Source organism: Drosophila pseudoobscura, chromosome X (assembly GCF_009870125.1).
Source record: "Drosophila pseudoobscura strain MV-25-SWS-2005 chromosome X, UCI_Dpse_MV25, whole genome shotgun sequence".
In the NCBI taxonomy this organism is placed as follows: Eukaryota; Metazoa; Arthropoda; class Insecta; order Diptera; family Drosophilidae; genus Drosophila; species Drosophila pseudoobscura.
In genome coordinates this window covers 64665417-64732361 of record NC_046683.1, presented here as the reverse complement: position 1 = coordinate 64732361, position 66945 = coordinate 64665417, and the positions used below count along the sequence as shown (strand labels likewise).

Sequence of the window (66945 nt, the reverse complement as noted above, 5' to 3'; positions counted from 1 at the left end):
TGAACGGAGCGAAACGGAACGGTATGGCAACACTCGAAGCGCGACTAAATGCGCAAAAATGTTGCAAAGACGGTAATTTACAATTGCATCCAGTTGCATGCCACCACAATCAACGCTGACGCGCCACTGCCCGGACTCTGGCTCTGTGGATACCCTACCCGGAGGGCAGAACACAGCACCTGATACTTTGTATATCACAACGGCGGGGAGATGGAGAAATGGGGAGTCTCAGAATGAAGAACCAGGCTCAGTCCATAGAATGGTTGGGAATATCTTAATGGTCCATCAGAACTGAAATTTCAGAGCTATTAGGCGATTTTGGATGCCAATCCCAAACCATATTTCAATGATAAGAGGGAGTTTTTAGAGAACTATAAGAACAAAAAGCCTTGTTTAAAAGAAACAAGACCAGAATCAGAATCCAGAACATAGGAGTTGTTATATGTTTGTACCTCTAGCGATACCCCTGGCTTGCGGGACCACTTCAGATAGACAGATACTTTAAAGACTTTGTAGTCATTGTAGGAGTATCTCCTGATTCCATGTAGGTCATCTGCTATTCGTTGAAGCCCAGCCCTGACTGACTCTCATCCCTTTCTTCTTGGCCCAAAACAAACTGCCAAAAGCTACTGTGATTCCGAGTCTGGATGTGTGCCTCTGGTTCTGAGTCAGAGAGCTGTAGCTGGAGTTGGAGGCTTCGCTCCTGTGCATTGGCGAAATGGAAAAAGTGTTCTGGGACAGGAAATGTGCCCCTCCGCCAAGGAGAAGGCAGCAACACCAACAAGAAAGAGGCGCGACAGAAGCCCAAGAAGAATGCAAACATGAAACACGATAATTGAGCGGCGTGGAAAAATTGCCAAAGACGCGAAATGGACAAATACGAATTACAGTATCCAAATCAGTGTCTTCCTGCCCAGCGGCATCAGTCTTGGGCACCAGCTTCCAGCAGCACCCATCTTCACCTCCAGAGAGCTCCATCTTCCCTCTTCCTTCTGCCCTCTGCCTTCTGCCGTCTCCTGCTTCAGCTCCTGTTCTTTCTGGGGGCTGCCTCTTGCCTCTTGCTGCAATTTTATTTTGCGGCAGCTGCAAAATTCATTTGACAAAAGCGCCAAGTGAAACCAAAACAAAAGGGCAGCCACAACGAAGATTGTGGCAAGAGCAAAACCAAAGCAATCTCCGCCTGGCTCCTTCCCTCGAAGGGGGAGAATTCAAATAACTTGGCGTTTAATTTATGGGAATGCGCGGTAGCCCCAACAGCAGCAGCACCACCACCACCACCAGTCCCAGTCCCCAAAAAGACGCTCGAAGGAGGATGGCTGCTGCGCATGCGCATCCGAGCGGCGATAAAAATATTTTGGCCCAAATTGAACTTTCCGATTGGCAGCGGCGGCTCTCTGGCTGCATTTTATTAATCATGTGCGTAATTTATTTGGTCAGACATTGGCAATTTCACCCAAAAATTAAAATGGAAACTTCCTTTCGGTCCATTCTGCCCCTGGGGGCATCATCAGGCTGCGCATAATTTACATATTTTTACCACTCTCTGGGCGCGCTAAATTGTCACAGGTGAAACGCATGCCCCAGGAAGAGGCTCCTCCTGGGCACGCCCCAACATCTTTCTCCTCAGTGTCTGCGTCTGGGTCCCCTTCGAAATTGTTTCGGAGACTGCAGACTGGAGACCGAAGACCGGAGACTGTTAACTGCACTGTCACTCGACGACGGTACGTGTAATTTGTCTGGACGCGTTTATCAAACCCCGGCTCCAAGAGCCCAGACCCCAGAGCCGACTCTGTCCAAAAGATAACTCCACAGCGCTATCAAATGCCGGACAAACAAACATTTGTCTCTGCCTGGACTGGACAGACAGCCGTCGAATGGGAATGGTATTGGGAATGGGAACGGTAGTTGGTGCCAGGAGAAGGTACTAGGACCACCGCCACAGGTCGGTGTCTTATCTTATCAGGTGCATTCCCGAATCCCATTCCCAGGTCCATTCCCCGTGATGATGACGGACCATTCCTCATGGGCCACTTGTTCCCAGGGTTTCTGCAAATAGCCAAGCAAAGTCGGAGGTAGACAGAGATGACTGTTAGCTAATTGTCTAGTTATCTAAACGAGGGATGATCGGAGAGTTTTACAGGACTTTCGAGCCTGAAACGGTGCCTAGAAAATGGTCCTTAATATTCAATTGATTCCAGATAATACTTAGGTGCGTTATGTCTATACAAGTGTTAAATTATATGCTAAAAACAGACTTATGTTTTGAATAAGGGGCTTGTTAAGGGGCTGTTAATGTCCTCTTTAAAGAGCTATTATCACAGACTGGAAGATTCAACAATATAAAACTCTTTAAATTCTGAAACTATAGTTCTTTCTTTCTTTCTTGCAGACTTTCTTTAAAGATTCACTGATCGATTCAGCATTTCACATGAATATTTCTTTAAAATCTAAAACATTTTTCATGAAATTTGTAATAAATATAAAGAATGGTTCCTCAACTTCACCGAAACTCTTCAATCAGACCCCGTGCGGCACTTGTCCTCTGTGCTCCTTGCACTCCCTGGACGTGTGTATCTTTGCGTGCGGCGTTGCGTTGTCCTGTTTGCTGTTGGTGTGAAACGCTATCGCAGGTACCGCCATGCCAGTCCCCAGAGGGACTATCTATCTATAGCCCATGTGGTGGTGCCTCCACTTGAGGGCCGGGCCGGGCCGGCCCGAATGCGTTTGCACGTGTGCATCATCGTGTGGAAGGAAATCTCTGTTGACATTCCAGGAACCCTCTGACCTTTTTGATATTTCGCCGACACAAGACACATCTTCTCGGGCCTGGCTTTGGTTTCGCATTACCCATGTCCGTGTCCAGGTCCAAGATCACGTTCGTCTCTTTCTCTTTCTCTTTGGGTTCCCTGGTTCCTTGAGTAAGTATTTTTGTTTGGCTTTAATAAGCGTTAAGTTGTCGGGATCAGAGAGAGAGACTGATTAGGGACAAATTGTATGCAGAAGGCGACTCAATTTTCCATCATGCCCCAAACGACAGGATGAGTTCTGCTCCTGTTGTGCTCTGGGCTGGCTGTGCAACAAGTGTTCAAATTAATGAGCCAAAGATTTGTTAATTTTCGTGGCTCATTTCATAAGGCGAAGGAAGGGAGAGAGGAAAGAGAGGTAGAGAGAAGGGCGTGGCATGAACGCATCACATTAATCGCCGGGTAGGGCAAACAAACCGCATAATGCCATCGCATCGCATCGCATCGGATGGGATCGGATAGAATAGGATCGCATCCCAAACTCCATTCCTCATCCTCATTCACATTCGTGCCCCGCGGGGGCAAGCGTAAGCCTTTGCCTGCGAGCATATTAATGAGTTTTGAGTTTAGATTGAGGAATTCCATGGAGACGATCCCTGTGGCAGGGGGGGAAGGGCGGACACACAGAGGTCGTGAACAAGTGCAGACATTTGTGATATGGAACTGAAGAACCCTGCCCCAGCCACTGCATGTGGTATGTGGTATGTCTTCTGTCTCCTGTCGGATCGCTGGGGTCGTTGCCTGACTGCCTGCCTGCCTGCCTGCATCTCTGACTCGACTCGAATCGAATGGATGGAGTCGGAGGGTTACGTTACGTTACGTTTCAGGTTTATCGCTGGAGCTCCGAAGGGGGGCCCGATTATCTCTCTCTCTCGCCACCGATGAGGCATTTAATTATTCCAATTTCGGTGGCGTGGTGGCATGGCAGGCACTTGTCGATTGTTTGGTATGCGCCTCCTCGATTCGATTCAGTCGCCTTGGATTCCAAGGAATTCCATTTACATATAGCCCTTCCATATCGGTGGGTTTTACGTAGCCCATCGATTCGAGCAGTCGTCGCGCTTCAAGGAAATCGCTTTTCACATTAAGTTCTATCAGTTTTCGAGTTCAAAGCAGTTCACTTTTTGATGCAATCGCTTCACTTATCACACACGTCTGGTCTGGTCTGGGGCTCTGTTCATAAATTCAGGACAAATATTTAGCTTCACATTAGGTCATCATCGTCTTATCACTACTAGGCCCTAGCCCCCTTCTTCGACGCGACTTCTGCCTCAAGTGCAACGCGTGAGTTCAGCAAACATGCACCCAAACCGAACCCGCAACCAAGCCCGAACGACATACAAGATGTTTGCTACAGGAAATGCTTTCCATGGAACGTCATACATATATTCAGTGCAGCGAAAGTCGTTGATAAGAAATGTAATTCATGGCAATACGAATGACGACTGCAGTGTCCAAGGAGCACTGCGCACTGTGGAAGTGATAGGGGAACAACATGGAGTACGACTTCGCTTCCTTCTGCCCAAGATATACCCACCTCTATCTGATTATTGGTACACATATTTGCCTGCCTTGGCCCACTGTGTGCACTCGAAATCGATTCAACAACAACCTCAACAAGTGGAATCATAAAAACACCACACACGCACCAGAGACTTAAGACTCGGTCTTGGTCTGGGTCTCTGGGGCTCGCTGGGCCTCTCTGGGGCTTGGGTATCTGGGGTCTGAGGTCTGTGTGTTTGCTTTTCGGTCGGTCGGGCGAATTATGAAGTGTCATGTTTGTCATGACCAAATCCATGTCCATGGCAATATGAGGTATCGTGTTACAAGACTCTGGCACTGTCTGTCCACATTCGACTTGTCTCTTTCGCTCTCTCTCTCTCTGTCTGTTTCTGTTTGTTTCTTTTTCCCAGACAGAACTTTCGAGTGAAAGAACGCAACAACGAAACGATCGAAATGAGCCACCGCTGAGAAGTCACGTCGCTGTTAAAATGGTGACCCCGACGTCTCATTTTCTCTCTCTCTCTTTGGGGCCATGTACTGTGTCCATTATGTTTTATGTCTTGGCCTCTCGACGGTCTTTCTTTGCGACAGTTTTATGGTGCTGTTGCATTGATTTGGGTTCCATTTTAACACTTTACGAAACTTAATACAAACCGCATTCATATGCATAATGTAATTCGAGATTTACTGTATTGGTATTGAGCCGAAGACCCAAACCGAATTTGAATGCTGCTGAGCCCACATAAAATACCAAGCGGTTTGCTTCGGCGTGTCCAATTTTCAGTGCGATTAACGCTCAAAATGAGGGATATATACATGTATACCCCTCCCCTCCCCGCCCCTTCGAAGCTTAATTGGATCGACAGAGCAGCGCAAGAGAGAGTGCGGATAATAGACTGGAAATTATATTTTTATTGAAATAAATTAAGTGCACGTGCGTCCATGTGGGTTGTCCGTCGGTCTGTCGGTCTGCCTGTCTGCCTGTCTGCTGGTCAATCAATTGGCCATAGAGTCTCGTCCGTGAGGATGATAAGACGACAATTGGTCCAAGTAGAGCCACAGTGGAGTCGGAGGCTGCTGGGAACGGAAATCTATGGCGGCCCCTATGGCAGAGCAAATGTTAATCTAATCAAAAAAATGCTACCCGCCTTCCCCGGTGTGGCAGAAAGTGGAAAATTCACTTTTCAATGTGAACAAATACAATAATAATCGAATCTAAATGATTTGTTGTATGTACTTTAGTAAGGCGCTAAAATCAACGTTTTCAAGCACTAAAAGATGATAAAATAAAGCCACAATAAATCATAATGGAGCTCAATTTCCATTTTCACATAATATATACCTCAAGTATCGCATTTTGCACTCTCAAAACATTATTACCGACCCACACAGATCACTCTCCGCGACACAGAGCGCACACACACCTTCCCCTTGGGGCAACGACAGAAATATACGACTGACATGAAATTTATTTAATAATATAAACAAAATGTGCACCAAATTGCGTATCAGAGCAGCCAGGGCACCCGAGAGCCGAACGAATGGGTCCCGTCAGCGGTCTGCAGTCTCCCATGTTCCATGTTCCATGGAGCCACATGCATTTTGCCTAGTTGGACATTAACAGGTCGTAAACCTTTTGGCGCGACCAACACAAAAGACAGGCGCTGAAACCACTTCACACTCACCCCAGACCCCAGAGCACAGTCCCCAGTACCCAGTCCCCAGATCATAGACTCCAAATCCCTGGAAGCTGTGGAAACTGTGGGAGCTGCTGTACTGCTCCTTTGGTCCGTCCGAAATCTGAGCCTGGCTCACACAATGGCCATAACAATAACAAAACGTTGGCTCTGTCAAATAAGTCCCAAAATAGCAACGCAAATTTGACCAGAGACATAAATAAGTTTTATTGTTGGCTGGCCGCCGCCGCCGTAGCCGCCGTGTGCAGTTTGATACCCTAGAACAGAGGGTATGATGGCACTTGGAGAGACATTTTGAATGCAGAGATGGGCATGGAGGGGACTTCTTCCATTGAGTATCCAAGCAGAGATCATCCTTCTGTCTATTTCATTGCTAAACATTCGAACAATCCACCTTCTTCTGCTGCCACTGCTCCCCAGAGAAAAACCTCCCAGAAGCAGCCCTGGAAAGCCAAATGGATCCCAATAGGCATCGATCCCCATCTCCGAGGGTATTCCAAGCTTCGAGCCGAATGACCAGGGCTTTCTTTCTTGTTTCAGCCTTTTTTCTGTAGGTTTTTTTGTTGCTTTTATGTGACTGGGTGCGGGTGGTGGCTGCAGCAGCTCCACATCGAACACATGGCCAAGGGGGCGCCACCAAAAACAGCAACAGCAGCACATCGGCGCGGTGCAGCAGCCAGGCAAGCGCTCGTTTCGAGTGGCTTTTGCTTGTGGCTTGCTTTATTATTATTAAATATTACGTACGTTTGTTGTCCGTACATTTGTTTATTGGCTCGCAGCGGCGATCGCGCCTATAAGCAATCGTCATAATTGAATTCCAGCAGCGGGCGTTACCACGTTCGGTTACCGCTAGACGGTATCGCTGGGTCTTGAGTCCCAGCCCCAGCCCCAGCCCCAACCCAACCCAAAGCCGCCCCCCTATCCACCGCCTTAAGCCTCTTCCTCTGCGGTTGCGTGTTGTGGCTGCGGCGGCGCTGAGAATTTGATCGATTCGTTCGATTAGTTGGCGGAACATGCAATCGACACGCAGCATTCTCTTTCAATTGCCAGGCCCCAATAGATCGATCGTAGCGCTCTGGGTGCTGCTGATTCAATTTACTCCAGCCCCAGCCCCAGCCCCCAGCCCCCTGTTCGTTGGCCCGACACTCCAGCTCCAGCTCCAGCTGCTGCAATTGGGAAATTGTCTTATTCCAATAGGAGACAGCTCGCTTTGGGTCAAATGACAACTCGTAATGTTGGACAATTAATATCGATACATGGATCGCAAGGTGTGACCAGGTAAGGTCACATTTTGTGGCGTGGATTACATGGAAAGATGCAATGGAATGGGGGAAAGTCTCGCAATGTATCCGTGTTTAACACTACTTTCGAAATGATCGAAATAGGAATCGATAGGCATTTGTGGGTGTGTGTGGAGGGGGAGCACGAGCAAGGGGGGCACACATTCCAATTCCCATACAATGGAGGATCTTAAATTACAGTCCCCCCATGGCAGCCCACACACACGGACTCTCGACCTTTCCAAAAGTAGCAACTGGAGCAACTGCAACCCATCATGCCGAATGACATGGATGTGCACCATGCACCATGCTGCATCCACCGCATTCGCATTGGGGGTCAGTGCCTCGTTTTACAAGACATTCAAAAGAAGATTTGAATATTTTAGGAGCCGCACGGCGACATTTCAATGGACAACACGAGGCAAGTGCTACGCAGCGAAGACGCAAGACCCAAGACCCCAAGACGACGACGACAAATGGTAAGCCTCTAAGCCCGATCCTGGTCTTTTGGCCCGTGTGGGGGGCTCTGGGGGTCTGTTGTGGAGCGACCTGGTCTGCAGGTGGTCGTCGTACAACTCTATTTTTTATTTTGTCGCGTTCGCTGAAGTCTTTGCAGCGGTGGTCGCTCGTTTATTAGCCTGGTCTCCTGGTCGCCGTCTCCGTCTCCGACCAGTGGCCAGTGGCCACTGACATTCCCCCTCCCCTGCCCCCTCCCACTTTTGGCTTTTGTCGGCAGCGAGCGGCTTTCTATGGCATCGGAGAGCCGTGTGTGCATAGAATGCATCGCATACTCCCAGATACAGATAGCAAATGGCATTGTATCTGTATCGCGATCGTCTGCCTTGGCCGCTCGCTGGAAGCTGGAAGCTGGGGCAACAAGGAGGCAGCCAGGAGGCAGTCTGTGCATTTTATGCACCTTTTGGTATGTTCATTGTGAATTTATTGAAGTCGATTTTATCGCTCAAACAAATGTTGCATTTTACAAGTAGTTCAAGTGCTTGCCAACGTCCCGTCCCGACTAAAGACGGCGCTTATTAATGAGCTGAGCCCCGAGTTGCAGTTGCAGTTGGAGTTGCAGTTGCTGCAGTCGAATGCTGATGTTGGGAGCGTGCCTCAGATCTGGAACTGGCGCTTACTGCCAGCGGGGAGGCTTGCAACTTGGGGTGTGTGCCGCCGACGTCTCACAGTCGCGACTCTGGCCCAGACTGTGTGTGTGTCAGCCTGTGGCACAAACATTCATTTTGTTTAACTAGTTTCTGTTTTTAATATAATCATCAGACAGGCAAAATATTTACAAAATTTTGAGAATTTGATGCGATTTCTACAGCTGCTAAAGATTCCATCGATAGGGTATTACTGGGAATACCAATCCCCAAGTTGAGAGCTTCCTTCCTCTCCCACTAGGAACAATCGGACACCACAAATATGATGGAAATCCAGGAAATTCATAAACAGGAAATCAAACTACATCCAAAACCACCGAAAACAAGCCAACCATAGGAAGTAGTTTACAAATTAAAGCCACAACTGGTATTTATGTTTGGATCGTGATAAGGTCTGGGCCTGGGTCTAGAGACACCCCCGACTTGGAAGCGACTCCCGAGTCAAAGTCGGTTAATTCAGCTCGTTAGACTCCTCGTTAGACCTTTGCTTCCGCTCTCCAATTATGGCAATCAATCAATTTGTGAACATGGCTATTCGAATCGAAGGAAAATCAATAGCAATTCCCATTTCTGTACAAGAATCACGCAATGAGAATGCGGAGCACCTGCGCTTCCATTAAGGGCAATCAAAGTGTTTTAACACGAGACCAGACCAGGGCTAAGAATCGCCACAGAATCGACACATCAATCACACGATATCGATTGCTGGTCAATAGGTCACTGGTCAGCGCATTTGATACGCGTCACTCATGAGTGCTTCAAATGTCAGCCGTGCGGCAGGGGGGATGGGGGCAGGGGGGCGTGGGGCGTGGGGAGTGAAAAGCCACCGTTGGAGGCAGGCAAATTGCTGTCACAAGCGCCAAATTATGCACTCGCCCAGTGGCTTGGACTTAATCGAAGACAAACATCTAATTGACATAAAGCCGACATGGCAAACGACATCGACAGCGACTCTCGGCCTCCGTTTTGGAGCTTAGCTAATGATGACTCTGTTGCTGTTGCTGTTGCAGTTGCAGTTGCCTCGGAGGAGGCCTCGTTGTTGCCGCAACGACGACGACGACGACGACGACATCCCATATCTCACATCTTTTGCCGATATTTATGGCCTGGGTTCAAAAGTTCAAACGTTGCCAGTGTTTGGTAGCCGCCAAGAAAACACACACACCATCCCAACCCATGGAAAGACTGAGTGTTGGCTTTGGCTTTGGCGATGTCTATTAATTAGAGAATTACGAGGTTGGGGGCATCCGAAACTAATAAGCTTCACGTACACAAGTGCGAACCTGTTGCCCAAGACGTGGACTCCCCGAATGGAGTGCGGAGTGTGGAGTGCGGAGTGTGGAGCGCAGAGTCGAGTGAAAGGTGCCTAGAAGGTGCTTCGGGCCCTAGGGCATGTCAAAATGGACAGACAGACATCAAGGCAGAAGACAAACACCTGACAGACAGGCAACAGGCAACAGACAACCATCTGAAAGAGGTCATAAAGCAAACAATTTAAGGTGAAAGGTGCCTCGAATGGTGGAAGAGTCTGCAGCAGACGTGCAACATGGTGGCTCATGGTCGTGGGTCGAAGCTTTGGATACCCTCCCAGACCGAATGCCATGCTGATCAAGAATATTATACAGCTTCCGTGGTCGCAAGTACCTTCTCCGAGAGTATTCTGAAAGGAAGAAGAAATATGCCTGAAAATCCCATGGCTATAATTAATTTGCGGTCGTTGTTGCTTGCCACGCCGTCTGTTGCAGTCAAAATCAAAGAAAAAAGTCACTTATGACTGACACTTTGCATATGAGGCGGCAACATGCTGACCGGAGCCAGCATTCCCCATGCCCCATGCTCCATGCCCCATGCCACGGCACAGATGAAGACCACTACCTAGACATGCGGTGACTTATGATTTCCCAGACGAATCTACGTTTTTGCCAGCCTCTCCAATGATTTACAGAAAAAGTTATGAGCATTTGATTTACGATCGAAGAGGCTACAGAGTTGGCCGGCCGTATGCCACAGGTTTGCTGCCTGCCCCATTGGGCGTGTGTTGCCGCTGATGGATTTGTCAAGTTTGTGGGTCAGGCGGAGAGTCTATGTTCGTAGACTTTTCCGCCAACCGATGATTACTCAAAATCACAGCTCTGTGGCCTCCATGACAAAACCATGTCCGCATCGGAGTCTCCATCTCCATCTCCGTCTCCATCTGCGTCTGCGTCTGCGCAGTTTCGTGTGAACACAGGCGGTGGCAACTAATTGCGGCAGCCACAACGCTGACAAAAAGATATGCAATTTTTGTAAGAAAATTCTCCCGCAGAAAACCAGTTGGTCGATGATGGCGCTGCTGATTGACTGCCAGATGACCCCTTGGAATGGCGTGGCGTGGCGTGGCGTCGTGTGGGCGATGGAGGCAGCTGGAAAGAGAAGCCATCCGTCCATCCGGAGATGACATGGAGGAATCACTCAGACGCGGAGGTCAACTAATCTTCAAATGTCATTATTGTGGGGAGCTCTATGATTGGGAATACTTCTGGTAAAAGCAATCGTTCGGGTTTCAGGTTACTTCTGGCAAAAGGTTACCCGAAGAGGAAGTGATTCAAATGAGTTAGGATGTACGTTTTTTCTTGTGAATAGGTTTTTTGGGTTCCCAAACATTTCGCTCATGCCTCACATATTATTCGACTTGTGCGATTGTTTTCCAATGATTTGCTTGGGCTGTCCTATGGCCAAAGAATTTGTGGCCTGCCTCCCAGGCAACACTCCACCTGACATGTAATAGAGTTTCTTGTGTATCTAGTTTTTGGCATGCGACCTGATGCTGTACGCTGACCGGGGGCCTCTCTCGAGAGTGGTAGTAAATCATTCGACAACGACAACAACTTGTCAACGAGCGGGGCAACGGCAACGGCATCGGCAACGGCAACGAGCCATTGACTCTTGGCCAGATTGAGAGGTGGAGTGGATCGAGAGGCGGCTGCTGCATTTTGCATTTGGACCAGTCATGGCTCATGTTGCATATAAATGGAGCTTAATGAGCTCGTGCCAAATAGAATTGTCAATTGCCGTGGCCATTGGGGCACACTGCCAGCCCTCTCTCTCTCTCTGTCTGTCTTGTGTTCGTGTTGCGTTCAAATTGCTGTTAGAATTCCACAATTCAACGGTTTTATGGCTGCGCTTTGATTCGATCACGAAACCCCATGCGAAAAAAATATCTCAAATAAATACCAAATATGGGAGAAACGCAACGCAACGCAACGTTTTCCTTGCAACGGGCGCGGCAGGTGCAAGATTTTTGTAGCTTATTTTTTTGGCTTTCCCACGCGCCTAGAGGAGCGTAGAAGGAGTAGAAGGAGCAGAAGGAGGAGCAGCAGGAGCAGCGGTATCCCAGGGTCGCTCTATTGTTTCGGATGCAATCTGCCATCTTGGCAGTTGGTCCACACACTGCCAGCCTGCCACTAACAAGCTGTACGTACTCGTACGAGTGGAAGCTGTGTGTTGTGGAACGTTCCGCATAGTAGTTCCACCTTTATTATTTTTAATTGGACTGATTTCCCGCTACAGATACATTTGTATCTGCGCGTGCGCGCCGCACCGTAGCTCTCCTCGTTGACATACTCGCAGCCGACTGTCCAGCTCATCCAATCATCCTAGGCCATCACCATCCATCGACATCCATTCCATTCGGATGTATGCCACTGCCACGACAACTGCCAGATCTTGACCAGGCGGCCGGCACAGCTGTGATTCGCTGTGCCTCGCTCGAAGGGTTGTCGTGGTTTTGGTAGGGTTGCTCGACTCGACTCGGGACTTTTTCCCACGATTGCGTCACCATCAGCTGCACTTTTGCGCGCAGTTTTTGCTTCTCTGGATTGTTTTTTTTTCTTTTTCTTTTTTTGCGCCGCCTGGTGAGGCTCAAACGGCTGTGCGTCCTTGGGGTGGGCAGACACCAAGAGGCAGACAACCTCAATTAGGGGTTGTCATCGAAAATCTCGATTAGAAGTCGCTGACATACGGCGACATTGTGACGTCACATCAGCATTCCCTCAGCATTCGGCCCAGCATTCACATTCAGATTCAGATTCAAGTTCAGATGCCCTGCCGGGTGTTGTGTGAACGCCTTCCCAGTCAGCGATCCTTTGTCCACCGCTTGACTTGCCCTTGCCACAAAGAGTGTCCCCTTTTATAGCCTGGGCAACGCCTCACGCTGTATGTTTTGCCCTGTGGGCTAAAAGTTGGATTATATGGGCATATTATTATTACATTGATTGTCTGCATCGACGACCAGAACCGTGCGAGTACCGTACCAGAGAGGAGTTTTTGTGTTGCCGCTTGGATAGGAAATGCTATGCAATGGATGCTTGGGAATCATCATTCAACATTCGTTTAACATTGTTCATTTGAGGGTGCTTAGAAATGGGATTATTACTAATAATCCATCCTATGTACATGCTATGATATGTATGAAAAATCATGGATTGTATCAGCTACAGAAAGTCATGTGGGAACCTTTCTTTGTCACTAATTCTTCAACTCTAAAAAGATTTCAAATTCTTTTTAAATTAAAATTGTAAACAGATTATTCATCGCCTGATAAAAATCGATTAATTCAGAGCTTTTTCGATTAACAGAAACGTCAGCCATCTGTCATTTTGAAGATCAGCCAAAACTGTCAACGCATCGCATCGATCTTTCTCTCTCTTTCTCTGCCTCTGCCTCTGTCTCTCTGTCTGTTTTTCTTTGGCAAACTGTCAAACGGCAGCTTCTCGTCTCGTCTCGTCGAGCTGCTAATCAGCTGCTGCATCGAAAAGTGTGCCAGCCATTTAGACATTGTAGTCAGCTCAAGGATTTTGACAGCTAAGCTGACATGCAGAAAAATATGAAAAAATGCTGGATATTGTGGATTGTGAATTGTGGATTTCTTTCTATCCACAAGCGATGGAGGGCAGGGAGAACACATGTCGTGTGTCTGTCTCTGAGTTTTATGACTGTCGAGTCGAACAAGGTGAATATGCCAGAGTCGGAGCTAAAGCTAAAGCTCAAACTCAAACTCAAACTCAATCACAAAATGCAATGAAACAATCAATCAAAGCGCTGAAAAGAGGCTTGTCGGGGCAGAGCAGAGCAGGGCAGGGCAGGGACTTTACCGAAAGGCACAAAATCAAATTACCGGCAATGATTAATCAATCAACACTGTACCATAGAAAGAGGCAGAGAGACAAACAGAGAGAGAGAGAGAGAGGAGAGAATATCCAGACCATACGAGTATATCCAATTCCAATGAGCAGCCGATAGCCATAAAGCAACCGCATGGGCACGATCTTGCCAGTGGCCTCGTCCGACCTGCTCCACAATGATTGTGGGTGTGTGCCTGCATCCATGCATCCATCGCACATGTGTGTGTGTGTGTGTTGGCCAAGTGGGTGCGTTCTCACAGCTGGATACCCGGCGTCCGAGTCGCTGTTGAACTGGCAGCAATCACGATCCAGGCACACACCTGCAAGTCTTTGGTCTCTGGTCTCTGGTCTCGGGGCTCTGCTGTGCCACTCCTCATGCGGCATATCCACATCCACATCCACGTGTGCGTTCTGCCTGCAGATGCAGACCAATGCGGCAATTGGCAATACAAAATCAATGCCTAGCCTCCAAATCTTTGCCCCGCGCACACTCCGCTGCGTTCTCGTTGGCAGCAGCGGCTTCTTCCCTAAATGGCCTGCACTATGATCGTGCCAAAAATGGGTTTGCAACTGGAATTCGCTTTTAGCCAGCAACAGACGTACGACTGGAGGAGACCAGATACAGCTTTACCCCCAGCTCCAGCTTCAGCTCCAGCTCCAGCTCTAGCACCATTTGCAGCCTCCCTCCGGCTCAGCGCGGCTCGGCTCGGCTCGGCCTGGCTCGGCTCTCTACTCCCAGGTGCAGGTGGCGAGTGGCGATTGCACCAGGCCAGGCCGGGCCAAGACCTGGTCTAAGACGACGACCAGCTGGTGTGAACAGCTAGAAAGTTTTTCAGCCATCGCGCGATCGATCGCCTCGTCCTCCGATCGTGAGAATCAGTGCGGCGGCAGCGGCAGTGGCAGTGGCAGCGGCAGCGTGAAATTTATTTGTATGCTGGCCAAAACAAATGCCGCGTGATTTCAATTTATGGCCATCTAATGAAAATTTGACAAATAGCAAATGGGTAAGTAAGCTTTTCGTTTGGCCAATAGAACCGCATCCAATACATCATGATCGTTTGGCCAAAGGTGGAAAGGCACTTCCGTCAATTGATTGAAAAGGGGATTGAATGCATCCAGAGTAGATGTCTGAGCCAGTCTGATCTCGAACAGTCACTCAAAGTCCACATCAAACGGCTGCCTGCTCTGCTCCGATTTATGGTAGTAGTTGGACTCGGAGTCAAAGTCGTGACCCGCGAGCATTGAACCCCCGGTGAACCGATCCTGTCTACTGTGGGCCACAAATGATTGGGTTTCGGCAAGACTTTGAAGCGGATCATGATCCATGATAGAATAACTTACTGCCTCCACTTACGGCTCCACTCCGCTGTAGCGATGCAGCGATGGCCCAAAGGCAGCGCCACACATTTGAACGAAATGAATTGGAAGTCTGCCAGCACGAAGTGCAATTTCCAAACATGCAGCCAAAGTGTTATTACTGTGGGAGCTGTTCGGTCGTAATGAAGCCATTGCCATGGGCAGACCAGGCCGAAACACAGACCAGCAGGCCGGCAGGCCAGCAACATAACAGCAGTCGAATAGTCCAACAGTTGCCCATTGTCAATCATATTCGGAGTTGATTTTCCCACATTTTATGGCTGGCTGATCGCGTTTCTGGTCTGGCTCCGACCGACTCCTCATGGGAAAATCGCTGAAACGACGAGGGCTGCTCTGCTTCGCCTTGTTGCGCAACAATTATTCGGCTTTGGTTTTGACCCGACTCGACCAGCAAACATCAACGCATCAGCAAACCCCAGGGGGAATGGTAGGAGGGCCCGACAGCCCCCCGACTCCCACGCACACAACACCTTGATCTCAAGGCTGCGCTTCGTTGCACCGAAACGTCGCAACTTGTTAACGGGGTTGCAGTTGCAGCTACCCTTTTTCGTTTTCTTTTTTGTCACGGTCGTTATCTAGGCCAGAACGGAAGTGCGCTTCTTGAGATCGTCCCTTTTCGGCCTCACCAACATTTTCACACATTCTCGTCGCAGGTGTGTGCAGAACGCGTAAGAGTCAAACATTTAGTGCAATACGCTTAATAATATTTAAATTTTATGTCGTTGCTATATTGGAGCGGAAATTAAAGTCTGTGGTGGGGTGGAAAGCGGTTTGTTGCGCTTGATTTGTTTTCGATGAGGAAAATGGGTCTCACATACTATTTAACGATGTGTTTTGTTCCCGGCTTTGGGCTTAAATAAATAGAAGTCAACAATAATTAAACAAATTTTTCTTCAATTTAAATTTTTTGTTTTACTCCGCTAGATGATATCTACAGTCTAGCTACATGCCTCAGTGGCGACACCTGACGAACTTTACATGAACAACTGCTGCCGCTTGCCGCAAGATGCCGCCACTGCCATAACTGCCATGATAGCCCGCCCAACAGGAACTCCCATTTAAAATAGCTGAATTATGTTACTCAATTACTCAACCACGCGGGAGAAAAAGCAGATCTATGTCCATGAGCTCAAACACATGGATAAACTGCAAGATGTCGGCCACATTTGAGGAAAGGATCACTCCACGAAACTCAAAATTCGAGCTATTCACTTTGTCCAAGCTGAGTGGTGTTGAAGATTGGGCGAAATTTAACGCCAATAGCTTTCTCAGATTAAGGACTTCGTCGTTATAGAACTCCCCCAGTTCTTTGGAAGTAGTGCGCGTCGTTTTCTGCATTATCCATGTGTCGTTGTCAAAGTGGTGTACGAGATTTTGGCCAATCTGTCCGTCGAATCCCTGTAAATGGTGACCATTTTGTTCCGCATGTGGGCTACGTCCCACAAGACTGGGAAGTAGTTGGCCTCATACTGCAGGGCCTGCCAATTGGCACTGCACCTGTCGTAACCTGCACACGTTCCGGGCTAAGCCGAAGTTGAGAATTGAAAGAACACGAAGGAGAATCATTAATTTTAAATATTTGAGCTTTATATTTTCCATATTCTTCTTCAATTCATTTCATTTGTTCAGTCAGCCACTGCTTCCATTCGTCCAGCATCTACTTCCTCAGTAGAACAGGAGCTGCGCTGTAGGCCGCTGTATAGGGAGATGCCACATACGGAGATGCCACATAGGGAGAAGCGACGTACGGAGATGCCACGTAGGGTGAAGCGACGTAAGGAGATGCCACGTATGGGGATGCCACATAGGGAGATGCTGCTGCCACGTAGGGGGCCGCAAAGTTGCCGTGATATTCCCGGCTGTAAACAGCAGCCGCTGGGGCAGCAGCCACCAGAGGAGCAGAGTAGGCCAAAGGAGCCACAATTCCGGGCTTGGCCGAGGCGCAGGCAATCAAAGCGACGAAGGCGAGGGCGAAGAACTTGAACATCTTGAATGGATTGTTGTACGGTCGAGTGTTTCAAACTGAACTGATGACAATAGCGGAATGAACGACGTGTTTTATAGCCACAAATCCCGCAGCAGGTCTGCCTGCAGGGCAACCTTCGACAGTTAGAAAAACCAAAGGCTGGTAGCTGGTATTAATTTTTGGCCTGCTTAATTAAAAGAGACGTCCCCACAGTACACGACGCTGGTGTCGCTTGGGCCGAACCACTACGGGACTACGTGACTGGCGTGGCCAAAGAGGGGCCTCAGAATTCGGCTGTTGGGCTGGCGCGAGACCTTGCAAGGCCGTTTGGCAGGCACTCAACCTCCACTGTGTGTGGGGCTATAGCTATATAAGCTACGGCCCACCGCCTGTTTGGGCATCAGTTGCATTTGTTCCATTCAACAAGTAAAACAATCTAAAATCCCAATCCTCCCAAGATGTTCAAGTTCGTCGCCGCCGTTGTCCTCGCTCTGATTGCCTGCGTTGCCGCCAAGCCCGGAATCGTGGCTCCCCTGGCCTACTCCGCCCCCTACGTGGCTGCCTCTCCCTACGTGGCGGCGTCTCCATATGTGGCATCTCCCTATGTGGCATCTCCCTACGTCGCCTCCCCGTACACTGCCGCCTACGCTTCTCCGTACACCGCTGCCTACACCGCTGCTGCCTACGCCTCCCCCTACGCTGCCGCCTACACAGCCCCCTATGCCGCTGCTGCCGCATACACCGCCCCCCTGCTGCTGAAGAAGTAGAGAGCACACCGGAAGTGCCACCTGCCCACCTGTAACCTGAACGGAAGTCGAAGGACTCCCATCCTGCAATGAATCACTGAAATAAACTCGAATCAAACGAACAGTCAATATCTTTCTTGGGGAAATACTGATGTAAATACTTGCAAAGAACAATTATTTCAAAGGATTATCACATATCCTGTGCAGTCTCAAAGCAGTAGTTCTCTGAAAGATCCTGTAGATCCCAAAAAACAATTAGCTTGTGGAAGCCATCCATTGCGCTTCATTCAATATCGAAAGTGGAAATTTTGTTGTTTGTTTTAGTGGGTATGCGAATAAGTTATTACTTATTTTTCACCACCCACCATTTTTTAGTCGGTATCATAGTATTTTGGTATGAACAATATCCTAATATACAATTTAAACATAATCAATTTGTTTGTCTTGCGCTCAAATAAAAAATCAGTCAGATGGTAATTGTTGCGAATCAGAATGGTGCAACTACTTGAAATTGAGAAACCACCAAAACCATTGAACGGCGTGCTCATTGGCACGGATCTAGGTTCAAAGTCGAATTCGTAATTAGATGTCACTACACGTGGTAGTACACTACATATTTGCATATTGTAGATATAAGTATTTTTATGATCTTTTTGGACGTTCCTTAGTTTAATGTTTCCTATGTGGGCGTGGAACGATTATGGCCTTCTGTACGATTGACAGAATCTCTTTGATCGATTGCAAGCATATTTTGGAAAATATTAATATAAAATTCAGCAGAAATGGACTCAAAATAGTAGCGACATTTAAAAGCTTATCCAATAATAGTCTGGTCTCCTACTGGGTATGATATGATACTCAAGTTCTCTGCTCTACACAACGTTGGTATCGACAACGTAGTTCTTTAAGAGATCAACTGTTTTGAGACTGCATCCTATCACATATCCTGTGGAAGTATGCAAGTATTTACATCAGTATTTCCCCAAGAAAGATATTGACTGTTCGTTTGATTCGAGTTTATTTCAGTGATTCATTGCAGGATGGGAGTCCTTCGACTTCCGTTCAGGTTACAGGTGGGCAGGTGGCACTTCCGGTGTGCTCTCTACTTCTTCAGCAGCAGGGGGGCGGTGTATGCGGCAGCAGCGGCATAGGGGGCTGTGTAGGCGGCAGCGTAGGGGGAGGCGTAGGCAGCAGCGGTGTAGGCAGCGGTGTACGGAGAAGCGTAGGCGGCAGTGTACGGGGAGGCGACGTAGGGAGATGCCACATAGGGAGATGCCACATATGGAGACGCCGCCACGTAGGGAGAGGCAGCCACGTAGGGGGCGGAGTAGGCCAGGGGAGCCACGATTCCGGGCTTGGCGGCAACGCAGGCAATCAGAGCGAGGACAACGGCGGCGACGAACTTGAACATCTTGGGAGGATTGGGATTTTAGATTGTTTTACTTGTTGAATGGAACAAATGCAACTGATGCCCAAACAGGCGGTGGGCCGTAGCTTATATAGCTATAGCCCCACACACAGTGGAGGTTGAGTGCCTGCCAAACGGCCTTGCAAGGTCTCGCGCCAGCCCAACAGCCGAATTCTGAGGCCCCTCTTTGGCCACGCCAGTCACGTAGTCCCGTAGTGGTTCGGCCCAAGCGACACCAGCGTCGTGTACTGTGGGGACGTCTCTTTTAATTAAGCAGGCCAAAAATTAATACCAGCTACCAGCCTTTGGTTTTTCTAACTGTCGAAGGTTGCCCTGCAGGCAGACCTGCTGCGGGATTTGTGGCTATAAAACACGTCGTTCATTCCGCTATTGTCATCAGTTCAGTTTGAAACACTCGACCGTACAACAATCCATTCAAGATGTTCAAGTTCTTCGCCCTCGCCTTCGTCGCTTTGATTGCCTGCGCCTCGGCCAAGCCCGGAATTGTGGCTCCTTTGGCCTACTCTGCTCCTCTGGTGGCTGCTGCCCCAGCGGCTGCTGTTTACAGCCGGGAATATCACGGCAACTTTGCGGCCCCCTACGTGGCAGCAGCATCTCCCTATGTGGCATCCCCATACGTGGCATCTCCTTACGTCGCTTCACCCTACGTGGCATCTCCGTACGTCGCTTCTCCCTATGTGGCATCTCCGTATGTGGCATCTCCCTATACAGCGGCCTACAGCGCAGCTCCTGTTCTACTGAGGAAGTAGATGCTGGACGAATGGAAGCAGTGGCTGACTGAACAAATGAAATGAATTGAAGAAGAATATGGAAAATATAAAGCTCAAATATTTAAAATTAATGATTCTCGTTTTTGTTTACTATCGGGGTTTGGTTCAAGGTCTTCGTCTTGAACTTATCCAAAGGCTATAGGAAGTTATCCTCCGACGTAACAGTCTGATAAGCAGAATGCTCTAGAGTTTAAAAATTGTTCTTCCGTATTACATTTTATTCAGAGATTCTTTGAGAAAGAGAGTAAAATAAAATGTACATTTCATTTAAATCCTTATCGCACATTTACTTTCAAAACATTTCTTTTTGGCGCTCAAGTTTGGTTGGACTTGCTCTCATTTTTTTTGAATTTTCTCTCTATTTTGTAATGGGATATAGTCTCTTCGTGCAGGGATTTTTCATTGCAACAATGTCTTGCCACTGTTTTTTTGTTTACCTATTCTTTTAAACCTTTTTTTAGACAAGATGGAACTTGAATAATTCGTCAGTATATTGACGGTATATTTTAAAAAAGGCGGCGGTATGTGTTGGTATTTTTCTGAGGGTCGATAAGCTACATTTTCTCAGCTGGTTTTCTCAGCTGAAATCGATAAGCGGTACAAAATCAGCTGATTTTGGTCCGATAAAAAATTTTAAATTTCTTGAACTCTTTCTTCCTTTCTCTGCACGCTGTTTCGCTGACTCACTGACACATTCAAGTAGAGCACATACATGAACCATTTCATTGCATTGGAAAAGAGACAGATATAAGGAGAGGCGCATCTACTGGCCCGGCCCAGAAGACCAAGGCTCGAATGTGTAGCAGATCGAATCTCGAGGATTTGGCTGCTCTCCTACTCCAACAGCATTAACGTGACCAAGTGATTCTCTCTATCTCCTTTTCATCCGCGGTATCGATAAACTGAATGGTTGTGTGTTCCGCCAAAATGCATTTTTCGTAAATTTTATAAGAACTTAATGGTAATTATTAAAATTGTGCAAAAGAGTGCTTTAATTGAATCTGATTGCGCGAATCCACTGTGCATCAAAATGGGTCGCGATAAAAGGCTGCCAGCTGAGATCATCGGCACAGGAGTTAGTACTAGAAGCCCAATTGGTATTAAATACACAGCGCGGGAAATCAAACGATATTCGGAGAGTTAATGGCAAGAGAGAGCCGATCAAAATTGTTACTCCAATGCCACGCTATAAATAGAATGGAAAGCACCCACACAGCAACGCCACCGTGTGTGTGTGGCGAGAGCGATAGCCAAAGAGAAGATTCTCTCTCGCATAACACGCTCCCCAAACAGGTTTTGAGCAAGAGAAAGAGAGAGACGACTACAATTCGATTTCGACACACTTTTTTCCTGCTCCCGCAACAGTTTTTTGCGCCACTCCACACGATCCGGAGCTGTTTTGGTGTTTGGTGCCTGTTTGTGTGCCTAAAAACCTGCAGCAGATTTGTGGAAACCGAAATCCAAAGGTCCCGGGCCAGCAACCAAGTGCACAAGTATTTATCTTTCAAATTATTTTTCAATTAATATAGCTAAAAGAAATGTTCTTTACAGTTATTGATGTCAACAGACAGCAGCGGGAGAGTCGCAGCCTGTAAAAAGAGAGAGAGAGGAAGAGCGAGCGAGATTACACTCACTGCGCAAAAGAAACAACGTATCTGTATGTGTGAGCAGTATATATAGAAATGTACTCTGACGTAAGTAGTCGGCCTGAGAGCGGTGAGAGAGAGAATCCGATACCTGATATTGGTGTTTTGGCAGTTATAGCCCAGTAAACTGCCAAGAGGGATATATCTAACCAGAATCGTATGACCGAAATAAAAAATGTTAAACCTCGCGCTTATTGTTGGGGTGGCAGCAATTGCAGAAGAAATACAGAAGGAACAGTATAGAAACGACGTGAGTAGATATTCAAAAACTCTCCCACTTTACCAGAGAGACGGAGTGGATAAATAAGGGTGTTTCTTGTACCCGTTAGAATCTTGGCTAGAACGCCCTGTTCCGCGCTGTATATTTTCACATCTGAAGCTTGATTAGAAAGTTTTCCTTTAGAGAGTTATAAAAGAAAATAGATTCCCGGCGAATTTTCGACCAAAATCATGTATCGGTATATGCCTCTCAATTAATAGATTATATCCATTAGTATGCCTGAGCTAACCAGATTCCATTTATAGGATGACGGCAAACAGTTTGAAGACGGCGGTGGGCAACTGCGCATAAGAAACGTTTTGACTCTGGAGGAGCGAGTGGCGGTCATTCGACAGTACGACATCTTGCCTATGTACAGCAAGATAGCCAAGAACTTCAACTGCAGCTGGGAGCAGATCAAAAGCATCGTGTCCAATCGGGAGGCTATCATGGAGTTCTACGAGGCCTCGCGCCGCCATAACGATCTGCCAAACGAGGAGTTGCGCAGGCGCAAGCTCAACTTCCTGGGCCACTGCCTGTACGAGTACATACAAAGAGCCCAGTACTATCTGCATGCCGACATTAACGAGGAGCTGATCCGCAACCAGGCCGTGGAGTTTCGGGATCTCATGCAGATCGAAGGCTTCAGGCCGAACAAACCGTGGATCAATCACTTTAAGGCTGCCTACAATATCACGCTTTCGAATCGACAAATCACTATGACGCGTAAGCCACCGCGCTCCTTGGACCTCAGCGATATCATGTCCTACTGCGGCCGGCACACGTCCATGTGCAGACATATGGTCAATAGTACAGAAGTACCAGCCCCAGCAGCTTCTCCAACTACGAGCAATGAAGCACATTTGGCTTCAGCACGCTCCCTGTACCGCACCAAGACCCTTGTGGCCGCCTCTAGTCAGAACCAGGCCACCCTGGTGGAGGTTCAGCAACGTCGCAAGCGAAAGATTAACTTTCTGGAGAAGGCTCTGTACGAGTACATCGAACGCTCACAGATTCATCAAAAAGGACGGCTCGATCTGGACAACCTGCGGACTGTGGCCATTAGTCTGCGCGACATACTGAAGATTGAGAATTTCTTTCCCGACAAGATGTGGTTCAACCACTTCAAAAGCCACTACAACTTTAGCTTCTCCCAAGGCGTCACCCTGACCCAACGGAGAGTGCCCTTATCCCTGGACCTGCGTGACATCGTCAGCTACTGCGGCCGGAACGAGCATCGCTTTGCGGCGCAGGAGCGGTCTATTGTCCGTCTTCCGTTGTTGGATCCAAAGCCAAGTCCGGATGCAGACAAAGCGAAGGCAAATGAAAGTGGTGATGCTGATGAGCAGTCTATTATCCATCTGCCGAAGTTGGTTCCAAAGACGGATACGGACAAAGCGACAGCAAATGAAAGTTGTGATGTCGATGAGGATGAAGATGAAGATGATGACTGCATCGCCATTGAGGTGCAACCCGAACTGATAGAAATCAACGACGATGAAGATGAACCCGAGAAAGCCACGCCCCCAGCAAAACAAAAGAGGTTACACTCTTTGGACGAGGTTGCTCCACTGAAGATACAGAAAATTGAGTCCATCCACAGCTCTACAGGTGCTGAACTAGATGCTGCTCCTGGTCCAGGCCACTACTCTGAGACAAGCAACGAGGCAGAGGCACGACTGCCTTGTGTGGAGAACTATCAGGATGCATTACGTCTACTGAAGCCCCTGGAGGACTTTGCTCTCATGGAGGAGAACTATCGTGCCATTGGCCTGCTTACCCAGCTGGAGCAGATCTTTAAGGCCAAAACCTGATCAGGCAATAGTTAGAAGTTCAGGAATCAGTGGAAAGAAATTAAAAAAAAAAAACACCTGGCTAAAAATGTACCAAATATACCTGAAGCTGAATATACGAATGTACATATGCTTATCGTAGAATCGAGGCGGAGTCGAAAACTTAGTTCCATTGAGACATCTCATTGAAAAAATACTGTAATCCACTTTAAAAAATTACTTTTAAAGTTGTAAAAACTATAAAATGAATACTAATTGATTAACAGTTTTTGTAAATTAAACGAGCGGGAACGATATGAGTCGTATGTGACATGGCTCTACATACCCGGTACTCAGTATATGTATGTGTGAGCTATTTTTTACATATTTTTATTTTTCTCCGTTCTCACACTAACACCAGCCGTTCTATCTCGCTCCTCTCCGCCAGAGCGCACACACTGCACGAGGAAGAGTATGTGTAAGGAGTTGCGTAGCCACTGAAATTTCATTTGGCTTTAATAATGATCCAGATTCAGCATTTTGGCTCTAGTAATGATCCAGATTCAGCAATCTGCTAGATATGGTCATTATCTACGATTCTGCATATTCGGTTTTCTCGTATCTTTTGAAACAAACTTAATTCTGTGTAATATCACAGGAGTCTTTACACAAAATTTGGTTGCTCTTACCCTTAACTAAGCATTCAGAGGCGTAGTGAAAGGCGGCTATGGTGATATACGGCAACTGAAGATGGCGGGAGCCGATAAACAAAATATAAATAAAACCCACCGGTATTATTTGGGTCGCTTTGCTTTGTTCCTCATTTCTTATCAATGCGAAACGTGGTAGGGCTCATTAGTATTTGTATATTATTGAAACTCTACTACTTTGATGTGGATATGTCTGTATGATCATCAAAAAGTTTCAAAATAATTCGATTACGAAATTCAAAGTTCTTTTCTTACTAAGAAAATCATGTATAATGGGCTTGTATGTATAGTAAAATTGGGTCCAATCGATAGAAAATGATTGGACAATGATGTACACTGTACATGATGTATGTATGTATAGCTTTCCATACATTTCATATGTATGTCTGTATATACATTCATCATTTAACGTGAGAAACGTAATGCGGTTACTTTTGTTACAAAAAGTAAGAACTTTTTTCAGGTGATATGTCAGGATATGTAGTACCTGTCTGCCCCCTCAGCATGTGCATGAACGGCGGTGTTCTTCTCTTTGTTCAGGTTATATAATCGCCTGGCATTTCCCCATTCGCCAAAGTGAGAAGCAAAATCAGCGCTAAAACTTTATGTTCGTCCTCTAAAACTTTACGCGCCCTGGCCATTCGGAGATGGGAGGATGAGATGGAATGACCTGCAGGGTTTTTCGATGTGGGGGTGGTGTGGCGTGGCGTGTCCTTTCGTGGCGTGTGGGATAGGTGGTACGGAGGAGCGTAAAGTTGAACGTGCGTGGAAGAGAGCCCTGTAGGTGCTACATCAATTCTAGATGGGTAGAATTGCCGGAGGCAAGTGGCGTGGGGAGCAACGGATGCCAGCAGCGCAGCATCCCATCGAGGGACCTTGGGGAGGGGCAAACACACCCACGCCCACACCCACATCTGCACTCATGGACACGCACACACACATACACACTTGGAGATAGAAGGAGCTACGATTACACAACGGGGCCATAGAGCGCTGGAAGTGCTGCACAGACGTAGACGTCGCACATCGCCATCTCCATCCGTCCTCGATTGCGGGAAAGTTTCCCATTACGCTTGCAACCCTCCGCAGCGGCGATGGAGCAGGATTTTCATTTCAAGGATTTCCGACCGACGTCAGACTGGACTGACTGACGGCTTGACTATACCTGCTACACGTAGAGTCGGTGCAGAAAACCTACGAGTGTAGGGATAGCTGCAGGAACAAGATTGGGGGATGGGAATGAAGAATAGGAATAGAAAGGGAAGCGCGAAGCGGGAAGCGGGAAGGCGAACACTGCTATTGGTAGTGTGGGGTCCGATAAAGGTAGCGTAGCGCAGAAGAAGCAACATCAATGCAAGCACAGCAACAACAAGAGCCGTACAACGACAAAGTTGAGAAGGCCCCGACACGACTCAGGTTACTGCCACACGACTGCGCCCCAAAATAAAATTGAAACCCCACCGCGTTAAGAGCTCTGACATAAAACCCTGTGAGCGAAATTGCTGTTGAGGGATATACGAGTAAGGGACAGAGACTATATGCCATCGCCATTACCTCTACCTCTTCCCCGGTAGCTGTACACACTCGTACGCCAGCGAGGAGAATGTTTACCTGGAAGCCATTTACTGATGGGTACAGTTGCTGCAGATTTTGTCCGTTGATATACAACATCTTGGGACTGTAACTTTAACCGACTGTGAAGTTAATATTTTACGATATTTAGGTGGAAGCCACTAAACATTAATACAAATTATATTTGGAATCTTTAAAATAACTTTCAGCCAGAAGTTTCTGACTAAAGTCAGAAAGTCAGTAAAGTCTTCTATATATGTAAGTCAGAGACGGCCGGATCATTACATCAGAAAGGAGTCATTCGTGATTCTCATAGCTGTAATGACATGGCATATAGATACACATAGAATACATTCGCGGAATGTCTCGGTATTATATTACAAAATGGTGTTGTAATGCTTGAGTTAAAGTAAAGTACCCAATAAAACTTGTGGATAAGACGGTGGTGGTTCACATTGTCTCAGGAATACCAGGAATCGATGGGGATTCCTGAAAGGTCTGACTACATCTGATAATGAGTCAGATGTTTACAGATCTCAGATACAGAATTCAAAGAATTGTTAATTTCATCGCTTAAGGAGTGATTTATAGGGGAATTTTCAAAAGGTTTCTCTTTACTCAAATCGTCAGCCAATAGTAAAGTTTGTTTTCCAGCACATTCTCTTAATACAATGCCGTATTCCAGTTGATTTATTTACTTTTGTATATAATATTGATTCTTGCAACTCATACAAAAGCTCACCCAAAACGACCCTTTAATCATCAAGTATATGAGGATAGTCGTCCCATGCCATAATCGTTGCCATTGTATACCAAATATGAATGACTCTCCTCCACTCGCATAGAGCCAAGAGTGTAAGCCCGAACAGCCCCAGTGACAGGCCCAGTCCCAGTCGGGGTGGGAGCGAGGTTATCGGGTCGAGTGACTATACGAATACCCGTTCATCTAGAGTACAGATATAGATACAGCGATGCCCATGCTCAGATTCAGATACAGATACATACTGAATGGGAAACGTGAGAAACGACCGATTGACAATGATGATGATGACGACGATGATGATGATGCTGATGGTGAGTGGCGGTTCGAAACAAGTCTCAGTCTCTGTCTGGGGCCTCTGCTATTGTTCGAGTATGCTATGTAGCCTCGAAATCGGTCCCAACATCGAACATCGGTACCGACCGACAGCTGCCTCTACTTTATAGCTAGCTGCTGGCTTTGCTGCTCGTACCTCCACTTATTTGGGTTGTCGGCCCTGCATAAGCCTCTTGGGTTTTGAGATGCCTCTCTGCTGAGGCTGCTGCTGCTGCTGTTGTTGTTGCCTGCTGCCTTTCCTGGCATTGCTTCAATTCCATTCCGTAGACATCGGCAGACGATGATGGCACTTGAGTGTCGCAGCTCCACCAGTTTGCCAGCTCTCAACGGGCTTAGACTCTAGAGGGGGGCCGCCAGGGGATTCTGCTGCTTCTGCTACTGCTTCTGCAGGTTCTGATGCCGATGCTGATGCCGATGCCGATGCCGGTGCCAATGCTGGGAATGATGATGATGCTTTCAGCTTTCAGTCATGCGCCGCTCGACCGAACAACCCGCACAATGCCGCTCGTATCCGTACATCGTACTTCGGCCAGCTCGTTTCGCTGGCACTGCTTCGATAGATGCTAATCTATCTTTATTGTGCAAAGATGTCGAGAGGATTCGTATACTCGCACACGAATGAGGGCACAAAGATGCTCTGACCCTCTTTCCCACCAAAATCCTGCAGACCATCCGTCAGTCCGTCAGCCCGTCATTCAGTTCATTCCCTCAATCGCTAAGTTGCTCCGACTCTTTTCGGGGCCTGGCTATAAATACAAATCGTCTTTGCCATCGGATTGGTATGTATTGGATTTCATTTGGGTTCGATTTTGGTGTGAGCCCCAAATGGATGTTCATTTTAGGGAAGGAAGCGAAGCCTTCGAATCTTCTTAGGCGAAAGGTAAATCATTCGACTCGACTCTCATTGTATGTGTGTGTGTGTGTTTTTGCTCGTTGGCTAGAGATGCTAGAGATGGGTGGTTCAACGAATTTCATCGCTCATAAGGTCTTCAACCTTATGGATGTACTGAGCACAGTTGTAAAGGTTTATACATACGAAACTATTGCTTTAGTCTTGTGATAAATTTTCATCCTAATGAATATGTTTATTATAAACCATTTCTGCAATCATTTACAGGTGTATTTTGTACACATATTGTGATCCCAAGTGGCAATACTACACATAAATATGTACATATGTAAATAAAATTATCTTAATAGATCATGAGATACATAAATAATGAAAATATGTACACATTTACTCTTGTACTCTTTTCAGCTCCGAAGAGATCGGTTGTTTTGCATTATTTGCAGTTTCAGAACAGATTTCCCACCACCATAAAGGACGGGACTGGATATGCCTCTCCTCTCACGAATGCACGAAAACCACTCGTCGGCTCGGATGGCGTACAGCACGAGATATAAAACCCAGATATGGAAATGGCAATAAACTCGTAGCAGCATTGGGCATACATAGAAGGCAGGGGGTTTGGGATTACGAAGAGTCGCGGCGACGCGTACGCTGGCGCAGACGCAGACGCTGACGTCGACTGCAGCTGCGACTGCAACTGCGACGGTGGCGTCGCTGCCAAGCGATGGCATGGCCAACGAGGGCACTGGCATCGAATCCGAGTATCGGGCACCGGCAATGCCACTGGAGAGGCAAAAGGCACAAAGGAAATTACTAGGAAAAACTCAGGTCCCTATGGTGCTTTCGGGTGCGACAGACGTCGCATAGATAGGCGCGCACACACACACACATACACCGTCCGACAGGCAGACACACAGTCAGATAGTCAGAGGAACCGACAGAAAGACAGAAAGACAAACAGACAGACGGACAGATAGATGGAGGAGCAGTGCTGCTGGCGGACATCATATATAGATTATAGCGCACACAATGAGAGAGCAAGATGTTGAGATACGAGATACGAGTCGAGATACCTTTAGCTTCACTCGAGGGACCAGGATTGGGTTTTGAATTGGAACTGGGATAGAACACCGGACCGGGGAAGAGAGCAGCATTAAGGGCAAGGCCCGGACATAATCAAAAAAGGTAATGGGAAATACTATCTCTGGACGTGGGCCATGAATGCACAGAGCACATACAAACATACATACATACATAGATGTCAGGCAGCAGCCGTGGGGGGAACTGCAGGATATACTCGTACAGTATGTAGGCAAGGCGGCGGGGGGGGCAAGGCGACTAGGTTGCGAGGTTGCGATTTTCGGTTCAATATAATACAAAACCATAATAAATTCTATGGCTAAATCCCCGCATCTGGCTCTCCAGAAAAGGTCATAATAGATGAGCTTAGTCGGGCTCTGGCTCTGGCTTTGGCTTTGGCTCTGGCTCTGACTCTGTGCGAGTGTTCGGTTCGATGTGAGTAATCCCAGGTCCCATCCTAACTATGTATCTGTGTGAGCTTCTTCTATGCGAAAGTGCCTTTGTATGTGTGTGTGTGTGTCTACCCTCTTCGTCGCGTCGCAATCTGTCCGTTTCGGAGTCATGAAATGGCACAAGGAAAGGTCATTTTCTTCAATGCTCCTGGCATAGTCGATTTACTCAGCTCGTTTTCTAAAGGTTGCCAAGGGCTTAGCTCCCTCCAGTCTGCTCCTCGCCCTTGCCGGCCTTGCCGGCGGGGGGAGCCCCTGTGCGACCTGACCGCAAAGCATTTCGAGAAAAGTTTCTGCGTTTGGCCATGCTGCTGCTGGTCAGTCAGCAGCAGTAGCCGATAGCTGCTGAACAGCATAATATAATAGAGTCGAGTCATCGTCAACCCGAGGAAATTCCAAGTCCCTCAGCACGTCCCACACCAGAGCCCCCAAAGACGCCCGACCCCACCCCCATCCTCCGCCTCGCCACACAAGAGCTATACAACCTTCGCCATTAGCACCACCCCCACCGTTGAGATTGATGCTGTGGTTTTATACCTTTTCCAATACTTTTCCTTCTATATACACAGATAGTATACGTACACACATTTATATATATATATATATATATATGTATATATACATATATTTATATGAACACACATATATCTATGCTATGTGTGATTTTCCACCACCGAACCGAAACACAATCGAATTGAATCGAATCAAATGGAAGGGAAAGGCAGGGAATGGAATGGAACCGAAAAGAGACGAACCGAACCCAAGAGTGTTATCCATCCATCCGTCCATCCATCTATCTATCTATCTATCTCTCTATCTATCTCTTCTCCAGCTTACCCTGAGTCTTGTATTAAAACTAATCCATCAAATTGCTTTTGGGGTAACCCACAACTACAACGATAATGGGCTGTTTGTTGTAGCTGCTGCTTCTGCTTCTGCCATCGTCGTCATCGTCATCGTCTTCGGCTACGAGTATTCTTGTTATTTCAACGAACCAGAACCCAATCCAATCCCACCAAACCCGGGCAGACCAGGCAGCAATACTTCAAGTTACAGACAGATATATGTACATACAAAAAGTATCTCGATTCAATGTGATGTTATGTGTGTGTGTGTGTGTGCGTCTGTATTGGGAAAGATGTTAGCATAGAATGGATTTTTCTGTACACGATACACTCGTATATAGCCCATCGAAGTTGCCATGGCTCTTCGCTAACGGATGTATGTATCAAATATAATGAATGTCCCAAGAGGCCCCAGAGACCGGACCAAATAAACACTGTATACCGCGAACAAAGCATCAGCATCGGGCATCAGCATCGGATGCGAACGACGACTCGCATATCATACATATATGGAGTAACCATATGAAACTTGTTTAGATTGGCGCGATACGATACCAAATGTATGTATGGTTACAAGCCATGCAGCTAGGATGGACCAAAACAATAGATTGTTGAGAGCTTACAGGGGAGTCTAAGCCCATAAGATCCTATTATAATTCTCGTATTTTAACTCTGAGCAATAGCTGCACAAATATTTCATTTAGGGACCTTTCATGATCAGATAGTATCTCCATTAACAGGGTCCACACTAATAATGATTATGGAGTCGAAAAAGTCAATAGTAATACCCAAAAATAGGTATCATTGCACCCGCATGTGTGTGTGTGTGTGTTTAGTCAGGTATCGAGTATATAGCGCATATATCTATCTCAAGCAAACAGATACCGAAATTCCAAGCGCATATCGTCAGACCCACAAACCAAACCCACTTACTCACCTTAAAAGTTCGATATCCGTCTATATATACGTATATACAGATGCCGAAAAGGGGAGAGTGCGATAGACCCCATAACGGGCTCTACGTATACGTATGCCCGAAAAACCCATCAGAGAATTCTCTATATACACAGAGCCCCAGCCCTAGCCCCAGCCCCAGCACCAGCTCCATCACCATCACCAGCCCCTGAAGCGACCGCGAACGCCCCCAAGAAAAACCCCAAACGTAGGACGAGAGCTTCGGGTCTGGTTCGGTTCGGATCGGATCGGGTGTTCGTGCATCGCCGCGGGCTGACAGCCAGATTGTCAGAGGAGAAGAGGAGACATCACCCACCACCACCCACCACCATCCCCGACTATCCAAAGATATGTCGCTCTGCTGAAGTCAGCGTTAGCGTCACCGTCGCAGTCGCCGCGTATTTGTTTGGCACGTCTTACGCTGACGTTGACGCCGACATCGACGTCGACGGCGCAGCGCGGTTCAAGAGGTGCTCTTGCGCCCGTCCTTGCGATGTCTGTTGCTGGCGCTGGCGATGGCGATGGCGTTGCTTCTGCTGGCTGCTTTCTGTTTGGGATTAAGTATTTCCTATAGATGGGAAAAACGAGTCGGTCGGGGTCGTTCGTCGAGTTGGTTGGGTTGGGTTGTTGCTTGTTGGTTGTCGTATTTTTCGTACACTTCACTCTGAACGTTCGTCCGAAGCGGTTCTCGCAGCGCGTGTTCTGTAACCGTTTCCATTTGAGTGCTCTGTGCTTGCCCGGGGTATTCGGTTACTTCGGTGGAGTAGTACTTCAGCATATCGTATATCTTTAGGATAGCCAAGGAATACGTTCGTCTCTTCGTGTTGCACATTTCCGGATCCTAGTTCCGGTTGCTCTGGAAGTGTAAGTACATACTACTGTGCGATGTTTGAGTAACGTGCTTCGGGTGTAAACAAACGGGGTCTTGAGATTCTGTCGCCGTCGCTGTCGCAGTCGCTGCTGCTGTTGCTGCCGCCACTGTTTGTTGTTGTTTGCAATTAAAAAAGCAGCATTTGCATGCCGCCAAAAGGGATCTGTCTGTGGCGTGCCTCTGTGGGAGTATCTGTGTGTGCTCGTGTGTGGGTGGGGGTGCATCTGTGACCAGAGGATCCACCGGCAGTGTCTCGCTTCTGTTTTTGTTTACGTCTAAGACTGCGCACCGGCAGCGAAGTCAACGTCGGCAGCATTTTGTTTGGGTTTCCGTTTCACTTTTTTTTTTTGTTTGTTTGATTTTCTCCGCTCGTTCTCTCTCACCCGGTCTATTGGGGGGTGTTTGTGTGTGTGTGTGATAAGGGGACATTGGCCCGCAGATTTGGCGCCAATTGAATAAACGTGCTGCTGTGGAAGTCCTTGAAATTGGCATCCACGCACTTTTCAAGGCCAAGGGAGGTTCCTGCAAAACAACATTCATGAACGAAACTAATGGTTTCGCTAATTGTAATGTGACTCTTACATCGTATATCTCAAAGCTACGATGTATTGAAGTAGTTAGTACCAACTTCTATTTGAAACGCTCCCAAAACATACTATTAATAATCCAAATAAATAAAATTTCTGTTTCCCGATTACCTTCGCCAAAATATACAGCTTTTCCGCTCGAAAAATAAGGGCAATAAGCTATCAAAGGTCAAGTAACCCCATCTCATGCCTGTCGGAAAGATATATGGTGTTTTTTTTTTTATTTCCCATGAGTATATTGTATGTTTCCCCTGAAAATCCAAGCGAACTCACACAAAAATCCATTTATGCTGTTAAAGCAACCAAAATGGTCCAACCAAGGCCACCTTGAACCCAACCCGACTGCTTCAGATATAAGATAAATAAGTAAATGCCCAATCCCATGAGTATGCCCATACCCATGCCCATACCATTAGCTATGAGGAAAAGGAAAACCAATCGCAAGATTACCTGAGACATCGTGAAACGAACGAAACCCAAAACTACAAAACTAAATCTCTTGCAGAGGGACAGAGTGTGGGGAAACGAACGGAGAACCAAGCGAACTGGAATTGGGTTTGAAATCGGAATACTTCTACTTCTACCCGAACCGAAAAACAGACAAAAGGCACTGCTGTGGTGGTAGGTATGCCATGTACGAGTATAACGAATGTAGAACGTAGAACAGAACAGAACTTCCTAGGCGAACGAACAATGGCAGTCAGTGCCTGGGAGATACAGATACAGAGATATGTACAAAAGATATGTAGCCAACAAAAAGAACCCAAACTAAGGCCCAGACTATGGTTGAGGCTGGGTCTGGGTCTCGGTCTGGGTCCGGGGCATCATCGTGATTACGACTGATGATAATGACGCTGCAGGAAATTTCACGAAGACCCCAGAAGGAGAAGCAGCCGTAGCAGAAGGCTGCGATGCCAGGGAAACCATTAGTTGGATGGATGGCGGATGGAGGGTGGAAGAGAAAGAGAGCTCCCAAGGGCAGGCGGTGCGGTGCGGTGAGGACGTTGGGAAGGAAAGACGAGGGACAACTCTCGAGGCGATTAAGATAAAGTGCCAATCGATATATGGGAAAGAAAGCGAGCTGGGCGAGAGGTGTACTTGTAGCTACAGCTCAGCCTCGGCCTCAGACACATCAGCATCCACATCCGAGCCGAACCGAGTATATAGCCATAGTAAGAGCCATACCCATAGCCATAGCCATAGCCATAGTCAGAGCCATAGTAAGAGCCATGCCATAGCCAGGGCGACATAAAAGGAAATATAAAACCATTTATAAAGCAAGTCAGTCAGGGGAGATTTGAATTGGAATTGATGGTGTAGTGCACTCGACTATGTCTCTGTGTGTTTGTGTGTGTGTGTTTGTGTGTGTGCCTGGCTATAAGTATACCATTGCCATGACTGATGGTGTGCGTATTTCCGCACGAAGAGCATAGACGAAGCGCAGTCGCGTTGTGTGTCAAGGTGCGAGTGTATCTTCAAGATGGTGAGTAGTGGAAGGGTTCGTACGTTTTGTCTTGCTCTTGGGTTTGGGTTTGGGTTTGGGTTTGCGTCTGCTGCTGCCAAGAAGTTTCCGGAGCAAAAACTTTGCCAAAGTTAAGTGAACAGCTGCCTGAGGAGGAAGCAGCAGAAGACTGCTTTCTGTGCGAGACAGAGACAGAAGAGATTGGATGGATAGAGAGGGCAACAGACAGTGAACCACCCCTAAGCCGGCTCACACAGCCAACTGAAAGATAAAACCCAATTCCGTAAATCGATGTCGACAAAAACAACATGAAACGAAGAGCCACAAAGCTGTGGGGGGGGGGGAACAACCGAAACGAAACAGAAACGACTTTAGCCTAATCATTCGAAATCTCGATTAGTTGGCCCGATTTTCGACGAACGAGAGAAACGGACATGCTGTTCGGATTAAGTCATCTCTCAGTAGTGCGATGCGATGCTTTGCTAATCCAAAGACCGGCTCTGACTCAGGCAGGTGAGTCTCGGTTCTCGGCTCCCGCATCTCGTGTCTTGAATGGTTTCGGTCGGTCGAAACTTGTACATACCCGTACGTAGTCGTGACTCAGCAGAGATGTAGTATCTCGCCCTCTCTTAAACCCTGGGGGCGGACAGTCGAGAAGGGGGCGCGGCCAAGTCGTTCACTTTAGCCAGGCGTCTCTGTTACTTCTATCTCAATCTGTTTCTGTATCTGTATGTATCAGTAGGTCTCTGTGGGTGTGAGTGTGTGGGTGTACTCCCCGATATAATAGAGCGTCGTTCGAGGTATGTCTGGTTCTGGTTCTGGTTTTTGGGGCGCTGCGAATGGAAATGTATTGATTTCTGGAGGCGTACGCATCGTTGACTGAGAATTTCTATAGGGAGGAATCTCTGCTTCTGTTTGGCTGTGCGTGGCGTGCTCTGGTGTGGTATCTGTATCTTTTAGGGGAATGGCGCTGTCGTATTCCTCTTATGTACATATGTATTCCATTATATCTCAAGTGTCTCTGTGTGTGCAGATGGAATGATATGCTTCAAAAGACCCTCGAAGTGGACATGTGTAGATAAATGTATATGTAAACATAAGTATATATCTCTATATACTTGTGTAGTTGGGGTTTGAATAGTTCAATGCGTCAGATGTGCTCGAGATCCGAGTCGTGTCGGAAGCTGGCTTGTTCATAGAATTCATTATAATTTTACAAATTCTGCTGTCCTTCTGGGTATTTATGATTCATACATGGGATTTACAAAAAGCAAATTCAAATTCAAATAAAATAAACCTGTTGGCCCTTGGCGCCAAATTGTGCTAGTGTTACACAATGGTGTTTATCAACACTAACGCTCAGCTGTCAATGTAACGGAACAACGAAATATGCGCCATTTGTGGTTATTTCTTGTGCGTATGGTAAAAAATTCAGTGACGTTCCGCTAACAAAGTTTTTCTCTTCTTTTTGCAGCTTTTGGTGGACATTGACGTTTAATTCTTTTCTTTTCATTCGGTGGCTTGGCGGCGCATTTAGCAACGCCAAGACAAAATTCATTAAAAATTCGGGGCATACAGAACAACGTTTCCGGAATGCCGACCATTCGGCGTTGCTGCATCATCGGCTGCATGTCCAATTCCCGGCAGCATCCGAGCATGCAGTTCTTCGCCTTTCCACGGCCGGAGAGTCCATTCCACAAGCTCTGGAAGGAGGCGTGCCATGCTTCGCTGCGTAGGATCATACCCTTCAAGAAGCCTGTGGTGTGCGCCCTTCATTTCGATCCCAGTGTCTTGGGTGGACGACGCCTACAATCGAACGCGCTGCCCACGCTGCGCCTGGAGGTGCCATCAAATATGGCCGCTGTGGAGCAGCAGGCGATGGTGGAGGAGATCGAGCGTAGTCGCAAGTGCGCCTACATCAATGCAGTCGTCTACGAGTGGCTGGTGCGAGCCAACATCAATCCACAATTGCGTGGAAGCATCACACATGGCATGATCAAGGATAAGGCTGAGACCGCCCGTCAGGTGATCGGCAGCACATCTTTTATTGCCGACAATCGCTGGCTGAACCGGTTCCGCGAGACACATCTGCAGGGCTTTGCCCAGAAACTGGCCAGCAATCAGCTGAAACCCATGGGCACTTCCCTCTGGATTCCCGATATTGTCCACGACCTTCAGCACCTGTTCCCCCCGGCCAGTGCTGAGCGTGTCGCTAAGCTGGAGGAAATGCCGGAGCACTACATGAACTACATGCAGCAGTATGGCGAGTACGAGGAGGACGAAGACAGCATGGACATCAAGGAGCAAAGCTATCAGGAGCAGCAGCAACAACAGCACTTCGCTCTCCAGCAGCAGCAACAGCATCTGCAGCAGCAGCATCAGATGAATCATCCATGGCCGCCGTTTCCGGGACACCCGTCACATCCCCCCCATCCGGGCTTCACCAGTTTTAACGATTACTACTTCGAGCGCCACCAGCAACAGATGCAGCAACAGCTTCAGCAGCAGCAACAGCAAATGCATCAGCCGCAGTTCCCACCAATGACGGGTCCTGCACCACAGCCCCATAGGGAGCCATTCCAACCACAACTGCCACCAAATGTTGTGCCGAAGCGTGCTAGTCCGTTCCAGCCAGTTCAGTTAGCCAAGCACCCAAAGATTGAGTCGGCGGCTGACATAGAAGTGCAGGAAATCAATTGCCCCACAATCTCTCGAGTGTCACCCTTGCCCTTGGCTGAGTCCACACAAGCCACGCAGGACCTTACCGAACAGACGGCCAATCTACGGCTCCCCAGTCCTAAGGAGCAAAACAACAACAGCAGCGGAGGGCGCGACAGCGCCAGTAGCAAGGAGAATGCTCCTAAGACAAACGGTGGCCTCAGTGGAAAATCCACTCCAGCTAACTCCACCAAGGGCAACAACTCCCCGGCGCAGCCATGCACATCGGCGCCAGCTTCGCCCAAGAGGATCTCCAATAGCAGCAGCAGCTCTGGCAGCAGCCAGACAAATGGTCACGCATCTCCAGAACCCGAGTCGAATGCCTTGGCCATTACGAACGAGCTGAAGGAACTCGACAGCTACACTGACGCTCTCGAATATCTGAAGCCACTGGAGGATTTTGTGCTCTTCAAAGAGAACTTTCGAGCCATTGGCCTGCTCTCCCAATTGGAGTTGGTGCTGCGCAAGGGCGACAAGGGCACCATCGTCGATGGCTAGGGGGATGCGACGAACGCTATTAAATGACAAACACAAAACACAAATGTGATGAACAGTGTACATACAAATGTATCTCGTAGATTACTGAAATATGTAGTATTATTTTTTTTTTTGAACTACGTAATTTTACTACCATGACTTAAAATAAATTAAACTAAACTAAACAAATCATTAATTTATTAATTATAAAAATAAGAACATGGAAATTTGCGTTTTATTGTGCTACAGCTGTCCTGCGTCTGCTGTGATCTGGCCACACAATACAAGATGGCTGACTAGTTTTTTTTTGTACTAAATCTTGCAAATAAAAGGGACAATAGTTTGCACCTAATCATCCAATGCTACCACCAATGGGACAACTATTAAGAGAGCCAGGAAGGATATCAAGTGAAAAAGGAAGCCTATACGGTAACCCTTTTTACGCGCAAGCAGTGAATCATAGGCAAACGCTGGACGAGTTTGTGATCTCCGCCGAGAACTTTAAGGTCATAACTTCAAATCATTACTTACGGTGCTGCAGAAGAGAAGCAAGACTGAAACAGCTTCATTAAAATATCAGAAGCAGGCCCAGGACACATTCCATTAACATTACAGGATCAAGCGTTAGTGAAGACGAGTGGAGTATGAATGTCGCCGCTCTCTAAGACTTGAAGTACCTAAGTATGAAAAAAGAGTTCTAAAATATATATCGTACATACATATGTATATGCTAAATAATAAAGCACGTATTTAAAAATTATTTATAACTTGTATTGTTGCAAGTTTTCCGTTAAATATGGCAAAGTTATTGTCTGGGATTATCAACTTCCTGCGAGGCGGTCACACTGCGCCAATGTTTACGTTTTTGCCTTCACTGGAAAAATTAGCCCATATTGTTGCTAAACGCATATTGTTCTCTCTTCGCGTGTAACATAAACAAGAAATGTCGCTGCTGGAACAGTACGAGCAGCAGTACGCAGCTCTGATTGCGGAGATAACAGCGCATATCGGACGATTGCAGCAACAGAGCAGCAGCAGTAAGTGGAGTGAAGTGGAAGATATATTTTCGCACATACACACGCAGTGGGCTGATAATCAATTTTCGTGTAATCCTGCAGGTGACCGTAATGAGCTGTGCAGTAAAATCGATGGCAGCCTGCCCGAGGCACAGGAGCTGCTGGAGCAGATGGGCCTGGAGGTAAGAGAGCTGAATCCAGCACAGAGAACAAGCTTCAACAGCAAGCTGCAGGTGGCCCAAGCCGAGCTACGACGCCTCCAGGCGGAGTACAAGCAAACCAAGAATAAGGCGCAGCCAAACGCCTTCACAACCTTGGACTTGGGTGGGGCCGGGGACTTTTACGAGGATGTGTCCATTAACAATGATCAGCGACAACGCCTACTAGACAATTCCGAGCGGATTGAGCGCACTGGCAATCGACTGACCGAGGGATATCGGGTAGCCGTGGAGACAGAGGCTCTGGGCGCACAAGTACTGAACGACCTGCACCATCAGCGCGAGACCTTGCAAGGTGCCCGGGCACGTCTGAGGGAAACAAACGCAGATCTCGGCCGTGCCTCCCGCACCTTGAACACCATGGTGCTGAGGGCTCTGAGAGAAAAGGTCGTTTTATATGGGGTTGGTGTGTGCTTCGTGGTGGCTGTGGGTGTCAGCCTATATCTCACCTTTGCCCCGAGTTCCTCGGCCGCCACCTCATAGTTAACCTAATAGAAACGAAACCAATTGATATGAATTTCTATTTGAGTGTAGCTTATCACTAATGACATATGTTGACGCATTCCTGTTTTGTGAATCGATTATTTATTATTTGTTTAGAATATCTTACGTTAATGAGTATTCAGTGTGTGAAGGAAACATCCCAATGGCTAATCCTAGTGGAACAAAGCTGCAAAGACTTACGCACTAACGCACTACATACGTGTAGCTTATATTTGGCATTACACGGCGCCTAGACACTAGATACTACTCTTATGCTATGACTCATGTTAAAAGTTTGGTGTTTCGTGTTAATTTTCGGGACGTATTTTGCATTAATTCGTAAAAAACAACATAACCACCTACAATTCGCATCGTTAATAAACAAAAAGTACAAAAAAAATGCATTTCTGCTCGCATTGAGTCTGGCTGTGGGATGTCTTTAGCCAAACTCAATGTTCCCCAACTGCTAGCAACTGCACGAGGAGGCCTCCTCGTTGACTGTCGGGTCACTGGCCGTGTCAATTTTGAAGCTCTTCTGCTCGAGAGCCTGCAGCTCCATTTTGGAGCGATTGGCATGCACCAGCTGTCGCGATATATCGCGAAACATTTCCTCAACACCCGCCCCAGTGCGACAGGATGTCTTGTAAGTGGCGCTGATTAGTGAGTGACACTGCTCGCAAAAGGCTTCCACCTCCTCGTCACTGACTTCCGGCTCGCGGCCCTCCAAATCGCTCTTGTTGCCGCAGATGAAAATCTTCGCATTCTCCGCATACGTAACAATGTCCAGCAAGTGCTGCGAGAGCGAGTGAAAGGAGGCGGCATTGTCCAGGGCGAAGACAAGGATTGCACCCTCTGCAAATTTATAGTAAGAAGAGGTCACAGAAGCCACACGTTCCATGCCGCCAGTGTCCCACAGTTGGAGCTGCCATCAATCAAAAGATCAGTACATTAAGCTGGAATCACGCACACTACAGACACCACACACCTTAATCTGCTTGTCGCCCACATCGTACTCCCGATCAATGTGATCCAGTCCCAGTGTGGATTTGCGGTCCGTCTCCGTAACGAATGTGTTGTTGGTAAAGCGGCGAAATAGCGAACTCTTGCCGACGCCATAGTCGCCGCAGAGAATCACCTTTTGCTTGGGTATGCGCACAATTGCCATTATTATGCTGAAACTTCTGTTATTTGCTAATTAATTAAATTATTTCGCAGCGGCCAGACACAAAAGAGGAAAACAACGAAGTCCAAACAGCTGTTGAGGGTTATCGGCGTTGCCAGACCCACAAAAGTTCAAATTCCGCAGAGGTGCCTACGATACCCGCTTAGGCGGGCGGTGGATAGATAAGAATTTCCCTTTAAATGTAGACCCACGCCACGGCTGGGGCCAAAGTGTCCCATGAAGATGACGAGCCTGGTAGTGATATTTCTTGCGTGCTTCGCGGCCTTGGCACATGGTAAGTCGCGTCCATAAATCACCGCCTTGCTATCTATCGCACAAACAATTGCAAACCGTAGGCAAGGCCGGATATGGCCCGGGGGAGCAGGATTGGGGGTTCGTCGACGTACGTCCAGGCGCCCACATGTTCTACTGGCTCTATTACACCACGGCCAATGTAACCAGCTACACGGAACGTCCCCTGGCCATTTGGCTGCAAGGCGGACCGGGTGCCTCATCCACGGGCTATGGAAACTTCGAGGAACTGGGACCCGTAGACCTGTACGGCGATTACCGCAACTGGACCTGGGTCAAAGACATGAACGTCATGTTTATCGACAATCCCGTGGGCAGTGGCTACAGTTATGTGGATGGTACGGCTTATCACACGGCCACCAACAGGGAGATTGCCCTGGATCTGGTGGAGCTGATGAAGGGATTCTATAAGCTCCATCCGGAGTTCGAAGCGGTTCCCCTGCACATCTTTTGCGAGAGCTATGGCGGCAAGATGGCACCCGAGTTCGCCCTGGAGCTGTACTATGCAAAGGAGCGGGGCGAGGTGAAGAGCAATCTGACGTCCGTTGCGTTGGGAGATCCGTGGACATCTCCAATCGACTCGGTTCTGGCTTGGGGACCCATGCTCAGGGAGATGGGAATCGTCGATCACGACGGCTACGATGCGATTACGGCTGCGGCAAACTTTACTGCCGAGCTGGTGGCAGAAGAGCGCTGGATCCAGGCCACTGCACAGTGGGGCAACACCCAGTGGGAGGTGATGAAGGCCTCCAAAGGTGTCGACTTCTACAATGTTTTAAAGGAGACCCTCGGCGACCGATTCCAGAGGCAGCTGGCCATGACGCCTGAAGGTGAGTGCCTGAATGTAGAATTACAGCCATGATTTAAAATGGATCTTCTCTCCTGCCAGAGCGACAGTACCGCACCATGGTCAAGTTCGACATTGACGAGGACCGCGACCAGCTGCTGGAGGATCTGATGCGCGGCCCTGTGGCCGAGACCCTGGGCATACCCTCGAATGTCAAATGGGGATCGCAGAGCAGCAGTACCTTCGACATACACCGAACAGACTTCATGAAACCCGTTATCCATATTGGTAAAGAACCGTCAACCGTGATTATAGCTAGTTAATCTCTATATCAATCTACAATCTACAGTAAATGAGCTGCTGGAGAAGACTCCTCTAAAGGTGGGCGTGTTTTCTGGAGGCCTGGACCTAATCTGTGCCACGCCCGGCACCGTCAACTGGATAGCCAAGCTGGACTGGAGCCGAAAGAGCGAGTATCTAGCTGCCTCGCGCACTGCCATCAGCGTGGATCGCATTCTGGAGGGCTATCAGAAGACTGGCGGCAACTTCACCATGTTCTGGATCAACCGATCCGGTCACATGGCTCCCGCCGATAATCCAGCCGCCATGAGCCATGTCCTGCGGGAGTTCACAACCTTCGGCTAAAGCAGACCGAGCAGAACAGATACATGTGTGGTACATACATTTGTTCATAAATAAAGTTCAACAAAGAAAAATGCTGTGTTAAACCCAATTTCGGTTCTGTCTAGATAATTATGATGTGCGCTTAAAGGCTTTTACAAATTTAGTGACAAAGATTTGCCAAAACTAAAAAATGTCATGGAGATAATTGCCAATAAGTCAGTAAGCGTCATTGTCATCGCCATCGCTTCTAAGGGCCATAAATAGTGATAGCCGGCCGCATGCCTCCCCCACTTCTAGATTACAAACTCTGTTCAAACAGATATGAGTGCCGTGCCGTCTGCGTGTTGTGTTGGCTACTTTCGTTGGTCGTGCCCTGGCCAGCGATCAGACAGTAGTCGAACTGCCAAGCGATCGGTTGGGCTTCAAAGATACTTCAAACTTCGAGCTAAAGAGAAAACTAGTGCAGCTCAACCATGGCTCGTCTTCTTATCACCGCTGTCGCGCTTTGTCTGGCGCTCTTCAGCTGCGGCTCTGTCAACGGTGAGTGTCGCCCTCAATTGATTGGATTGGAGCCAGAAACACTTTGTATTCCGATCAGAAATACCGCATTAGGTGTTAATGAACGAGAAAGTTATCCAACCCAAAAAAAAACTTCTTTTTTTTGTTGTGGATGATAGGAAGAGCAGAATTGTCCACCTTAAGCTTGTTCGTTGCACAGATGAAGAATCGAAGGAATAGAAATGTGAAATATGAAGTATTCTTGGGATTCAATCATAATTAGCTTATCGTGAACGACGAGTGAATGCTTGAGATTCCTTAATTGGGGCATGAAACGTTCTTGGTTCCGATTAGAGTCAAGTGTTCTAATGAAATACCAGTAACTATCTTATAATTTTAGTTTTAATTTATATATTAAGATTATTGACTAGTCTTCAAGTATCCACACCACCACCAAGTACCCAGGTTTTAGCATTAATGAAAACCGTCTGTTCTGTCGTTAATACAAAATGTACCGTCTATAAAAGGTATTTACTCACTTCCAAAATATAGGGAATTATTGAAATATTGCTTAAAATTGATCGACTACAGACCGCACTAAAAAATCCCCTACCTCGATTCCCAGCCCGTCAAGGATATGGACCCGGAGAACAGGATTGGGGATTCATTGATGTGCGAACGGGTGCCCATATGTTCTACTGGCTCTACTACACCACGGCCAATGTATCCAACTACACGGAACGTCCCCTGGCCATTTGGCTGCAAGGCGGACCGGGTGCCTCGTCCACGGGCTATGGCAACTTCGAGGAGCTGGGACCACTGAAGCTTGACGGCAGCTACCGCGATTGGAACTGGGCCAAGGACATGAATGTGATGTTCATTGACAATCCCGTGGGTAGCGGCTTCAGCTACGTCGACAGCTCAGCGTACTATACGACGACGAACAAGCAGATCGCCCTGGATCTGGTGGAGCTGATGAAGGGCTTTTATGAGAATCATCCGGAGTTCAAGGCGGTGCCTCTGCACATCTTCTGCGAGAGCTACGGCGGAAAGATGGCCCCTGAGTTCGCCCTGGAGTTGTACTATGCCATCCAGCGCGGTGAGATCGAGAGCAACTTGGTGTCGGTCGGATTAGGTGATCCGTGGACATCGCCAATCGATTCCGTCCTCTCCTGGGCTCCGTTCCTCCTTCAGCTGGGCATTGTTGACCAGGATGGCCATGACAAGATCGCGGCTTCTGCCTCATCGACCAAGAAATATGTAGACCGGGAGATGTGGACCCTGGCCACACTTCAGTGGAGCTCCACGCAGTCGGTGGTGCTTCGTGAGTCGAAGGGCGTCGACTTCTACAATGTGGAGACCCCGACACTTGGCGATCAGTATGTTCTGAGGTCGTTGGCTATGAGTCAAGAGGGTAGGTTCATAAAACATGGTCAACGCAAAAGAGACTTTTTCAATCATTTTTTCTGGCAGAGCTCATGTACCGCACCTTGGTGCACTACGACATTGACGAGGATCGGGACAAGCTTCTTCAGGAGTTGATGCAGGGCCCCGTTACCAAGGCCCTCAACATCACCACCGGGGTCAAGTGGGGCGCACAGAGCAGCGCAACCTTCTCCGCTCTAATGGGTGATTTCATGAAGCCTGCCGTCCACATTGGTAAGTGATAACTCTTGCCTGTGCCCGGGTCCAGATCTTCTCTGATACAGCAGAGCCCTCCTGATTTTAGTGGGTGAACTGCTGAGCAACACCACCGTCAGGGTGGGTGTGTTCTCCGGCGGCCTGGACCTGATCTGTGCCACCCCAGGCGCTATCAACTGGATTGCCGACATGGAGTGGACGGACAAGGCGGCCTACCTGGCTGCTCCCCGCGTAGGCATCACCGTGGACCGTGTCCTCGAGGGCTATGAGAAGACGGCCGGCAACTTCAGCATGTTCTGGGTGAACCGGGCCGGACACATGGTGCCCGCCGATAACCCGGCTGCCATGTCCTACGTTTTGCGTAAATTTACCAACTTTGGTTAGCCATTTATTGAGCGTGTGTTAATAAAAACAACGATTATATCAGATGCTGGGCGATTTTTGTTTATTGTGAATTTTGCAATTCAATTCAAACCAAAAATGTTATATACCCGTTACTCTAGAGCATAGCTGTATCTTAGATCCACGTGTAACATCCAGAAGGACACGTTTCCAACCCCATAAAGTATACATATGTATGTACATATTTTGGAACAGCATCAAAAGTTAGAGCAACCAAATTTGGTGTACAGAATTCTTTGCCGTTTAACTATACATAGATATGTATGTACCTTAAACGCCTAATAGATGCACCTGTAAAAATAAAATATGAGGCACAAGAAGACAATTTTGTTCGACTTTTGCTTTAAAACAAAACCATACATAATTCGGTTTGGTTCGTTGAGTAAAATTAGCAATTAAGTACGATTTTGCGCTAGGCAGCGCTTATTGAATTTTCTGCGATCAGATGAACTAACAGTAAAGTTGTCGCATGCGCAGAAGCCACACTCACACTCGTTCGCACACACATACACGACGACCATCTCGCGCCGTAAGTTTAGTTTTCCAACCCTCTCTCCGCATAGCTGCTTTCTGGCTTTGCCTCGTTCTCTCTAGCCTCTCACACTCTTTGTATCAGTTACTGCACGCTTATCAGCAAAACACAGGCCGGCGCAGAACCAACGCGCTCTCTCTCTCTCGACTGCGGCCGCCACGCTGCGCATTCGCCAGAGAACAGAGCAACGTACACCGCGGCCAAAGGCACAAAGCAGCTATTTTTATATTAACCGTTCTAGTCGACACAACACAACCAACACAGCGCGGTGCGTGCAGCTGAGCGTCGTTGAAAAACCATAGAATACTATAATCGACAGCGCACTGCACTTGGTTGGTGGCCAGACAAAAGGTTATTGAAAATTTCAGGTGAATTCGAGGCGGAAAATGAAATAAATCGGAAAGAAAATTGTCGCTGGCGACGTTTTCAAGCAGTCAACGCGCATAATCGTAGCCACCATCCATCAAAGCACACACACACTCGCGCTACACTCACATACAAAGCGCTTGGCTGTGTCTGTGAGAGAGCAAGAGAGGGTGAGTGGGCGCAGCAAAACAACTGTAAATTGTGTCTTGCCACATTCGCCAGAGGCGGAGCTAAAGCAGCAACAAAATGCGGATACGGGAAAAACGCAGAAAGGAAAGGGAGCAAAGGAACCAGGCGGCACAGGCACAGGCCTCCAGAAAGGATGACAAGAAGGACAAGGTGAGTCGATAATGATGCCCTGATTGCGGCCCCCAGTTCATGCGATTCGTTGTCCCCAGGTAATCGACGTGGATGCCGTCGTGAGGCCCAAAGGGCCGACGCTCAGTCCGAGGTCATTCACCCCGACGCCTATGCTATCTCCAGCCGAAAAGGTGGCCTTCGACAACCGCATCAAGCGCAAGAACGTCCTCGCTCTCAACGAGAAGGTGGCCGCCCTGCGGGAGTACGATCGTCTGCCGGTCTACAAGCACGTGGGCCGGCTGTTTAACTGCAGTCCGGACCAGATCAAGCGCATTGTGCAGCAGCGTCAGGAAATTATGAACGCTTGGGAGCAGCGGACGCGGCGCACCCAGGATGCACGCACGATGGAGACAAAGACGGTGAGGGTTTCGATGCTGGGCAAGGCTGTGTACGACTGGATTCGGCGCATGATGTACTACAAGGACTTTATCATATCCGACGGCCTCATTCAGAAGATGGCGCTGCAGTTCAAGAGCTCCATGGGGCTGGCACACTTCTTCCCCCACCAGGAGTGGTGCGACAAGTTCCGCAGTACCTACGGCATCGACAACAATGACACAAAGCTTCTGAAGATCGGCTACACCCAGAGTCACTCGGTCCAGATCAAGGACATTGTGAAGGACGTAAGATCGGAGTGTATGCCCGAGGACAGCACCAACCAGCAGAACGAAGAGGAGGAGGAGCAGGACGACGGGGAAGTGAGCCTTCCCAGTACGTTCAGCAGTCATGCTGGCGAGGAGGACGATGAGGTCGATGTGGATGGCGGCGACATTAGTGAGCGAGAGGAGCAGGAGGAGGAGGAGGATGTGAAGCCATCGCTGAGCGAACTGAATCTGGCGCGTGCCGTCCACCCACTGCCTCAGTTGGTCAGGGTGCCTCTGCCGCTCAACACCAATACACCGCCCGGAACGTCGCAGAAGGTGCTGCTGGCCACACCCATTCTCCCACCAGGTGCAAAGCCTCCCGGCGGTGGCGCACAACCAATGACCATGACCATTATACCACTGGCTACATTGGCCCAGAGCATAACGAAGCGTCCGTCGCCGCAGCAGCCACAGCTGCCAGAGAAGGGTCCAGTAGTGCCTGCACCCATGCTCGAGATCAAGCAAGAAAAGGACATCAAAGCGGAGCCCAAAGACCCCGAGGAGGAGGAGACAGAAACAGATAAAGAGGTAGCAGAGGCTCTGGCACCATCAAAGGACCAACCTGATCCGGAGCCGGAACCGGAGTCCGAACCTGTTGTGCGCATCAAAGAGGAACCGCTTGGAGAAGATGAACTCGAAGACGATGCCAACGGAGGGCGATCCAGTGTAACGTCGCTGGCCGAGGTTCTGGCTGCCAATGTGGAGAACGAAATGGAATACATTGAGCAAATGCGCCAGCGCAGGCTGAGCCCGGCACCGGAGGCGATTCCAACGCTGCCGCCGATGCCACCATTGACCATGGCACCATCAGTCGCACGCCAAGGCATCAAGCGTCGTCTACCGCCGGACTACGACGACAACAACAACGGCGGACAATCCGCCAGCGGGACGAACGTCATCAGCTGCGCCGATGCACGAAAGTACCTGAAACTACTTGAGCAATTCGCTCTCCACAAGCGGAACTATCGTCTGATTGGCCTGATCACCCGAGCCGACGAGCTGATGCGGGAGGTGGACGACGCCTCATCGTAGGATAATTCAGGATCAGGGGAACCGTAATATGCTTCAGCCAAAGAGCAAGCCAGTCTTAAGATTAGTTCGTAGCCAGGCATCTCGAAGATGCACTCAATCACTAGCCGTAAGGTAGATCTAGTTTGTACTCGAACCAAATACACTAAACCAAAATCATTACATACCTTGCGTCATTGTTATAATATCGATGTGGAGTATTACCATATTACCTACATACATATACGTACATATATATATATATTTATATACATGCATATATAGATTCAAGCGTGTGTACATATGTAATTGTGTACATGTGTATATTGCCACCTATTCATGGCCAGCAAAAAAAGTCGGCTAAATATACGCGCCTTATGGGCAGTGCGCAGGTCTGCCCTTAGCTGCGGATGGTGTTCCGGCCGGGCGGCCGTTCTCTCCCTCACGCTCTCACAACCCCAACACAGTCAAACATCTGTTTTGATTGCATCTGAGTATGTGTTCGTGTGAGAATGGTGGGCGCTGTCTGTGAGTGCGTGTCAAGAAATCATACGTATACATATGTATGTACATATGTATTTATGCACAATTACGCTTGAGTAAAGTTGGGCATTTGCATATGGCATGTCAATCATTCAATCCACATCAATGTAGAGGTTGTGTCTCCGTGATCGAATCTCTACCTAGTAATAGTGGCACTTAATAATGGCAAAGCACTCGGAATGATTGCGAGATTCATCTGTGTGAATGATGTGCGCATGTCTGCCCTTAGCCAGACGTCTGGTCCAAACTGGCATCTGGCCAGGCGGCGCTCTCCGGCCCACGATTGCGCCCCGCAGGTGCTCCACAAACATTCATACATCCACGTGCATCAGTGTTGGGACATTGCAAGGGACACAGGGTAGGCACACAGGGTGGCGCATTGCCAAATAAAGCTAACTAGCAATGAAAATTCTTACAAATTGTGAAATTTCAGAGTCAAATTGTGCTTATGCAGGCTATCTGTATTATTGCGCATTTCCAGCCGTGTTTACAAAACCTGAGGCTGTTCTCTATGCGCGGTCGTTGATTGATTGACTTAGCTCTGTATGTATTGCAACTATGTATGTGTGTGAATGGCGCACAACCAACCCTCGCATACATGCACCACACAATCAACGCCGTCAGAAAACTAATCAATCATTCAATCGAACACTGGCACACACACACTGGTGCTGTTTTCGTCTACATCAGAGACTCAGTTCATGATTGGTGCTTGAATCGTGAGGTCGGTCCAGTTTCGTCCATCGAGGGTGTTTTCGTCGAATCATATTTAAAACGGATTTCAAGATTGTAACAACAACAAGAACACTCACACAAAAACGGAATTTAATTCCAGGGTATGCATACAAAAGTCGATGTGAATTCGTTTTTTTTTGCCCGTGTGCTTGGTGTTTTCCAGCACTACATTTTTGTTGTTGGTATTTTGATGATTTTCCAGAAAAAGAGTGGACATCCCAGTTAACAGCTGATGCCTGCTTGTATTTTTGATTAAAATTTAAAAAACAAAGAATTCTCACCAGGACTATAAAGACATTACTCTTCTCGTAGCATTTTTCGCTTACTGTTTGATTTGTTCGTTCCAAGATGACAACGTCTTTGCCTGACCGCTTCAGCGCTGGCAAGCGTCAGTTTTGGCGCGAGTTCTTGGCCCTCTATCAAGGAATGCCACAGCTATGGGACGCTAACCATGTCGACTACCGAAATAAGGAACTGCGAAACAAGGCCTACGAGCTTTTGGAGACGAAGCTAAGAGAGATCCAGCCGAATGCAACGCGCACTGAAGTTGGGCGGCGCATCAACATCTTCCGGACGAACTACCGCCGCGAACAGATGCGAATTCTGAAGCAAAAGGAACTGGGATTTCATTCGGATCTGTGCAAGCCCACGCTTTGGTTCTACGACTATATGGGATTCCTTCTGACCCAGGAGTCGTTTCAACAAGGCAGAACCAGAAAAGTTCGCGGAACGGCGACCACAAAACCAAAGACGATGTTTGAGTTTGGAAAAGATGTGAGTGAAAAATAGATAAGACGATAACTGCAGTTTGTTTTATAATGGATTGCTTCCTTTCAGGCCTCATCAGACCCATTGGATGCTGTGAGTGACTGGCCAACAAAGGAGACAATAGCCACCTATCTACCAGAGCAAGGTGTGCAACAATCAGAGGAGAGTTCGCTGCTGAGTCCGAAAATAGAGATCATCGAGCATGACGGGGAACCCATGGATACTGATAGGCTCACACGAGACGGCGATGTCAAACCGGAAATTTGTGGCTTTAACACATCCGACTATAAGGACCGCAACGTCTCCACGAACGTGGCGTTGACTGTGGGCAGAGGATCAAATGGTACAGACGCCCATCCAGCTTTAAGCGAGGCCTCGGAGGTGCTGGCCAAGTCTTGGGCGGTTCAGTATGAAGAGATGGCACCGACGCAAAGAATCTTGGCACGAAAAGCCATTGCCGATATTCTTTTTGAAGGCTGCATGGGCAATTTGCGAATAAACCGTGGCGAAACACGCAGCACAGTGGGAAACCATTTGTAGATCTAATAATTATAAAATTAAATGAATAATCAAAAAAATATTTTACGAGTGGTCAATACTGTCGCTAAAATGTTTGAAACGAGAGTAGTTTTAGCGCCATATACTTGGCGGCAGTGCTGCAAAGCGTAATATCGAGTTTCTCGATACGGCGAACATTAAAATAACGCCACGAGTGGGCATTTTAACCAAGTTGGCAGCTCATTTATTATTGTTCGCATTCCCATCAGGGTGACATTTTGTTTAAACCTTACTTTATAAACAAACCCGTGAAATGAGCTCTTAAAATTAGCCAGTCTTGAAGGGAAATCGATTCGACAATCGGATAAAATTATGTATTCACAGCTGAGAGTTCTCATTATTAGCATTATCCAAAAGAATATTAAAATCGAGGAATATGGTTTCTAATTAACCCATTGTATGCCAAGGGGTTTTTTTTAATATTCCACCGAACATAACAAATATGTAATCATTTTACCGCAGTTCAGGTGATAGATATCTTTTTTTTTTTGTAAGTTCAGAGGAAAGATGGCATGGATCTACAAGAAGAAGTCACACTCAGTAACATTTACAGCCATTTACCTCAAGTCGCTGAGCTGTTTAAATAGAGGGGGGTTAAGTGGGTTAAGTTCGATTTCATATCACATTGCTGTTGAGGCACCAAAAGTCGAACAATTTTGATTCAGCAGTTTTATATATTGGATTAAATTAAGGAAACAGCTTAAATGATAGTTTTGATTCTGAGCAACAGGGAGATAAAGAATATGCAGACCTTCAAGGGGATGAACAAAACAACTTTGTAAGTAATATTCGACTACCATGTTAAATCTATACTACCCATATACTTCCAGGAAGGATTTGTTTAACTCTGGATTCGAGCACTTCAAGGTCAGCAAAGGGCCGAATGGGCATTTCTTGTCCAGAAAATGCCAGGAAAAGCTGAGGACTAAGTTACCCGCGTCGTCCTACGAGAACGTCATGGCGTGGGCAGGTGACTGGATATCGAAGCTAAATGGAGAGACTGAAGCTTCTTCGAAAGCAGAATCGAAACAGACTAACAGTGTAACTGAGCAACCAGCATCCGAATCAGTCGAAGCAGCCACAAACAAACCTTCGACTATCATCATTGACCTCTGTAGCGACGAAGATGAAGATGAAGAGACTTGCGAAAGTCTGGATAGTTTACTCGACAGCGAATCCAGCCTGTCGAAACCTCCGATAATCATCCATGATGACGAGATAGGCGATATAGATTTAAAAGACTATGCAGATCACGTGGATGGCAAGCTTGACTTAGAGACTCTTAAGACGCGTAATATTAAGAACGAAATTATTGCTAAAAGAGTAAGCCAGACTGCGATCGAAGATCGATCGAAGGCGAGAGCCATCCGATCAAAGCAGAAAGCTAAACAAGACAAGCTCAGCCCGGACAAGGCACAAGATGAGCCCACCACTCAAGTCCTTTCTGATCAATCAAATCTGAAACCCAACGAAGACGGGACCCCCACCACCCCTCTCAAGGCACCAAAAGAAACCTCCCTAAGAATTCGCACTTACCAAAAAATTAAAAAAGTCGAACAGGACCAGATCACTACTGGCAAGACACACGAAGAACCCAAAATAGGATTCCACATGGACAAATCGAATATCAGTATCAAAGAAAAGATCAGTATTACCCCTCAAAAGACACAAGATACGGCGACTATAAGAGACACCGTTGGCAAGGCCCAGGATGAACGCAGCATTGAAGTCCGCTCTGAGCATTCAAAACTGAAGTCCAGCGAGCACAGCATCATCACCACTCACAAGGCCCCAAATGAGACCATCGTAAGAGCCACCTTTGACAAGGCACAGGAAAAACCCACCATCCTCACTGACCAATCAAAGCTGAAGCCCAGCGAAAACAGGATCACCATCGTCCCTCAGAAGGCACAAGATAGGCCCACCATAAGAATTCGCAGTGACCTATTACTAAATAGTAACATTCCGACACCATTTGAAAACACTCAATTAATTGATGGGCCTGTGGGCCTACCTGCCAAATCTCCAGGCTCCACAAGCTCATCTGGCAATCGAAAGCGAAAAGATTGCGATACAACGCCAGATAATGGTCAGAGCTGTGCCAAAATACCAAAAGCCCTTGAGCTACTTCGTACCCACCCAAGAGTGCATCTTCAATTGCCAGCAGTCCAGCTTCTCCTCGAAAAGGTGGCACACTTCGCCGATGACCAGGGGAATTCTCAGGCGTTGACGCTTATTAACCAGCTACTTCACAGCCTCCAGGTGGCCGAGAAAAAGATCTGTAATGCAGAGAATCTCCAATAGCATGATCAACAAAAAGCGCGGACTGGATCGCATCTTTAACGTTATTTGTTTCGTAGAGAATAAGAAATTTGTAGGCTTAAAAACACACGTCCAGTTATATACAGGGATATATATAATAGGATTTTTTTTTTTTTTTTTTGGCTTTGTTATATGTACACGTTTATTCAACTTGTGATATACGCTCGCCTATTATCTTTTTTGAGACATCATTTTTTTCACATCAATTCAAATCAAATCATAGTAAGAAATTGCACACTGTTTCATTCTCATATTAGTTATACCATTTTTTTCCCCCCTTCAACAGTCCAAAAACAGCAAAATTGTTACAGTCAAAATAAAAACACCACCATACAAAATGAAAGAATGAATTCTCAGACCCATAAACCCATCTTTTACGGATGACCTACCTGTTTGCAACGCTCAAAAGGAAGCATCTCTCCCACTGCGATTAGTTAACCCAAAGATTGGAATATTCTGGAATATTGTGTATTGAAAATTCGTGATAATAATTGAACCCAACCTTGGAAATCACATTATTTATGACGCCGCAAAGAACTAGAATAGAAAAAATAAAAAAGGGCCATAACGTCCTTAAAAAAGGGCCTAAGTTGGTATTCGGCTAGTCTCTGCGCAGTTTTACCATGGCCGCGCTCAGTATCGTAGAAACACCGCTGATTTCGAACACAATTTTAAATTTGGATTGCGCCATGCATACCCCCAGCGTCTTTGCCTGACCGCTTCAGCGCTGGCAAGCGTCAGTTTTGGCGCGAGTTTTTGGCCCTCTATCAAGGAATGCCACAGCTATGGGACGCTAACCATGTCGACTACCGAAATAAGGAACTGCGAAACAAGGCCTACGAGCTTTTGGAGACGAAGCTAAGAGAGATCCAGCCGAATGCAACGCGCACTGAAGTTGGGCGGCGCATCAACATCTTCCGGACGAACTACCGCCGCGAACAGATGCGAATTCTGAAGCAAAAGGAACTGGGATTTCATTCGGATCTGTGCAAGCCCACGCTTTGGTTCTACGACTATATGGGATTCCTTCTGACCCAGGAGTCGTTTCAACAAGGCAGAACCAGAAAAGTTCGCGGAACGGCGACCACAAAACCAAAGACGATGTTTGAGTTTGGAAAAGATGTGAGTGAAAAATAGATAAGACGATAACTGCAGTTTGTTTTATAATGGATTGCTTCCTTTCAGGCCTCATCAGACCCATTGGATGCTGTGAGTGACTGGCCAACAAAGGAGACAATAGCCAGTTATCTATCAGAGCAAGGTGTGCAACAATCAGAGGAGAGTTCGCTGCTGAGTCCGAAAATAGAGATCATCGAGCATGACGGGGAACCCATGGATACTGATAGGCTCACACGAGACGGCGATGTCAAACCGGAAATTTGTGGCTTTAACACATCCGACTATAAGGACCGCAACGTCTCCACGAACGTGGCGTTGACTGTGGGCAGAGGATCAAATGGTACAGACGCCCATCCAGCTTTAAGCGAGGCCTCGGAGGTGCTGGCCAAGTCTTGGGCGGTTCAGTATGAAGAGATGGCACCGACGCAAAGAATCTTGGCACGAAAAGCCATTGCCGATATTCTTTTTGAAGGCTGCATGGGCAATTTGCGAATAAACCGTGGCGAAACACGCAGCACAGTGGGAAACCATTTGTAGATCTAATAATTATAAAATTAAATGAATAATCAAAAAAATATTTTACGAGTGGTCAATACTGTCGCTAAAATGTTTGAAACGAGAGTAGTTTTAGCGCCATATACTTGGCGGCAGTGCTGCAAAGCGTAATATCGAGTTTCTCGATACGGCGAACATTAAAATAACGCCACGAGTGGGCATTTTAACCAAGTTGGCAGCTCATTTATTATTGTTCGCATTCCCATCAGGGTGACATTTTGTTTAAACCTTACTTTATAACCAAACCAATGAAATGAGCTCTTAAAATTAGCCAGTCTTCAAGGGAAATCGATTCGACAATCGGATAAAATTATGTATTCACAGCTGAGAGTTCTCATTATAAGCATTATCCAAAGGAATATTAAAATCGAGGAATATGGTTTCCAATTAACCCAATTATGCCAAGGGGTTTTTTTTAATATTCCTCCGAAAATAACAAATATGTAATCATTTTACCGCAGTTCAGGTGATAGATATCTTTTTTTTTTTGTAAGTTCAGAGGAAAGATGGCATGGATCTACAAGAAGAAGTCACACTCAGTAACATTTACAGCCATTTACCTCAAGTCGCTGAGCTGTTTAAATAGAGGGGGGTTAAGTGGGTTAAGTTCGATTTCATATCACATTGCTGTTGAGGCACCAAAAGTCGAACAATTTTGATTCAGCAGTTTTATATATTGGATTAAATTAAGGAAACAGCTTAAATGATAGTTTTGATTCTGAGCAACAGGGAGATAAAGAATATGCAGACCTTCAAGGGGATGAACAAAACAACTTTGTAAGTAATATTCGACTACCATGTTAAATCTATACTACCCATATACTTCCAGGAAGGATTTGTTTAACTCTGGATTCGAGCACTTCAAGGTCAGCAAAGGGCCGAATGGGCATTTCTTGTCCAGAAAATGCCAGGAAAAGCTGAGGACTAAGTTACCCGCGTCGTCCTACGAGAACGTCATGGCGTGGGCAGGTGACTGGATATCGAAGCTAAATGGAGAGACTGAAGCTTCTTCGAAAGCAGAATCGAAACAGACTAACAGTGTAACTGAGCAACCAGCATCCGAATCAGTCGAAGCAGCCACAAACAAACCTTCGACTATCATCATTGACCTCTGTAGCGACGAAGATGAAGATGAAGAGACTTGCGAAAGTCTGGATAGTTTACTCGACAGCGAATCCAGCCTGTCGAAACCTCCGATAATCATCCATGATGACGAGATAGGCGATATAGATTTAAAAGACTATGCAGATCACGTGGATGGCAAGCTTGACTTAGAGACTCTTAAGACGCGTAATATTAAGAACGAAATTATTGCTAAAAGAGTAAGCCAGACTGCGATCGAAGATCGATCGAAGGCGAGAGCCATCCGATCAAAGCAGAAAGCTAAACAAGACAAGCTCAGCCCGGACAAGGCACAAGATGAGCCCACCACTCAAGTCCTTTCTGATCAATCAAATCTGAAACCCAACGAAGACGGGACCCCCACCACCCCTCTCAAGGCACCAAAAGAAACCTCCCTAAGAATTCGCACTTACCAAAAAATTAAAAAAGTCGAACAGGACCAGATCACTACTGGCAAGACACACGAAGAACCCAAAATAGGATTCCACATGGACAAATCGAATATCAGTATCAAAGAAAAGATCAGTATTACCCCTCAAAAGACACAAGATACGGCGACTATAAGAGACACCGTTGGCAAGGCCCAGGATGAACGCAGCATTGAAGTCCGCTCTGAGCATTCAAAACTGAAGTCCAGCGAGCACAGCATCATCACCACTCACAAGGCCCCAAATGAGACCATCGTAAGAGCCACCTTTGACAAGGCACAGGAAAAACCCACCATCCTCACTGACCAATCAAAGCTGAAGCCCAGCGAAAACAGGATCACCATCGTCCCTCAGAAGGCACAAGATAGGCCCACCATAAGAATTCGCAGTGACCTATTACTAAATAGTAACATTCCGACACCATTTGAAAACACTCAATTAATTGATGGGCCTGTGGGCCTACCTGCCAAATCTCCAGGCTCCACAAGCTCATCTGGCAATCGAAAGCGAAAAGATTGCGATACAACGCCAGATAATGGTCAGAGCTGTGCCAAAATACCAAAAGCCCTTGAGCTACTTCGTACCCACCCAAGAGTGCATCTTCAATTGCCAGCAGTCCAGCTTCTCCTCGAAAAGGTGGCACACTTCGCCGATGACCAGGGGAATTCTCAGGCGTTGACGCTTATTAACCAGCTACTTCACAGCCTCCAGGTGGCCGAGAAAAAGATCTGTAATGCAGAGAATCTCCAATAGCATGATCAACAAAAAGCGCGGACTGGATCGCATCTTTAACGTTATTTGTTTCGTAGAGAATAAGAAATTTGTAGGCTTAAAAACACACGTCCAGTTATATACAGGGATATATATAATAGGATTTTTTTTTTTTTTTTTTGGCTTTGTTATATGTACACGTTTATTCAACTTGTGATATACGCTCGCCTATTATCTTTTTTGAGACATCATTTTTTTCACATCAATTCAAATCAAATCATAGTAAGAAATTGCACACTGTTTCATTCTCATATTAGTTATACCATTTTTTTCCCCCCTTCAACAGTCCAAAAACAGCAAAATTGTTACAGTCAAAATAAAAACACCACCATACAAAATGAAAGAATGAATTCTCAGACCCATAAACCCATCTTTTACGGATGACCTACCTGTTTGCAACGCTCAAAAGGAAGCATCTCTCCCACTGCGATTAGTTAACCCAAAGATTGGAATATTCTGGAATATTGTGTATTGAAAATTCGTGATAATAATTGAACCCAACCTTGGAAATCACATTATTTATGACGCCGCAAAGAACTAGAATAGAAAAAATAAAAAAGGGCCATAACGTCCTTAAAAAAGGGCCTAAGTTGGTATTCGGCTAGTCTCTGCGCAGTTTTACCATGGCCGCGCTCAGTATCATAGAAACACCGCTGATTTCGAACACAATTTTAAATTTGGATTGCGCCATGCATACCCCCAGCGTCTTTGCCTGACCGCTTCAGCGCTGGCAAGCGTCAGTTTTGGCGCGAGTTTTTGGCCCTCTATCAAGGAATGCCACAGCTATGGGACGCTAACCATGTCGACTACCGAAATAAGGAACTGCGAAACAAGGCCTACGAGCTTTTGGAGACGAAGCTAAGAGAGATCCAGCCGAATGCAACGCGCACTGAAGTTGGGCGGCGCATCAACATCTTCCGGACGAACTACCGCCGCGAACAGATGCGAATTCTGAAGCAAAAGGAACTGGGATTTCATTCGGATCTGTGCAAGCCCACGCTTTGGTTCTACGACTATATGGGATTCCTTCTGACCCAGGAGTCGTTTCAACAAGGCAGAACCAGAAAAGTTCGCGGAACGGCGACCACAAAACCAAAGACGATGTTTGAGTTTGGAAAAGATGTGAGTGAAAAATAGATAAGACGATAACTGCAGTTTGTTTTATAATGGATTGCTTCCTTTCAGGCCTCATCAGACCCATTGGATGCTGTGAGTGACTGGCCAACAAAGGAGACAATAGCCACCTATCTACCAGAGCAAGGTGTGCAACAATCAGAGGAGAGTTCGCTGCTGAGTCCGAAAATAGAGATCATCGAGCATGACGGGGAACCCATGGATACTGATAGGCTCACACGAGACGGCGATGTCAAACCGGAAATTTGTGGCTTTAACACATCCGACTATAAGGACCGCAACGTCTCCACGAACGTGGCGTTGACTGTGGGCAGAGGATCAAATGGTACAGACGCCCATCCAGCTTTAAGCGAGGCCTCGGAGGTGCTGGCCAAGTCTTGGGCGGTTCAGTATGAAGAGATGGCACCGACGCAAAGAATCTTGGCACGAAAAGCCATTGCCGATATTCTTTTTGAAGGCTGCATGGGCAATTTGCGAATAAACCGTGGCGAAACACGCAGCACAGTGGGAAACCATTTGTAGATCTAATAATTATAAAATTAAATGAATAATCAAAAAAATATTTTACGAGTGGTCAATACTGTCGCTAAAATGTTTGAAACGAGAGTAGTTTTAGCGCCATATACTTGGCGGCAGTGCTGCAAAGCGTAATATCGAGTTTCTCGATACGGCGAACATTAAAATAACGCCACGAGTGGGCATTTTAACCAAGTTGGCAGCTCATTTATTATTGTTCGCATTCCCATCAGGGTGACATTTTGTTTAAACCTTACTTTATAAACAAACCCGTGAAATGAGCTCTTAAAATTAGCCAGTCTTGAAGGGAAATCGATTCGACAATCGGATAAAATTATGTATTCACAGCTGAGAGTTCTCATTATTAGCATTATCCAAAAGAATATTAAAATCGAGGAATATGGTTTCTAATTAACCCATTGTATGCCAAGGGGTTTTTTTTAATATTCCACCGAACATAACAAATATGTAATCATTTTACCGCAGTTCAGGTGATAGATATCTTTTTTTTTTGTAAGTTCAGAGGAAAGATGGCATGGATCTACAAGAAGAAGTCACACTCAGTAACATTTACAGCCATTTACCTCAAGTCGCTGAGCTGTTTAAATAGAGGGGGGTTAAGTGGGTTAAGTTCGATTTCATATCACATTGCTGTTGAGGCACCAAAAGTCGAACAATTTTGATTCAGTAGTTTTATATATTGGATTAAATTAAGGAAACAGCTTAAATGATAGTTTTGATTCTGAGCAACAGGGAGATAAAGAATATGCAGACCTTCAAGGGGATGAACAAAACAACTTTGTAAGTAATATTCGACTACCATGTTAAATCTATACTACCCATATACTTCCAGGAAGGATTTGTTTAACTCTGGATTCGAGCACTTCAAGGTCAGCAAAGGGCCGAATGGGCATTTCTTGTCCAGAAAATGCCAGGAAAAGCTGAGGACTAAGTTACCCGCGTCGTCCTACGAGAACGTCATGGCGTGGGCAGGTGACTGGATATCGAAGCTAAATGGAGAGACTGAAGCTTCTTCGAAAGCAGAATCGAAACAGACTAACAGTGTAACTGAGCAACCAGCATCCGAATCAGTCGAAGCAGCCACAAACAAACCTTCGACTATCATCATTGACCTCTGTAGCGACGAAGATGAAGATGAAGAGACTTGCGAAAGTCTGGATAGTTTACTCGACAGCGAATCCAGCCTGTCGAAACCTCCGATAATCATCCATGATGACGAGATAGGCGATATAGATTTAAAAGACTACGCAGATCACGTGGATGGCAAGCTTGACTTAGAGACTCTTAAGACGCGTAATATTAAGAACGAAATTATTGCTAAAAGAGTAAGCCAGACTGCGATCGAAGATCGATCGAAGGCGAGAGCCATCCGATCAAAGCAGAAAGCTAAACAAGACAAGCTCAGCCCGGACAAGGCACAAGATGAGCCCACCACTCAAGTCCTTTCTGATCAATCAAATCTGAAACCCAACGAAGACGGGACCCCCACCACCCCTCTCAAGGCACCAAAAGAAACCTCCCTAAGAATTCGCACTTACCAAAAAATTAAAAAAGTCGAACAGGACCAGATCACTACTGGCAAGACACACGAAGAACCCAAAATAGGATTCCACATGGACAAATCGAATATCAGTATCAAAGAAAAGATCAGTATTACCCCTCAAAAGACACAAGATACGGCGACTATAAGAGACACCGTTGGCAAGGCCCAGGATGAACGCAGCATTGAAGTCCGCTCTGAGCATTCAAAACTGAAGTCCAGCGAGCACAGCATCATCACCACTCACAAGGCCCCAAATGAGACCATCGTAAGAGCCACCTTTGACAAGGCACAGGAAAAACCCACCATTCTCACTGACCAATCAAAGCTGAAGCCCAGCGAAAACAGGATCACCATCGTCCCTCAGAAGGCACAAGATAGGCCCACCATAAGAATTCGCAGTGACCTATTACTAAATAGTAACATTCCGACACCATTTGAAAACACTCAATTAATTGATGGGCCTGTGGGCCTACCTGCCAAATCTCCAGGCTCCACAAGCTCATCCGGCAATCGAAAGCGAAAAGATTGCGATACAACGCCAGATAATGGTCAGAGCTGTGCCAAAAGACCAAAAGCCCTTGAGCTACTTCGTACCCACCCAAGAGTGCATCTTCAATTGCCAGCAGTCCAGCTTCTCCTCGAAAAGGTGGCACACTTCGCCGATGACCAGGGGAATTCTCAGGCGTTGACGCTTATTAACCAGCTACTTCACAGCCTCCAGGTGGCCGAGAAAAAGATCTGTAATGCAGAGAATCTCCAATAGCATGATCAACAAAAAGCGCGGACTGTTCGTTTGCCCTGGATCTCATCTTTAACGTTATTTGTTTCGTAGAAAATAAGAAATTTGTAGGCTTAAAAACACACGTCCACTTATATACACGGATATGTATATTAGGATTTTTTTTTTGAGGCTTTGTTATATGTACACGTTTATTCAACTTGTGATATACGCTCGCCTATTATCTTTTTTGAGACATCATTTTTTTCACATCAATTCAAATCAAATCATAGTAAGAAATTGCACACTTTTTCAGTCTCATATTAGTTATACCATTTTTTTTTTCCCCTTCAACAGTCCAAAAACAGCAAAATTGTTACAGTCAAAATAAAAACACCACCATACAAAATGAAAGAATGAATTCTTCTCAGACCCATAAACCGATCTTTTACGCATGACCTACCTGTTTGCAACGCACAAAAGGAAGCATCTCTCCCACTGCGATTAGTTAACCCAAAGATTGGAATATTCTGGAATATTGTGTATTGAAAATTCGTGATAATAATTGAACCCAACCTTGGAAATCACATTATTTATGACGCCGCAAAGAACTAGAATAGAAAAAATAAAAAGGGGCCATAACGTCCTTAAAAATGGGCCTAAGTTGGTATTCGGCTAGTTTCTGCGCAGTTTTACCATGGCATGGCCGCGCACAGTATCATAGAAACACCGCTGATTTCGAACACAATTTTAAATTTGGATTGCGCCATGCATACCGCCAGCGCCCAAATCTATTGAGTCATATCATGGATGCCTATATCATTGTATGCTGTATGCTGAGATCGTCACCGCCCATCCGGTGATGCACTTAACGCGTTTGCAAATGATTTGCCCCAGCTGTTGCCACCACCAACATCACCACCACTGCCATTACCGCTGCACCTGTGGCCCAGTCCGACAGCCAGCTTCAGCCCGAGTTCCTGCCTATAGGTTTTACTGCATCTGGAGCCTGTTCTTTTCCCCTCCTGGTAGTATATATACTTGTAATTTTGCTAGTCTAAGAAACCGCATGGAAAAATTCAAATCACTGGGAGTTGGGGATTGGGGCTGTGGATGGGATGGGGCTGGGGCTGGGGCTGAGCTGTTGTAGCACTTTGCACCTGTCGTCCGCCCTACGCATCTAAAAAATCAAGCGCAGCTTTAATTGATGCAACAACAACAACAGCAGCAGCAGCCGCAGCCGCAGCCACAGCAGTCATCCAAGCGAGGGGGAGGGCGATGGTGAGGGCAGTGTGGGGTTGGGCGATGGGGCAGAATCGTGTTGGCTGGGAACTAGTCGCGGCAAAAATGTTGTAAGAAATGCGTGGATCGGGGGCCAGGCAGGTCGGAGTCCAGTCCAGTCGGAGCTGTGGCAGCTGCCGCTGACAGAGTCGGAGTCGCAGAGGAAAAGCGGCCCTTGGAGCAAATGTTGGCGGGCCGCGTCCTAAATGGGCATTGAAATTAAATGCAGCTGCTTTAATGATGCTGACGCTGATGCTGTTGCAGTTGCAGTTGCACTTGCGCACATCCAAGGATGGGCTGCGGATGGGCTGCGGATGGGAATGGGGTCCAGGCCTAAGCAAATCTGAGAATATGCCACAAATGTTGCTCTGGTGGGCGTGGGGCTGGGCGTGGCACTACCCTGGTGGCTCTCCTGCTCCCTCGTCGTGGTGGGCGCCAGCAATCTGCAACAGCAACAACAATCTGCAACACGGCGCCTTTTGCCTTTTTGGGAGGTTTAATGGGAGTTGCCGTTGCCTTTTTTGGTGCAACGAAATCAAGATACAAAAATCTTTTTATCGCTCCCAGCTCTTTCTCTCCTCCACAGATGACGACCATGACGATGATGCGGTTGCTGATCATGATGATGATGTTGATGTTGATATGGTTTGTTAGTTTCTCGGTTTCTCAGGTTTGTTAGTTTTTGTCTCTTTAAGTTGAAGGCAGCCGTTCGTTCCGTTGTTCCCGTAGTTCCATAAAACTAAATGCTGACCGAAAGGAGACCTCGCAAAAGCGAAAGACTGGCATTTCGGCCTAAACTGCTGCTCAAATGATGGCAATTTGGTCCGAGACTAGCCCTTGTGGCACGACGCAACCACAACTGGCCCGGATAATAACGGATAAACGGCCTCCCCAGCAGGGTCTGAAGAGTGTCCGCCTGGCCAGAGGTCAATCGGTTGTCTGTTGGCCCTCCCTGGACGACGAATTGATTGGGAAGTTAATGGGAAATATTTGCAATTTATGCAGCGAATACTACTTGCAAAATCGCAACAAATATCTATCGAATAATCCATTAAAAAGCCTGTAGATGGAATATCTATGACAATCTCTTTTCCCTTTAGCTAATTTCATTTAATTGTTATTTAAAATCCAAGGAGGTGTCACATTTGCCTGTCTAGTCTCCAGACTTGTCAATGGTTATGTGCTGACCTTACACAACACCATCTCTTCGGAGCTGCCCTGCGAAATAAGTTCAATTAAATTTGAAAGAACATCATCGAAATTGTGTGTCGTTCCCATTATCATCATCCTGCATGTCGCATATTGTGGGACCCTTTGTTGTGCCCAAATGTGAGCAAACAAGGCAACAATAACAAAATGTGTGTTCTCACACAAAAAGATATAGTAATCACACAGGACACACAGGCACAGGCCCACGAGGCACGCGTCGGAAACCACCCCGGGAATCCGAATCAGAATCGTATGGAATCCAACGGATCGCAGGTGCCAGCCAGCACATTAGGGTGGGATCCGATCCGATCCGATCCGCGGACTTATCAGGGCCCAAGGCACACAGCGCACGGCACACGGCTGTTGCTTCTCAGAGACGAGAGAATCACACGAGAACCACAACAGTTGCTCATGGGACTGGGAATGGAATCGGGTAATGAAACTGAGACCCTGTGAGGGTGGGAAAACCTACTCGTATCGTGAACTCGAAGGGGGGATTATTTGTCGGTCGTCGACTAATGGGCAGAGTGCCTTCAGTGGAAAGGGGCTTGCTTACGGGTGGAAATATTTTGTTTGCAAAATTCCCAAACGATTGGAGAGATTCAAATGAGGAGATGGATGGGGATGGCATTCTTATAAGGTGCTTTGAGGGGGCATATTGTGGGAAACGGACCGAGAACTTTCCGTTTTCGACCGACCACTTCCCGAGCTTCTTTTGTTTGTTTCGAGTGGAGTGTGGAAAGTGGTGCAGCAATTACATGATCAAAAATTCTCCTCGCACTTTACAAAATTACTGAAATGCTTTTCACACGGCCCTAATGTGTGGGACTGAGAACCTTCCGGCCCATCAGAGCCGAATTCGAGTCGAGGTTCAAGCTGGTTCCTTGGCTGCCCTGCCTTCTACCCAAGCAGATGCTAAATCAGCGACAGTCACAGATACAGATACACTCAGAGCTACAGATATGAACAAATACAATATCCTGGCCGAATCTTAATGAATTGAGAGCCATTTGGGGACGCGCTGCTAAACGGGCATTACCTATTAAAATTAAACCATAAGCCCCATAAAAGCTGACAGTCCGAGAGCAGCTGAAAAAAGGGAATTTTGGTTTTCGGATCCCAGGCTAGAGATCACAAAATGAAGCGTTAATGATGGCCGAACAAAAAAGGATACGGCGCCTTTTGATTCTATACGTATTTCTCTGATCTTTTCACTCTTTTTTTGTTGGCCCAAAGCTTTTATGACCGAATGAATAACCAAAAAACAAAAAAAATTCAAAAAAAAAGCTGACCATTTCGGTTTCAGTTGGGTTTCGGGTTGGGTTTATGGTCGGCGACACCTTTTAAGCGCGCCAATCGAATCAATGTTTTAACACGGGAATACCATTTCCAAAACGAGCTCATTAAGGACTCCCGAATATATCTGCGAGGCTACTAAAAAATATATGAGACAAGCCGAAATTCTACGAATGCTGCAGCAGCTGCAATCGCCGCGAATTGGGCAATCGGCACGGGAACGGGAACGGGGCCGGGAACGGAGTGGGGGAAGGCGGACGGAGAGCGGAATTCATATTCATTTGATTTCACAATCCTGCGAAAGTGAAACCGTCAGGTGGCAGGTGATTTGGTGAGGCCTCTTTTTGTCGGCCAACAAGTTTTGGCAATTTGAAAAAATCTCTGCGCTAATTACTTGACTGGAATGGGACCCAGAACTGGGACGTGCAGCTGCTTCGAAATCGGGGATTGGAGCTGGGATGGGGACTGGGACTGGGACTGGCAGAGAGACAGCTCTGCTGCTCCTTGCCTTGTTGCCTAATTGAACTCATCAATTCGGACTTAATGAAGTGGCAGCCTCCGAAGGCAGCAGCCTCCGAAGGCAGCCCAGAAAATGTCGCCTCGCATTTTCAACTCCAGCGACTTGCAGCGATGCAATTCATGAGGCATCTTGCGGCTTAAACCGTATATCTTTTGTTTGTCTCTGTCTCTGTTTTTAGTTTTTTCTTTTTTGGTGGCCGATTGGCATGACCCGATAACGGGGAATAAAACACATTTGCAGTCGATTCCGCGAACGAGGAGGAGCTTCCTGTACAGCAGCTACTGCAGCCAATGGCTACTGTGGCAGGCATTTAATTAGCAGGTTAATTGCCCATGCAACTGACTCTCCCTCTTCCTCGCCACCCCCCTCTGGCATGTGGCATTTGGCAACTTCATTAATAACATCGATAGCCGCCACCGCAGCCGCAGCCGCAGCCGGATACCGGCCAAATGCCGTTGGTCATAGAGACCCAAGGAGCCACTAGTCGTGGCTGTGGAGTCTCTATCGATACCCGCGGTGACAAATGATATGTTGACAACGGACGGACAGCAGTTGCAAAATTTTGACTCTGGCCTATCGCCAAAAGGAGAAGGAGAAGGAGGTTGGGATGGGATGGGAGACTCTGCCGCAGCTTCATTTGCGAAATCTTCCACTTATGATAGGTGCACGGGTCGATGATCAGCCGATGGACCACAACAATTACTCACTGATATCTGCACCCGTCGGGGGGACTTTAGAGGAGCTTTACAGCTCTTACCTTTACAGCCAGCCACACCGCTCACCATCGATCATCATTGAGTGGCCCTATCAGTGGACTTATTGTTGAGTGGGCTGCCAATCCCATGTGGAGATCCCCGGAGGATCGCATGACTTGTATGTCTGATTCCCACACAATTCTGGTTGCTGTAGCGCAGTATTTCCCCTTTGCTCCCCAAGTGGAAGGAGAGATCGTACTCTTCTTCTCATCCAAAAGGAAGAGGACTACTATTACCCCTAACCCAGTCATATGAGGAGGAGTACTCTTCTCCTCGTCCACAGTATTACCCCTAACTGTTTCTCCTCCTCCATCTGAAGGGGAAATCAGTTTCAGTGTAGAGTTTACCCCAGGCTAAACCCCTGCCAGTAAAACCCACCACCAGTTTTCTCCTACCCACAAAAGAGCAGGGGCTTTGAGGCATTTGTAACCCCTCAACCGCTGCGTGGAAACAAGTTCCACAGAGATTTTTCCCCGCTGTTACCCCTACATTGCCCCTCACGGCGCATGCGCAACCACTTCCCCAGCCAGAGCCGGGGCTCCAACTCAGAGATCCAGTGGAGACTTGGAGCGAGTGCTCTCGCTCTCTCGCGCGATCTCTGCTCTCCGACTGGCTCCTCGACCGACTCTCTGAGCTGCTTTCTGAGTTAGCCAAAGCCAGACCCAGACCCAAAGCAAAACCCGAACGAGCCGCAAACGAATTGCATTGGTAATCATGCGGAAATGATCGCGCTGACCTTTCGGGGAGTCCACCGACTGCCGACTGCATTCTGTTCTGTCTGCATTCTGCGGTTGCAATCCGGCAAGAGTTATGACGACTGCTGGGCCGCCTGGAGGACGGACCCATCTCCGAAGCATCATCTCAGCATCGGATTCCATGCAAATCTCTGCAAATGCAGCAGCGACCTCTTGATCTGCATTGCTGCACTCAGTCAATACGATTATTATTGATTTGCCCAGCCTCTCGAAAGGCTCTCCAAGGTGAACCTGGAGAATCTGAATCTGAACCTGAACCCAAAGCAAAACCCATAGCAAAACCCGAATCCAACTCCATCTCCAGCTCGAACCTGAACCTGAACCCTGTGGCGCGCAATTTGCGGCTACGTGCCAGAGATTTGTGGCCTGAAATCAGTTTGAACTGTCGGGGATCGGAGGAGCTGCTCTTGGAGCCTTGGCTACGTGTCGGGTTCAGGTTCAGACCCCCTCCAGACTCCCCCCAGACAGCAACTGGAGTTCAATAACTGAGAAACAATCATCAGATCAGGGTAAAGTCAAGGCATTTCAACTACCCGTACTCCGATTCGGGCATTTTCTTCGTAATTTTATTGATTGTGAAAGTAGTTTGAACTTTTTGGAAAAAAAAAATATACATTTTAAGGGGATTTAGGGAATATTCAATCTTAAAATATCCAAAGGAATATTAACCTTTACTTGATGATACAGAAAATAACAGATTAGTCAATAATACTATATTTCGTGTAAAATCATCACCGTTTTCCTTTAAATATCCCCCCATCAAAGCCAGGGAATGGACGTCCATTACGACCACAATTAGTCACTCACTTGGAGGCGGCTTAAGGCGGCGGCTATCATGGAGGGGATTACTTTATTTGGGATCTGCCCCGACCATGTTCGACTTCAGCTTTAGGTAAATGGCATTTTAATCAAAATTGTCGCCTTCGGGGCTGGTGCGCCTGCGCCTTCGCCTCCGCCTGCGCCTCCGCCTGCATTAAT

At 47.2% G+C, this 66945-nt stretch overlaps 14 protein-coding genes and 1 long non-coding RNA gene across 22 annotated transcripts; 11 read left to right on the top strand and 4 right to left on the bottom strand.

Moving 5' to 3' along the window:
• Positions 1–16551: 16551 nt before the first annotated feature.
• On the bottom strand, positions 16552–16983 carry LOC6900143 (cuticle protein 16.5-like). Its single transcript, XM_002135447.3, has one exon. The coding sequence runs from the start codon at positions 16971–16973 to the stop codon at positions 16644–16646; it is 330 nt and encodes a 109-aa protein (XP_002135483.1). The 5' UTR covers positions 16974–16983; the 3' UTR covers positions 16552–16643.
• Positions 16984–17197: 214 nt separating this feature from the next.
• On the top strand, positions 17198–19960 carry LOC6900144 (cuticle protein 12.5-like). The gene is made up of 2 exons (XM_002135448.3): positions 17198–17715; positions 19516–19960. Exons 1-2 carry the CDS (start codon positions 17411–17413, stop codon positions 19874–19876), a joined length of 666 nt encoding a protein of 221 aa, XP_002135484.2. The 5' UTR covers positions 17198–17410; the 3' UTR covers positions 19877–19960.
• LOC6900145 (cuticle protein 38-like) lies at positions 18725–19198 on the bottom strand. The gene has a single exon (XM_002135449.3). It carries the CDS (start codon positions 19107–19109, stop codon positions 18801–18803), a length of 309 nt encoding a protein of 102 aa, XP_002135485.1. The 5' UTR covers positions 19110–19198; the 3' UTR covers positions 18725–18800.
• Positions 19961–20527: 567 nt separating the features above from the next.
• Positions 20528–23891, top strand: LOC4811869 (uncharacterized). Of its 5 annotated transcripts, XM_033382891.1 has the most exons (5): positions 20528–20858; positions 20945–21390; positions 21449–21591; positions 21656–21793; positions 22069–23891. In XM_033382891.1, the coding sequence occupies exons 4-5, from the start codon at positions 21719–21721 to the stop codon at positions 23614–23616; spliced, it is 1623 nt and encodes a 540-aa protein (XP_033238782.1). In that variant the 5' UTR covers positions 20528–20858; positions 20945–21390; positions 21449–21591; positions 21656–21718; the 3' UTR covers positions 23617–23891. The 5 variants fall into 5 exon arrangements, with proteins under 5 accessions (XP_033238782.1, XP_033238784.1, XP_001352795.4 ...); XM_033382893.1 differs by lacking the exon at positions 20945–21390; XM_001352759.4 differs by lacking the exon at positions 21656–21793 and having other exon boundaries at positions 20529–21390.
• Positions 23892–31736: 7845 nt separating this feature from the next.
• Positions 31737–37430, top strand: LOC4811945 (nuclear transcription factor Y subunit beta). 2 transcript variants are annotated; one of them, XM_015188376.2, is made up of 2 exons: positions 31737–31994; positions 35525–37430. In XM_015188376.2, the coding sequence occupies exon 2, from the start codon at positions 35644–35646 to the stop codon at positions 37264–37266; it is 1623 nt and encodes a 540-aa protein (XP_015043862.2). In that variant the 5' UTR covers positions 31737–31994; positions 35525–35643; the 3' UTR covers positions 37267–37430. The 2 variants fall into 2 exon arrangements, with proteins under 2 accessions (XP_015043862.2, XP_001352797.3); XM_001352761.4 differs by lacking the exon at positions 31737–31994 and adding an exon at positions 35220–35463.
• On the bottom strand, positions 37369–37876 carry LOC117185149 (uncharacterized). The gene is made up of 2 exons (XR_004470699.1): positions 37777–37876; positions 37369–37625 (listed from the first exon to the last, which is right to left on the bottom strand). It is a non-coding gene; the product is annotated as an uncharacterized lncRNA (long non-coding RNA).
• Positions 37877–38072: 196 nt separating this feature from the next.
• Positions 38073–39340, top strand: Vti1a (Vesicle transport through interaction with t-SNAREs 1a). Its single transcript, XM_001352762.4, has 2 exons — positions 38073–38282; positions 38364–39340. Exons 1-2 carry the CDS (start codon positions 38189–38191, stop codon positions 38960–38962), a joined length of 693 nt encoding a protein of 230 aa, XP_001352798.2. The 5' UTR covers positions 38073–38188; the 3' UTR covers positions 38963–39340.
• RabX6 (RAS oncogene family member RabX6) lies at positions 39048–40183 on the bottom strand. Its single transcript, XM_001352763.4, has 2 exons — positions 39948–40183; positions 39048–39884 (listed from the first exon to the last, which is right to left on the bottom strand). The coding sequence occupies exons 1-2, from the start codon at positions 40125–40127 to the stop codon at positions 39429–39431; spliced, it is 636 nt and encodes a 211-aa protein (XP_001352799.3). The 5' UTR covers positions 40128–40183; the 3' UTR covers positions 39048–39428.
• A 47-nt stretch (positions 40184–40230) lies between these two features.
• On the top strand, positions 40231–41939 carry LOC4811919 (retinoid-inducible serine carboxypeptidase). Its single transcript, XM_001352764.4, has 4 exons — positions 40231–40419; positions 40481–41266; positions 41326–41511; positions 41573–41939. Exons 1-4 carry the CDS (start codon positions 40362–40364, stop codon positions 41866–41868), a joined length of 1326 nt encoding a protein of 441 aa, XP_001352800.2. The 5' UTR covers positions 40231–40361; the 3' UTR covers positions 41869–41939.
• Positions 41940–42223: 284 nt separating this feature from the next.
• Positions 42224–44414, top strand: hiro (highroad). The gene is made up of 4 exons (XM_001352765.3): positions 42224–42387; positions 42971–43759; positions 43819–44004; positions 44075–44414. Exons 1-4 carry the CDS (start codon positions 42321–42323, stop codon positions 44368–44370), a joined length of 1338 nt encoding a protein of 445 aa, XP_001352801.2. The 5' UTR covers positions 42224–42320; the 3' UTR covers positions 44371–44414.
• A 472-nt stretch (positions 44415–44886) lies between these two features.
• On the top strand, positions 44887–47481 carry ebd1 (earthbound 1). Its single transcript, XM_001352760.3, has 2 exons — positions 44887–45625; positions 45685–47481. Exons 1-2 carry the CDS (start codon positions 45533–45535, stop codon positions 47320–47322), a joined length of 1731 nt encoding a protein of 576 aa, XP_001352796.1. The 5' UTR covers positions 44887–45532; the 3' UTR covers positions 47323–47481.
• An 841-nt stretch (positions 47482–48322) lies between these two features.
• LOC4812501 (uncharacterized) lies at positions 48323–52567 on the top strand. Of its 3 annotated transcripts, none has more exons than XM_001352766.4 (4): positions 48323–48677; positions 48779–49350; positions 49414–50680; positions 50733–52524. In XM_001352766.4, exons 2-3 carry the CDS (start codon positions 48925–48927, stop codon positions 49882–49884), a joined length of 897 nt encoding a protein of 298 aa, XP_001352802.1. In that variant the 5' UTR covers positions 48323–48677; positions 48779–48924; the 3' UTR covers positions 49885–50680; positions 50733–52524. The 3 variants fall into 3 exon arrangements, with proteins under 3 accessions (XP_001352802.1, XP_015043863.1, XP_033241099.1); XM_015188377.2 differs by having other exon boundaries at positions 48338–48677; positions 48925–49350; XM_033385208.1 differs by lacking the exons at positions 48323–48677; positions 48779–49350 and having other exon boundaries at positions 50532–50680; positions 50733–52567.
• A 338-nt stretch (positions 52568–52905) lies between these two features.
• Positions 52906–53906, top strand: LOC117183204 (uncharacterized; the record flags this gene model as incomplete). Its single annotated transcript, XM_033381532.1, has 2 exons — positions 52906–53346; positions 53410–53906. Coding segments are annotated over 2 exons (912 nt in total), but the record flags the coding sequence as incomplete, so codon positions are not given.
• Positions 53907–54527: 621 nt separating this feature from the next.
• Positions 54528–56562, top strand: LOC6900146 (uncharacterized). Its single transcript, XM_002135450.3, has 2 exons — positions 54528–54675; positions 54728–56562. The coding sequence occupies exons 1-2, from the start codon at positions 54602–54604 to the stop codon at positions 56199–56201; spliced, it is 1548 nt and encodes a 515-aa protein (XP_002135486.2). The 5' UTR covers positions 54528–54601; the 3' UTR covers positions 56202–56562.
• Positions 56563–56900: 338 nt separating this feature from the next.
• LOC117184402 (uncharacterized) lies at positions 56901–59530 on the top strand (the record flags this gene model as incomplete). The annotated part of the gene is made up of 3 exons (XM_033381531.1): positions 56901–57341; positions 57405–58670; positions 58723–59530. Coding segments are annotated over 2 exons (912 nt in total), but the record flags the coding sequence as incomplete, so codon positions are not given.
• Between the last annotated feature and the right edge of the window lie 7415 nt (positions 59531–66945).

Excerpts from the sequence above, each read along its gene's own strand:
- LOC6900143 (XM_002135447.3), bottom strand. The coding sequence starts at position 16,973 with ATGTTCAAGTTCTTCGCCCTCGCCTTCGTCGCTTTGATTGCCTGCGCC.
- LOC6900144 (XM_002135448.3), top strand. The coding sequence starts at position 17,411 with ATGTTCAAGTTCGTCGCCGCCGTTGTCCTCGCTCTGATTGCCTGCGTT. Across the intron at positions 17,716-19,515 it reads GCCCCCCTGCTGCTGAAGAA|AAACACTCGACCGTACAACA; the intron begins GTAGAGAGCACA and ends CAGTTCAGTTTG.
- LOC6900145 (XM_002135449.3), bottom strand. The coding sequence starts at position 19,109 with ATGTTCAAGTTCGTCGCCGCCGTTGTCCTCGCTCTGATTGCCTGCGTT.
- LOC4811869 (XM_033382893.1), top strand. The coding sequence starts at position 21,719 with ATGTTAAACCTCGCGCTTATTGTTGGGGTGGCAGCAATTGCAGAAGAA. Across the intron at positions 21,794-22,068 it reads AGGAACAGTATAGAAACGAC|GATGACGGCAAACAGTTTGA; the intron begins GTGAGTAGATAT and ends TTCCATTTATAG.
- LOC4811945 (XM_015188376.2), top strand. The coding sequence starts at position 35,644 with ATGCCGACCATTCGGCGTTGCTGCATCATCGGCTGCATGTCCAATTCC.
- Vti1a (XM_001352762.4), top strand. The coding sequence starts at position 38,189 with ATGTCGCTGCTGGAACAGTACGAGCAGCAGTACGCAGCTCTGATTGCG. Across the intron at positions 38,283-38,363 it reads GCAGCAACAGAGCAGCAGCA|GTGACCGTAATGAGCTGTGC; the intron begins GTAAGTGGAGTG and ends GTAATCCTGCAG.
- RabX6 (XM_001352763.4), bottom strand. The coding sequence starts at position 40,127 with ATGGCAATTGTGCGCATACCCAAGCAAAAGGTGATTCTCTGCGGCGAC. Across the intron at positions 39,885-39,947 it reads TGGGCGACAAGCAGATTAAG|CTCCAACTGTGGGACACTGG; the intron begins GTGTGTGGTGTC and ends GATTGATGGCAG.
- LOC4811919 (XM_001352764.4), top strand. The coding sequence starts at position 40,362 with ATGAAGATGACGAGCCTGGTAGTGATATTTCTTGCGTGCTTCGCGGCC. Across the intron at positions 40,420-40,480 it reads CTTCGCGGCCTTGGCACATG|GCAAGGCCGGATATGGCCCG; the intron begins GTAAGTCGCGTC and ends TGCAAACCGTAG. Across the intron at positions 41,267-41,325 it reads GCTGGCCATGACGCCTGAAG|AGCGACAGTACCGCACCATG; the intron begins GTGAGTGCCTGA and ends CTCTCCTGCCAG.
- hiro (XM_001352765.3), top strand. The coding sequence starts at position 42,321 with ATGGCTCGTCTTCTTATCACCGCTGTCGCGCTTTGTCTGGCGCTCTTC. Across the intron at positions 42,388-42,970 it reads CAGCTGCGGCTCTGTCAACG|CCCGTCAAGGATATGGACCC; the intron begins GTGAGTGTCGCC and ends CTCGATTCCCAG. Across the intron at positions 43,760-43,818 it reads GTTGGCTATGAGTCAAGAGG|AGCTCATGTACCGCACCTTG; the intron begins GTAGGTTCATAA and ends TTTTTCTGGCAG.
- ebd1 (XM_001352760.3), top strand. The coding sequence starts at position 45,533 with ATGCGGATACGGGAAAAACGCAGAAAGGAAAGGGAGCAAAGGAACCAG. Across the intron at positions 45,626-45,684 it reads AGGATGACAAGAAGGACAAG|GTAATCGACGTGGATGCCGT; the intron begins GTGAGTCGATAA and ends CGTTGTCCCCAG.
- LOC4812501 (XM_033385208.1), top strand. The coding sequence starts at position 50,607 with ATGATAGTTTTGATTCTGAGCAACAGGGAGATAAAGAATATGCAGACC. Across the intron at positions 50,681-50,732 it reads GGGATGAACAAAACAACTTT|GAAGGATTTGTTTAACTCTG; the intron begins GTAAGTAATATT and ends ATATACTTCCAG.
- LOC6900146 (XM_002135450.3), top strand. The coding sequence starts at position 54,602 with ATGATAGTTTTGATTCTGAGCAACAGGGAGATAAAGAATATGCAGACC. Across the intron at positions 54,676-54,727 it reads GGGATGAACAAAACAACTTT|GAAGGATTTGTTTAACTCTG; the intron begins GTAAGTAATATT and ends ATATACTTCCAG.